The sequence below is a fragment of the Triticum aestivum genome, chromosome 2A (assembly GCF_018294505.1).
Source record: "Triticum aestivum cultivar Chinese Spring chromosome 2A, IWGSC CS RefSeq v2.1, whole genome shotgun sequence".
Lineage (NCBI taxonomy): Eukaryota > Viridiplantae > Streptophyta > Magnoliopsida > Poales > Poaceae > Triticum > Triticum aestivum.
Genome location: NC_057797.1, coordinates 778807018 through 778859949, shown reverse-complemented (window position 1 = coordinate 778859949; position 52932 = coordinate 778807018). Strand labels below are relative to the sequence as shown.

The 52932-nt window shown below is 45.9% G+C and overlaps 3 protein-coding genes across 10 annotated transcripts; 1 reads left to right on the top strand and 2 right to left on the bottom strand.

Moving 5' to 3' along the window:
- Positions 1-22151: 22151 nt before the first annotated feature.
- On the bottom strand, positions 22152-26170 carry LOC123191174 (uncharacterized). 8 transcript variants are annotated; one of them, XR_006496730.1, is made up of 6 exons: positions 25912-26170; positions 25536-25825; positions 24428-24678; positions 24308-24363; positions 23409-23729; positions 22152-22709 (listed from the first exon to the last, which is right to left on the bottom strand). XR_006496730.1 is itself a non-coding variant. In XM_044603961.1 (2 exons), exons 1-2 carry the CDS (start codon positions 26142-26144, stop codon positions 25468-25470), a joined length of 591 nt encoding a protein of 196 aa, XP_044459896.1. In that variant the 5' UTR covers positions 26145-26170; the 3' UTR covers positions 24699-25467. The 8 variants fall into 8 exon arrangements, 1 of the variants encoding a protein (XP_044459896.1); XR_006496734.1 differs by lacking the exon at positions 24308-24363 and having other exon boundaries at positions 22159-22709; positions 25536-25625; positions 25706-25825; XR_006496732.1 differs by lacking the exon at positions 24308-24363 and having other exon boundaries at positions 22160-22709; positions 24428-24656; positions 25536-25625; positions 25706-25825.
- A 7537-nt stretch (positions 26171-33707) lies between these two features.
- Positions 33708-35013, top strand: LOC123191173 (peroxidase 66). Its single transcript, XM_044603960.1, has one exon. It carries the CDS (start codon positions 33778-33780, stop codon positions 34804-34806), a length of 1029 nt encoding a protein of 342 aa, XP_044459895.1. The 5' UTR covers positions 33708-33777; the 3' UTR covers positions 34807-35013.
- A 7626-nt stretch (positions 35014-42639) lies between these two features.
- On the bottom strand, positions 42640-44199 carry LOC123191172 (peroxidase 66). Its single transcript, XM_044603959.1, has one exon. The coding sequence runs from the start codon at positions 43950-43952 to the stop codon at positions 42840-42842; it is 1113 nt and encodes a 370-aa protein (XP_044459894.1). The 5' UTR covers positions 43953-44199; the 3' UTR covers positions 42640-42839.
- Between the last annotated feature and the right edge of the window lie 8733 nt (positions 44200-52932).

Genomic DNA, 52932 nt, shown 5'->3' with positions numbered 1-52932 from the left:
GGCATGCTGACTGGACCTGTTGAGTGGTCAAAACCGGTCAACCAGGTCAAAACCGGTCAACCAGGTCAAAACCGGTCAACAGAGAGGGGAGGGTTGAATCCTGGCCGGTTTTGAGAGTTGGGGGTTGTAATTTAGATGGTATTGGAGTTTGGGGTTGTAAATTAGACTAGGGCAAAAGTTGAGGGTTGAAATATGCACTTCTCTCCGTCTCAAATCATATGAGCTCCGGATATGATTAAGTATCATAGCATGGCTCAGCGGTGTTACCTCTTGATAAAGTCTGATGGGTGCTTATGTGCTCCGAGATGAATGATTTTATCAAATGAAATTTGTGTGCACTTTATCGAAGTACTCACTAAAGTCCATCATCTCGAATCATATAAGCTCCGGATGTGCTTAAATATCATAGCATGGTCGAGCGGTATCCCCTCTTGATAAAGTCCTTCATCTCGAAACACATAAGCACCAGTCAAACATAAGTAAAGTATTATAGACGAGCAATGTCACCTCTTTTTAAAGTCCTTCATCTCGAGCCACAAGAATACTGTTCGTGAGGACTTACTCGAAATACTCACTAAAGTACTTCATCTCGAATCATATAAGCTCCGGATATGATTGAGTATCGTAGCATGGTCGAGCGGTGTCACCTCTTGATAAAGTCCTTCATCCCGGAACACATAGGCACCAAACATACACAACTAAAGTAGTATAGTTGAGCAATGTCAACTCTTTCTAAAGTCCTTCATCTCGAGCCATATGAGTACTATTCATGTGCATTTTGTTGAACTACTCACCAAAGTCCTTCATCTCGTAACACATAAGCACCAGACATACATAAGTAATGTGTTATAGTCGAGCAATGTAACCTCTTTCTAATGTCCTTCATCTCGAGCCATAAGAGTATTATTCGTGTGCAATTACTCGAACTAATCACTAAAGACCTTCATCTCGAAACACACAAGCACCGGGCATACATAAGTAAAGTATTATAGACGAGCAATGTCACCTCTTTCTAAATTCTTTCATCTCGGGCCATATGAGTACTAATTGTGTGCATTTACTCAAAATACTCAACAAAGTCCTTCATCTCGTAACACATAAGCACCAGACATACATAAGTATAGCATGGTCGAGCGGTGTCCCCTCTTGATAAAGTCCTTCATCTCGAAACACATAACCATCAGTCAAACATAAGTAAAGTATTATAGACGAGCAATGTCACCTCTTTTTAAAGTCCTTCATCTCGAGCCACAAGAATACTGTTCGTGAGCACTTACTCGAAATACTCACTAAAGTACTTCATCTCGAATCATATAAGCTCCGGATATGATTGAGTATCGTAGCATGATCAAGCGGTGTCACCTCTTGATAAAGCCCGTCATCCCAGAACACATAGGCACCAAACATACACAAGTTAAGTAGTATAGTTGAGCAATGTCAACTCTTTCTAAAATCCTTCATCTCGAGCCATATGAGTACTATTCGTGTGCATTTTCTTGAACTACTCACCAAAGTCCTTCATCTCGTAACACATAAGCACTAGACATACATAAGTAATGTGTTATAGTCGAGCAATGTAACCTCTTTCTAAAGTCCTTCATCTCGAGCCATAAGAGTATTATTCGTGTGCAATTACTCGAACTAATCACTAAAGACCTTCATCTCGAAACACACAAGCACCGGACATACATAAGTAAAGTATTATAGACGAGCAATGTCACCTCTTTCTAAATTCCTTCATCTCGGGCCATATGAGTACTAATTGTGTGCATTTACTCAAAATACTCACCTAAGTCCGTCATCTCGTAACACATAAGCACCAGACATACATAAGTATAGCATGGTCGAGCGGTGTCCCCTCTTGATAAAGTCCTTCATCTCGAAACACATAACCACCAGTCAAACATAAGTAAAGTATTATAGACAAGCAATGTCACCTCTTTTTAAAGTCCTTCATCTCGAGCCACAAGAATACTATTCGTGAGCACTTACTCGAAATACTCACTAAAGTACTTCATCTCGAACCATATGAGCTCCGGATATGATTGAGTATCATAGCATGGTCGAGCGGTGTCACCTCTTGATAAACTCCTTCATCCCGGAACACATAAGCACCAAACATACACAACTAAAGTAGTATAGTCGAGCAATGTCAACTCTTTCTAAAGTCCTTCATCTCGAGCCATACAAGTTCTATTCATGTGCATTTTCTTGAACTACTCACCAAAGTCCTTCATCTCGTAACACATAAGCACCAGACATACATAAGTAAAGTGTTATAGTCGAGCAATGTAACCTCTTTCTAAAGTCCTTCATCTCGAGCCACAAGAATATTATTCGTGTGCAATTACTCGAACTAATCACTAAAGACCTTCATCTCGAAACACACAAGCACCGGACATACATAAGTAAAGTATTATAGACGAGCACTGTCACCTCTTTCTAAATTCCTTCATCTCGGGCCATATGAGTACTAATCGTGTGCATTTACTCGAAATGCTCACTAAACTCACTACTAGGAAAAGGGCTATAGATAGGATTGATACTAATGGCGCACCATGGAAGCAGTGCGCCACTACTATATACTAATGGCGCACCTGTTGGTGATGCGCCATTAGTGTGGAAGACACTAATGGCGCACCAGAAACAGGGTGCGCCACTAGTATTAATATTTTTCCATTTTTCCATACAAACTAATGGCGCATCAGGTCGAAGTGCGCCATTACTAGTTCTAACTAGTAATGGCGCACCAGGCAGACAGTGCGTCATTACTATAAAAAAATTATTCTTTTTTTTTTGCAAAACTACTAACGGCGCATCGTTTCACAGTGCGCCATTACTAGTTTAAACTAGTAATGGTGCACTATTACCCGGTGCGCCATTAGTATATATATTTATTTATTTTTACTTTTTTGCAAAACTACTAATGGCGCACCACCCGCAGGTGCGCCATTAGTAATCAGGGTTACTAATGGCACATTTGCTGCTGGTGCGCCATTAGTAACCTGGAACCCCAACAAGATATTTTGGACAGCCCCACACCTACCCACTCACTTTCCCCACTTCATTCCCTCCACCTCCTTCTCCAAGCTTTCGACTGCCTCCTCCTCCTCACCTCATTTCCACCATAGATTCATCAAAATTAAGTGGTGAAATTACCTTTTTTGATAGGTAAGTAAGGGGAAAGCTATCTTCATGATGTAGATCTACTTTTTTTCTCCCTAGCCCGCTCCAACAATTTGCACATGCACTTTTTGTGGCCTAGCTAGATCTATGTATGTTTGTGGTGTTGCATGTGTTTGTGGTGTTGCATATATGTTTGTGTTTGAAGGTACCGGTATTTGAAATGCGATAGTTGCCAATATTTTGCTGGAATGTTTTGATTCATTTCCGTTTCGGTGAGAATTTTGGCACTATGCATTCTTTTTGGTCCTATTTTTAGGGAAGGTCATGCCAAATTTTTTCTTGGTTCTAAAATATCGTTTTGCTCTACCCCGCAGGCGACCATGGTCTGCACGATGACTGAAGGCATCGTGAATAGATTTTTGAGCTCCGCGAAGGCCGAGATGCTTCAAAAGAACGAGACGGAGATAAGATGTCCGTGTCGAAGATGCAAGCTGAAGAGCCTTATTGCGGACCCGGATTCCGGGCAGGTGCGGGACCACCTGCTCTTGCGTGGTTTCATGGATGGCTATCGGTGGTAAGGTGATGAAGATGACTATGAAGTCGTCCATGGGGGCCGGGCAAGAAATGAGGAAGGGCAACAAGACAAGTACCACCGCGGCGAGGGCGGGCGAGAAGACGAAGAATCTCCAGGACATGATCACGACGGTGATGCTGTACACAGTCATCATGTAGAAGATGTCGTACATGATGATGAGGAAGATCAAGACGAAGGGCATGATCATGAAGATGAAGATGCCGGAGCAGACGACGATGGAGGCTGGGTGCAGGACCCTCATATTCAAGAGCTGCTTCTCAAGCAGACGGATAACGCAAGAGCTGCCGCCCGAGAGAAAGCCAAGCTGGATCAACTGGAGATAGACGCGGTTACTCCATTGTATGAAGGATGCAGACCCGAGGATACCCGCCTGAAAGTAACGCTCATGGCTCTGGAGATGAAGGTAAAACACAAAATGACCGACGCATGCTTCGACGAGAACATGTCATTCTGGCACGAACGTCTTCCCAAGGGGAACAAGTGCCCGACCAGTTTCGAGGAGGCGAAGAAAATCGTGTGTCCTCTGGATTTACCGCACGTGAAATACCATGTGTGCATGAACAATTGTATCATTTATCGGGACGAGCACGCGGAGTCTACCATATGTCCGGTGTGCGGCGTCACTCGATACAAGAAGAGGAAGAAAGCTCCTCGAAAATCGGTGTGGTACTTTCTGATCACTCCTCGTCTGCAGCGGTATTTCACGGACCCTAAGGTAACAAAGCTCCTGCGTTGGCACGCGGATAGGGAGGAGAAGAAGCGGGAAGATGACGGAAATGATCCGGAGATAAATAAAAAAGACAAGATGCTGAGTCACCCTAAGGATGCGAGCCAGTGGTAAGCGTTGAAATTCGAATACCCAGAATTTGGGAAGGATCCAAGGAACATCGTGCTGGGCGCGAGCACCGATGGAGTCAATCCGTTTGGCAGCCAGAGAAGCACACATAGCACCTGGCCTGTGTTTGTGTGGATGTACAACCTTCTGTTGGAAATATGCCCTAGAGGCAATAATAAAAGCATTATTATTATATTTCCTTGTTCATGATAATTGTCTTTTATTCATGCTATAATTATGTTATCCAGAAATCGTAATACATGTGTGAATAAATAGACACCAACATGTCCCTAGTAAGCCTCTAGTTGACTAGCTCGTTGATCAATAGATAGTCATGGTTTCCTGACTATGGACATTGGATGTCATTGATAACGAGATCACATCATTAGGAGAATGATGTGATGGACAAGACCCAATCCTAAACATAGCACAAGATCGCATAGTTCGTTTGCTAGAGTTTTTCCAATGTCAAGTATCTTTTCCTTAGACCATGAGATCGTGTAACTCCCGGATACCATAGGAGTGCTTTGGGTGTACCAAACGTCACAACGTAACTGGGTGACTATAAAGGTATACTACGGGTATCTCCGAAAGTGTCTGTTGGGTTGACACGGATCAAGACTGGGATTTGTCACTCCATATGACGGAGAGGTATCTCTGAGCCCACTCGGTAATGCATCATCACAATGAGCTCAAAGTGACCAAGTGTCTGGTCACGGGATCCTGCATTACCGTACGCGTAAAGTGACTTGCCGGTAACGAGATTGAACGAGGTATTGGGATACCGACGATCGAATCTCGGGCAAGTAACGTACCGATTGACAAAGGGAATTGTATACGGGGTTGCTTGAATCCTCGACATCGTGGTTCATCCGATGAGATCATCGAGGAGCATGTGGGAGCCAACATGGGTATCCAGATCCCGCTGTTGGTTATTGACCGGAGAGCCATCTCGGTCATGTCTACATGTCTCCCGAACCCGTAGGGTCTACACACTTAAGGTTCGGTGACGCTAGGGTTGTAGGGATATGAATATGCAGTAACCCGAAAGTTGTTCGGAGTCCCGGATGAGATCCCGGACGTCACGAGGAGTTCCGGAATGGTCCGGAGGTGAAGAATTATATATAGGAAGTGCAGTTTCGGCCATCGGGGGAGTTTCGGGGGTCACCGGTATTGTACTGGGACCACCGGAAGGTTCCCGGGGGTCCACCGGGTGGGGCCACCCATCCCGGAGGGCCCCATGGGCTGAAGTGGGGAGGGGAACCAGCCCTTAGTGGGCTGGTACACCCCCAAGGCCCACCCCTTGCGCCTAGGGTTGAAACCCTAGGGTGGGGGGCTTCCCACTTGCCTTGGGGGGGACTCCACCCCCCTTGGCCGCTGCCCCCCTAGGAGATTGGATCTCCTAGGGTCGGCGCCCCCTAGGGCCCCTATATATAGAGGTGGGAGGGAGGGCAGCCGCACCCATGCCCCTGGCGCCTCCCTCTCCCCTCCAACACCTCCTCCTCCTCCGTAGAGCTCGGCGAAGCCCTGTCGGAGTACTGCTTCTTCACCACCACCACGCCGCCGTGCTGCTGCTGGAGCCATCTTCCTCAACCTCTCCTTTCCCCTTGCTGGATCAAGAAGGAGGAGATGTCACGCTGACCGTACGTGTGTTGAACGCGGAGGTGCCGTCCGTTCGGTGCTAGGATCTCCGGTGATTTGGATCACGTCGAGTACGACTCCCTCATCCCCGTTCTTTGAACGCTTCCGCTCGCGATCTACAAGGTATGTAGATGCATCCGATCACTCGTTGCTAGATGACTCATAGATGGATCTTGGTGAAACCATAGGAAATTTTTTGTTTTCTGCAACGTTCCCCAACAGTGGCATCATGAGCTAGGTCTATGCGTAGTTCTCTTTGCACGAGTAGAACACAATTTGTTGTGGGCGTAGATGTTGTCAACTTTCTTGCTGCTACTAGTCTTATTTTGCTTCAGCGGTATTGTGGGATGAAGCAGCCCGGACCAACCTTACACGTACGCTTACGTGAGACCGGTTCCACCGACTAACATGCGCTAGTTGCATAATGTGGCTGGCGGGTGTCTGTCTCTCCCACTTTAGTTGGAGCAGATTCGATGAAAAGGGTCCTTATGAAGGGTAAATAGAAGTTGACAAATCACGTTGTGGCTTCACGTAGGTAAGAAAACGTTCTTGCTAGAACCCTATTGCAGCCACGTAAAACTTGCAACAACAATTAGAGGACGTCTAACTTGTTTCTGCAGCAAGTGTTTCGTGATATGATATGGCCAAAGTTGTGATGAATGATGAATGATATATATTTGATGTATGAGATGTTCATGCTATTGTAATAGGAATCATGACTTGCATGTCGATGAGTATGACAACCGGCAGGAGCCATAGGAGTTGTCTTTATTTTTTGCATGACCTGCATGTCATTGAGAAACGCCATGTAAATTACTTTACTTTATTGCTAAACGTGTTAGCCATAGTAGTAGAAGTAATAGTTGGCGAGCAACTTCATGGAGACACGATGATGGAGATCATGATGATGGAGATCATGGTGTCATGCCGGTGACAAGATGATCATGGAGCCCCAAGATGGAGATCAAAGGAGCTATGTGATATTGGCCATATCATGTCACTATTATTATTTGATTGTATGTGATGTTTATCATGTTTTTGCATCTTGTTTACTTAGAACGACGGTAGTAAATAAGATGATCCCTCATAATAATTTGAAGAAAGTGTTCCCCCTAACTGTGCACCGTTGCGACAGTTCGTTGTTTCGAAGCACCACGTGATGATCGGGTGTGATAGATTCCAACGTTCACATACAACGGGTGTAAGACAGATTTACACATGCAAACACTTAGGTTGACTTGAAGAGCCTAGCATCTATAGACATGGCCTCGGAACACAGAAGACCGAAAGGTCGAGCATGAGTCGTATAGAAGATACGATCAACATGAAGATGTTCACCGATGTTGACTAGTCCGTCTCACGTGATGATCGGACACGGCCTAGTTAACTCGGATCATATTATACTTATATGACAGGAGGGATGTCTATCTAAGTGGGAGTTCATTGAATAATTTGATTAGATGAACTTAATTATCATGAACTTAGTCTAAAATATTTACAATATGTCTTGTAGATCAAATGGCCAACGTAATCCTCAACTTCAACGCGTTCCTAGAGAAAACCAAGCTGAAAGACGATGGCAGCAACTACGCGGACTGGGTCCGGAACCTAAGGATCATCCTCATAGCTGCCAAGAAAGATTATGTCCTACAAGCACCGCTGGGTGACGCACCTGTTCTCCCTGCAGAACAAGACATTATGAACGCTTGGTAGACACGTTCCAATGATTACTCCCTCGTTCAGTGCGGCATGCTTTACATCTTAGAGTCGGGGCTCCAAAAGCATTTTGAGAGACACGGAGCATATGAGATGTTCGAAGAGCTGAAAATGGTTTTTCAAGCTCATCCCGGGTCGAGAGATATGAAGTCTTCGACAAGTTCTTCAGCTGTAAGATAGAGGAAAATAGTTCTGTCAGTGAGCACATACTCACTATGTCTGGGTTACATAACCGCTTGACTCAGCTGGGAGTTAATCTCCCGGATGACGCGGTCATTGACAGAATCCTCCAGTCGCTTCCACCGAGATACAAGAGCTTTGTGATGAACTTCAATATGCAGGGGATGGAAAAGACCATTCCCGAATTATTTGCAATGCTGAAATCAGCAGAGGTAGAAGTCAAAAAGGAACATCAAGTGTTGATGGTGAATAAAACCACTAAGTTCAAGAAAGGCAAGGGTAAGAAGAACTTCAAGAAGGACGGCAAGGGAGTTGCCGCGCCCGGTAAGCAAGCTGCCGGGAAGAAGCCAAAGAATGGACCCAAGCCCGAGACTGAGTGCTTTTATTGCAAGGGAAGTGGTCACTGGAAGCGGAACTGCCCCATGTACTTAGCGGACAAGAAGGCCGGCAAAACGAAAGGTATATGCGATATACATGTAATTGATGTGTACCTTACCAGTATTCGTAGTAGCTCCTGGGTATTTGATACCGGTGCGGTTGCTCACATTTGTAGCTCAAAACAGGAGCTGCGGAATAAGCGGAGACTGGCGAAGGACGAGGTGACGATGCGCTTCGGGAATGGTTCCAAGGTCAATGTGATCGCCGTCGGCACGCTACCTCTACATTTACCTTCGGGATTAGTTTTAAACCTTAATAATTGTTATTTAGTGCTAGCTTTGAGCATGAACATTGTATCAGGATCTCGTTTAATTCGAGATGGCTACTCATTTAAATCCGAGAATAATGGTTGTTCTATTTATATGAGAGATATGTTTTATGGTCATGCTCCGATGGTGAATGGTTTATTCTTAATGAATCTCGAGCGTAATGCTACACATATTCATAGTGTGAGTACCAAAAGATGTAAGGTTGATAATGATAGTCCCACATACTTGTGGCACAACCGCCTTGGTCACATAGGTGTCAAACGCATGAAGAAGCTCCATGCAGATGGACTTTTAGAGTCTCTTGATTACGAATCATTTGACACGTGCGAACCATGCCTCATGGGTAAAATGACCAAGACTCCGTTCTTAAGAACAATGGAGCGAGCAACCAACTTATTGGAAATCATACATACTGATGTGTGCGGTCCAATGAGTGTTGAGGCTCGCGGTGGCTATCGTTATGTTCTCACCCTCACTGATGACTTGAGTAGATATGGGTATATTTATTTAATGAAACACAAGTCTGAGACCTTTGAAAAGTTCAAGGAATTTCAGAGTGAGGTTGAGAATCAACGTGACAGGAAAATCAAATTCCTGCAATCAGATCATGGAGGAGAATACTTGAGTCATGAATTTGGCACACACTTAAGAAAATGTGGAATAGTTTCACAACTGACGCCGCCTGGAACACCTCAGCGTAATGGTGTGTCCGAACGTCGTAATCGCACTCTATTAGATATGGTGCGATCTATGATGTCTCTTACCGATTTACCGCTATCATTTTGGGGCTATGCTTTAGAGACTGCCGCATTCACTTTAAATAGGGCTCCGTCGAAATCTGTTGAGACGACACCGTATGAATTATGGTTTGGGAAGAAACCTAAGCTATCATTTCTAAAAGTTTGGGGATGCGATGCTTATGTCAAGAAACTTCAACCTGAAAAGCTCGAACCCAAGTCGGAAAAATGCGTCTTCATAGGATACCCTAAAGAAACTATTGGGTATACCTTCTACCTCAGATCCGAAGGCAAGATCTTTGTTGCCAAGAATGGATCCTTTCTAGAGAAGGAGTTTCTCTCGAAAGAAGTAAGTGCGAGGAAAGTAGAACTTGATGAAGTATTACCTCTTGAACCGGAAAATGGCACAACTCAAGAAAATATTCCTGAGGTGCCTGCGCCGACTAGAGAGGAAATTAATGATGATGATCATGAAACTTCAGATCAAGTTGCTACTGAACTTCGTAGGTCCACAAGGACACGTTCCGCACCAGAGTGGTACGGCAACCCTGTCTTGGAAATCATGTTGTTAGACAATGGTGAACCTTCGAACTATGAAGAAGCGATGGCGGGCCCGGATTCCGAAAAATGGCTAGAAGCCATGAAATCCGAGATAGGATCCATGTATGTAAACGAAGTATGGACTTTGACTGACTTTCCCGTTGAGCGGCGAGCCATAGAAAATAAATGGATCTTTAAGAAGAAGACAGACGCGGATGGTAATGTGACCATCTATAAAGCTCGGCTTGTCGCTAAGGGTTATCAACAAGTTCAAGGGGTTGACTACGATGAGACTTTCTCACCGGTAGCGAAGCCAAAGTCCGTCCGAATCATGTTAGCAATTGCCGCATTCTATGATTATGAGATATGGCAAATGGACGTCAAAACGGCATTCCTTAATGGTTTCCTTAAGGAAGAATTGTATATGATGCAGCCGGAAGGTTTTGTCGATCCTAAGAATGCTGACAAGGTGTGCAAGCTCCAACGCTCGATTTATGGGCTGGTGCAAGCATCTCGGAGTTGGAACATTCGCTTTGATGAGATGATCAAAGCGTTTGGGTTTGCGCAGACTTATGGAGAAGCCTGCGTTTACAAGAAAGTGAGTGGGAGCTCTGTAGCATTTCTCATATTATATGTAGATGACATACTTTTGATGGGAAATGATATAGAACTCTTGGACAACATTAAGTCCTACTTGAATAAGAGTTTTTCAATGAAGGACCTTGGAGAAGCTGCATATATATTAGGCATCAAGATCTATAGAGATAGATCAAGATGCCTCATAGGTCTTTCACAAAGCACATACCTTGATAAGATATTGAAGAAATTCAATATGGATCAGTCTAAGAAGGGGTTCTTGCCTGTGTTGCAAGGTGTGAAATTGAGCTCAGCTCAATGTCCGACCACGGCAGAAGATATAGAAGAGATGAGTGTCATCCCCTATGCCTCGGCCATAGGTTCTATTATGTATGACATGCTGTGTACCAAACCTAATGTAAACCTTGCCATAAGTTTGGTAGGTAGATACCAAAGTAATCCCGGCAAGGAACACTGGACAGCGGTCAAGAATATCCTGAAGTACCTGAAAAGGACTAAGGAAATGTTTCTCGTTTATGGAGGTGACGAAGAGCTCACCGTAAAGGGTTACGTCGACGCTAGCTTCGACACAGATGTGGATGACTCTAAGTCATAAACCGGATACGTGTATATTTTGAATGGTGGGGCAGTAAGCTGGTGCAGTTGCAAGCAGAGCGTCGTGGCGGGATCTACATGTGAAGCGGAGTACATAGCAGCCTCGGAGGCAGTGCATGAAGCAATTTGGGTGAAGGAGTTCATCACCGGCCTAGGAGTCATACCCAATGTGTCGGGGCCAATCAAACTCTTCTGTGACAACATTGGAGCTATTGCACTTGCCAAGGAGCCCAGGTTTCACAAGAAGACCAGGCACATCAAGCGTCGCTTCAACTCCATTCGTGAAAATGTTCAAGATGGAGACATAGATATTTGTAAAGTACATACGGACCTGAATGTAGCAGATCCGTTGACTAAACCTCTCCCTAGAGCAAAACATGATCAACACCAGAATTCCATGGGTGTTCGATTCATCACAATGTAACTAGATTATTGACTCTAGTGCAAGTGGGAGACTGTTGGAAATATGCCCTAGAGGCAATAATAAAAGCATTATTATTATATTTCCTTGTTCATGATAATTGTCTTTTATTCATGCTATAATTGTGTTATCCAGAAATCGTAATACATGTGTGAATAAATAGACACCAACATGTCCCTAGTAAGCCTCTAGTTGACTAGCTCGTTGATCAATAGATAGTCATGGTTTCCTGACTATGGACATTGGATGTCATTGATAACGAGATCACATCATTAGGAGAATGATGTGATGGACAAGACCCAATCCTAAACATAGCACAAGATCGTATAGTTCGTTTGCTAGAGTTTTTCCAATGTCAAGTATCTTTTCCTTAGACCATGAGATCGTGTAACTCCCGGATACCGTAGGAGTGCTTTGGGTGTACCAAACGTCACAACGTAACTGGGTGACTATAAAGGTATACCACGGGTATCTCCGAAAGTGTCTGTTGGGTTGACACGGATCAAGACTGGGATTTGTCACTCCGTATGACGGAGAGGTATCTCTGGGCCCACTCGGTAATGCATCATCACAATGAGCTCAAAGTGACCAAGTGTCTGGTCACGGGATCATGCATTACGGTACGAGTAAAGTGACTTGCCGGTAATGAGATTGAACGAGGTATTGGGATACCGACGATCGAATCTCGGGCAAGTAACGTACCGATTGACAAAGGGAATTGTATATGGGGTTGCTTGAATCCTCGACATCGTGGTTCATCCGATGAGATCATCGAGGAGCATGTGGGAGCCAACATGGGTATCCAGATCCCGCTGTTGGTTATTGACCGGAGAGCCATCTCGGTCATGTCTACATGTCTCCCGAACCCGTAGGGTCTACACACTTAAGGTTTGGTGACGCTAGGGTTGTAGGGATATGAATATGCAGTAATCCGAAAGTTGTTCGGAGTCCCGGATGAGATCCCGGACGCCACAAGGAGTTCCGGAATGGTCCGGAGGTGAAGAATTATATATAGGAAGTGCAGTTTCGGCCATCGGGGGAGTTTCGGGGGTCACCGGTATTGTACCGGGACCACCGGAAGGTTCCCGGGGGTCCATCGGGTGGGGCCACCCATCCCGGAGGGCCCCATGGGCTGAAGTGGGGAGGGGAACCAGCCCTTAGTGGGCTGGTGCGCCCCCCAAGGCCCACCCCTTGCGCCTAGGGTTGAAACCCTAGGGTGGGGGGGGGGGGCGGCTTCCCACTTGCCTTGCGGGGCACTCCACCCGCCTTGGCCGCCGCCCCCCTAGGAGATTGGATCTCCTAGGGCCGGCGCCCCCCCTAGGGCCCCTATATATAGAGGGGGGAGAGAGGGCAGCCGCACCCATGCCCCTGGCGCCTCCCTCTCCCCTCCAACACCTCCTCCTCCTCCGTAGAGCTCGACGAAGCCCTGTCGGAGTATTGCTTCTTCACCACCACCACACCGTCGTGCTGCTGCTGGAGCCATCTTCCTCAACCTCCCCTTTCCCCTTGCTGGATCAAGAAGGAGGAGACGTCACGCTGACCGTACGTGTGTTGAACGCGGAGGTGCTGTCCGTTCGGCGCTAGGATCTCCGGTGATTTGGATCACGTCGAGTACGACTCCCTCATCCCCGTTCTTTGAACGCTTCCGCTCACGATCTACAAGGTATGTAGATGCATCCGATCACTCGTTGCTAGATGAACTCATAGATGGATCTTGGTGAAACCATAGGAAAATTTTTGTTTTCTGCAACGTTCCCCAACACCTTCCCCCCTGGTTGTGGATGAAGAGGAAGTACATTCACATGAGTATGCTAATTGAAGGGCCGAAACAATCAGGGAACGACATCAATCTGTATCTGGGGTTGCTGAAGGAGGAGCTAGACACACTGTGGAAAACGCCAGCCAATACGTGGGACGCCGCAGAGAAAGAATATTTCCCTATGAGAGCCGCACTGCTCACGACGGTGAACGACTATCTCGGTTACGGATATCTCGCGGGGCAGGTAGTCCACGGATTTTCTGGATGCGTAAGGTGCATGGATGACACAACGTATCGCCAGCTAGATAGAGATCCCGGGTCTTCGAAAACCGTGTTCATGGGACATTGAAGGCGGCTTCGCGACGATGACCCGTGGAGGAAACGCAAGGATCTGTTCAATGGTGAAACCGAACCCCGAAAACGCCCGTGTACGAGGAGCGGCGAGGAAATAGACGAGCTGTTGAAAAATTGGAAAGACTTCCCACTGCCGGGAAAGAAGCAAAAGGCGCCAGAGCCGGGAAAGAAGCGAAAGGCGCCAGAGCCGCTGCTGAAGGTATGGAAAACGAGGTCTGTTTTCTGGGACTTGCCATACTGGAAGATCCACCGTGTGCCTCACAGCATTTATGTCATGCATATCACGAAGAACGTGTGCGAGAGTCTGCTTGGTACCCTGCTCAACATGCCAGAGAGGACCAAAGATGGGCCGAAAGCAAGGGCAGACTTGAAATCAATGGGCATCAGGCAGGAGCTTCACGCTAATGATGATGATGATGATGATGATGAGGCAAAGCAGGACACAGAAAGTCGTCGCAAAGGCAAAAAGGCCAGGTCCTACCCTCCCGCGTGCTTCGCTCTAAGTCAGGAGGAGATCGAGCAGTTTTTCACCTGCCTCCTAGGAGTAAAACTTCCTTACGGTTACGCGGGGAAGATAAGCAGATACCTAGACCCAGCGAAGCAGAAGTTCAGCGGGATGAAGTCTCACGACTGTCACGTGCTGATGACGCAGATACTTCCAGTTGCAATCCATGGGATCATGGACGCGCACGTCCGTGAAACGCTATTTGGCCTATGCAACTTTTTCGACGTCATCTCTCAGAAGTCGATTGGCGTGAGGCAACTCAGAAGGCTACAGGAAGAGATCGTGGTGATACTATGCGAGCTTGAGATGTACTTCCCGCCCGCATTCTTCGACGTTATGGTGCATCTGCTGGTCCATATCGTGGAGGATATCATCCAACTCGGGCCGATGTTCCTGCACAGCATGATGCCGTTCGAAAGGATGAATGGTGTCATCAAAGGATACGTTCGCAACACGTCACGTCCAGAGGGAAGTATAGCCAGGGGCTTTCTGACCGAAGAGTGCATCTCCTACTGCATGAATTATCTAGGCATCAAGAATCCCGTTGGTCTGCCCATCAACAGGCACCTCGGCAGGCTCGCTGGATGGGGTCACCGTGAGGGTCGCCGCGAAATGCATGTCGACTTCAAGGGTCGACTCACCGACTTTGAAAGAGCAAACCTAGTCGCGCTACAACACATAGACGTGGTCGATGTGATGGCCTGGCTTATTAAGGATGATAGACTACTCATATCAATAAGGAATTCCTTCTTTTCCGGGAGCCCATTCGGACAGAACTCCAAAGTTAAGCATGCTCAGCTTGGAGTAGTGTCAAGATGGGTGACCGACCGGGAAGTTGCTCCAGGGTGCGCATGAGTGAGGACAAAGTGCGCAGAAAAGACTAGTATTGATCTGTGGGGCCAGTCTAGATCCCGCCAGGAGTAACGACCACCGGCGGGTGTGTCCGGGGCATTACAAGTTGGTATCAGAGCCGACCCTCGCGGTTACACGGATGGTTGCGGACAGGTGCGTGGTCATGTTGTTCATGACGTTTGTGACCCGTCGTGGCACACGGCATGGCACATGTACTGGACTGGAAGCACAAACGTATGTGCCAATAGGGAACGTTCCTGTGGCCCGACGAGGACGTCGGTTCCTCTGAGTGGGGATGTATGTGATGGCCTGGCTTATTATGGATGATAGACTACTCATATCAATAAGGAATTTCTTCTTTTCAGGGAGCCCATTCGGACAGAACTCCAAAGTTAAGCGTGCTCAGCTTGGAGTAGTGTCAGGATGGGTGACCGACCAGGAAGTTGCTCCCGGGTGCGCATGAGTGAGGACAAAGTGCGCAGAAAAGACTAGTATTGATCTGTGGGGCCAGTCTAGATCCCGCCAGGAGTAACGACCACCGGCGGGTGTGTCCGGGGCGTTACAGTCGATCCTTGGGTGGTAGAGCACAAAACCTTTATTGAGAAGACGTACAATGACCGAGGCCAACAGAGGACGGACGGAGATATACTCAAAGAGCACAACTCATGTTTCACGCGTTGGTTCAAGCAGAAGCTTCTGTCGTACCCTTTACATGAGGATTCTTCCGCGGAAGAACAACTCATATTCGCCTTGTCACAGGGCACCGAGCACAACCTGATGACCTATGAGGCGTACGATATCAACGGCTACACATTCTACACCGAGGACAATGACATGGAGAGCGATGGTTATCAGAACTCCGGGGTAACGATGGAATCCTACACCGGTAACGACAAGGACAGATACTACGGAAGGATCGAGGAGATCTGGGAGCTGAGCTACGCTGGAGAGAAGGTCCCGATGTTCCGTGTCAGATGGGCCAAGAGCGTCCTAAAAGAAGACCGATATTTCACCACCATGGTTATACCCGAAGCCAAATCCAAGACCGCAGGCGCAAACGTCACCGCGAAAAATGAGCCATGGGTACTGGCTTCCCAAGTGGACCAATGCTTCTTCATTACCGACCCGTCAAAGCCCAGTCGTGTTGTTGTGAGGAGAGGCAAAAGGAAGATCATCGGAATGGATGGAGTAGCCAATGAGCAAGACTTCGACAAGTACGGCGACCCGAAGATCAAACATGACGACGACGATGAAGTAGTAGCACACACCACAAGAAGAAGCAGGACCACCCTACCTAAAGGATGTCCGTTCCACAGAAGAACTCCATTTGCGAAAAACAAGGGCAAGAAGATTGTGAACAGATAGCTAGCTAAGATCGATTGTATTTGAATCGTAGTCTTCATTTCTCGATTGTATTTCATGGGCACTTTTTGATATCATGAATATTTTTAAATTTCACGGGAGATTTGTGAACTTACTGATGATGACAGGAGATTTGTGCACTGTAGTTTGTTAATTTGGACAGCTTAGTAGCTAATGCATTCAGTTAACCAAAGTTTAGTTCTTGTGTAGTGTAGTTCCCTCCTCAAATTACTTGCAAGCATATTGTAACTATTTTCACTCTGTCCTGAAGGTTTTTTAATACACAATCTGTGGTGACCCACACTCTGTTGGTTCACACTCATTGAGTTCGCTCGTGAAGGTATTATATGTTCACATGGTACATTTATGTTTTTCAGCAGCTAATTGATGGTTTGATACATGATACATTTCATGCACAGGTGCTAGAGCTGCACTTAACTTGCTAAAATCATCCCCTTGTTCTTACTGGTTATATAAATTCATTGATTGTCCTATGTTTTCTGTCAGGGTATTGTTCAGGAAGCTTGCTTGAGTTTGTGTCCTTTAATTTGTAAATCTGCAGTTCTAGCCACATTTAGGATAAGTTTTTGTATATACTGTTATAAAGTTCAGCAAGAACAGGGCATCAACAGTGCTACTCTAGTATCTAGTTGGGGAGGGACAAATGGACAGGGACAACAAACTATTAGTCTTAGGATTAACACTCCTCATATGAGATGAGAGGATTTTTTTTTAATTGCTTCTTGCAGTTTTGAAAATTCATTTTATTCGGTTACTAAAAATCAGTTAATTCAGTTAGGCACATAAATTTCAGAACTTTTGTTTGCTATAACATATTGATGTGCTTTGTAAAACTTGTTCATGTACTGAACTACTAATGCCTTGTGATGCTCTGAATTACTTGTGATGCCTCTGAATTACTTGTGATCACATTGAGAAAGAGATGCAAAGATGATGATCAAAGATGGGCTGCTGTAGAACTGTTCTTCATCTTTACAGTGCTGTTGTATAGAAATATGCTGAATTTTCTGCTCTGATTGTTGCTCAAAGAAATTTAGCAAAAAATGGGGTCTTGGGAGACGCCGCTGCTGCTTGAGGCCCTTCGTGTCGTGATGATTTTGCAGGTACCCCGAGAGGCCCTTGAGTTTGCCGGAATGTCGATTAACTTCCGTTCCGGCAAATTCGGGTACTCCATATGTCCTATTTTCAACAAAGGTCATGCTGAAATTTTCCGTGAATTTTAGCATGACTTTGCTAAAAATCGGACATATGAGGTACTTGCTACTAATGCATGGGCCGGGGTACCTTAGTACTTAATTAAGTAGGATCAACTGCCCCTTTATTCTTGTTGCATTAAACCATAGGTGGCAATAGAGCCAAGTGATTAGGCCCAACTTAGAAATTCTCCTCAGCATCGATAAACCCTAGATGATAAACCCAACATAGGTGGCAACAGAGCCAACTGATTAGTGCCAAGTGATTAGGCCCAACCTAGGGTGCCTCGGCATCGATAAACCCTAAATGATGAAAACTTAGCATTTAGGGTGCCTCGGTGTCGACAAACCCTAAATGATGAGACCATGACCTTGTTCCTTGACAATAACCAACTTTTTGACCAAACTTTTTTCCTATTTAGAGCGAAACATGGCCCACAACGATGAGGCCGGTGGTTCGGGCAGCAAGCAATTCTGGGAGCTGTCCCAGGAGATGGAGGAACAACCTCACCGCTATGAGGACGCCGCGGAAGACACCGATCCTGATTACACAACCCCTAGTGGCGTCAGGGATGACACCACTGATGGTGCCGCCTAGGATTCCACCACTGATGATGGCGGCGCACACACAGATGGCAGCCAACCGAAGAAGCAAAGGAAGGACCGGCACCCGAATGCGCTCCGCACCCTCAAGGAGGAATTCACTCAAGTGGACTCCGACGGGAATCCAACGGAGCCCAAACATATAGTCAAGGGGTACTCGGTTCAGCTCGGGTGCATTCTCCGGAGCACCGTCTCGATCAACACCGAGAACCTTAGGCATAAGGACCGAGGGAATTTGCGCAGCCTCCTCTTCACGAAGCTGCACGAACGATACAAGTTCCCCACCGAATTTGAAAACACACGCCTCTCAGGGAATAAAGTGACCAGTGCCGCCCTCACGAAGATGAGCACGGCCCTGTCTACTTGGAAAAGCGCGGTGAAGAGAATGATTGATAAAGGTGATAGTTATGAGAAGATCAAGGCGAAATATCCTTTGATGAGCGAAGATGAGTACAAGGAGTTCAAGATCAAGTGCGAGAGCAGTGCAACCTCCGAATCAAGTCAGTGGGGGAAAGAAATGCGGGAGTTGAACTTAGGGGAACACAAACTCGGTCCCGGCGGTTACAGAGTGGCGGAGCCTATATGGGACAAGGAGGACGCAGAGCGTGCCGAGCAAGGCCTACCGCCCCGCTTCGAGAAATACAGCGGTGACAAGCAGACCAGGAACTATGTCAGGGCCCGGTACAAGGAGGACCCGATAACAAAGGAGCTTACCACGGATCCGAAGACCGGGGCGCTTGAGCTTCTTCTGGTAAGGAATACACCCCCGCGTAATTAGCTCCATATGGTTGCACTCTAATTAATCCCCAATATTTCTAAATGGTTCACGTTCCTTTCGCAGGACACTGAAAGTAGTAGCGCGGGGTCGTCTAAGAGCTCCCCTTTTGACACCCCTTTAAATAGGGCGTTGAACGTAATGAAAAATAGGGCGTCGACCCGAAATATTCCATGGCCACGTATTTCGACCCGAACCGTAACTCCAACATAGACTACACAAATGTCAAGAAAGTTCTTGATGATGTTCTCCCCGGCTACACCAAATCTGGAGGCACCTTCACCAGGGCAGTTCATAAGTACGGCAAGCACATGTTCTCACACAATACGAAGTTCTGCTGCGTCAAGCAGCCGCCTGGCGGTCAGAAGGATGCCTACTACGCCCTCCATCACATGCGGGCGATCGTAAGGGACCATCATCAACTTCTGCTACCAGATAATCTCAAAGATTGGGCCGCGAGCTTGTCAGCAGTCCAGGACGCGGACCTCAGACAAGAATTCTTTCGCATCCAGTCGGAGTTTGCGGACATCATCCATCAAGATGTCCTTCATACCTCGGGGCAGTTCTTCCTCAGATATCAACCGTCCAACAGTGAGATAGATGAAACGCTACAAATGCAGGGTGACAACAACCGTGATTTCATGACCATCACGACAGACGGCGGCTTCATCCACGTTCCTGTCTGATGAGTCGAGTCGAAAGTAGTAATGTGTAGTTCTGAAACATTGATTGGCTCATGTTGTAATTATACTTTAATGAATTCGTATGTCTCTTTGGTTTGGACAGTCGTTCAACTTAGATGTAATCGATGCTATTTATTAGTAGGACCATGAATCGTGCTATTAATGTCTTGCTTTTCTCTTTCGATCCTTTTGTTGCATACTTACATATTGCTTATGCATTGTCTGTTGTTTGGCTTGTGCATAGAGATGTCGTCGTATGTCGTGTACAAGGGTAAGGTTCCCGGAGTCTACGACGACTGGGAGGAGTGTTGGAGACAGGTTCACCGTTTCAGCGGTAACAGTTACAAAGGGTACACCACTAGGGCGGAGGCCGAATGTAGATACGCCCGCTATCTAGCGGGAGAGAGGAGGGAGCGTTGGAGGAACCGGATGAAGACCAGTTTGATCGCGATGATGCTCATCGTGATGACCACAGCTCTCTTCTATGTGATGGTAGTTTAGATGATCGATATCAACTTGTAATGTGAAGGCAAACTCGATACTCGCGGTCTTGAGACTTGTAATGTTTTATCTTTGTTCGGTCTTTTCAATTCGGAGACTAATATGATGAATTGTATTCGGAGACTAATCTTCTCTTGTATTCGATGAATCTGATGTTGTTGTGTGCTGCTGTCTATATTCTGTCCAATAATATATTTTGTAACCTGTGCAAAAATCAGAAAAGCAAAAAAAAACCTAATATTCATACTAATGGCGCACCACACAAGACACTAATGGCGCACTGTGATCATCACACTAATGGCGCATTAACTGCTGGTGCGCCATTAGAATGCCAAAGCACATGGGTACATATGGCCCCCTGGGAGGCATTCTAATGGCGCACTGCAGGCTATACTAATGGCGCACTATGTGGTGCGCCATTAGAACACCAGATACTAATGGCGCACCAGTGGTGCGCCATTAGAATTTAATTCTAATGGCGTGATGCCAGTGGCGCACCGGTAGTGCGCCATTAGAAGGCAAATTCGGTGCGCCACTAGCATGCCTTTTCCTAGTAGTGACTCCTTCATCTCGGATCATATTAGCTCCGGATATGCTTAAGTATCGTCGCATTGTCTAGCGGTATCACCTCATGATAAAGTCCTTCATCTCGGGACACATAAGCACCAGACACACATAAGTAAAATATTATAGACAAGTAATGACGCCTCTTTCTAAAGTCCTTCATTCGAGCCATAAGAGTACTATTCATGTGCATTTACTCAAACTACTTGATGAAGTCCTTCGTGTCGAATCATGTGCGTTCCAGATATGATTAAGTATCGTAGCATGGTCGAGCAGTGTTACTTCTTGATAAAGTCCTTCATCTTGGAACACATAAGCACCAGTCAAGCATAAGTAAAGTATTATAGATGAGCAATTTCACCTCTTTCTAAAGTCCTCCATCTTGAGCCACAAGAATACTGTTCATGGGCATTTACTCGAACTACTTGATGAAGTCCTTCATCTCGAATCATATGAGCTCCGGATATGCTTAAGTATCGTAGCATGGTCGAGCGTAGCATGGTCGAGCGGTGTCACCTCCTGATAAAGTCCTTCATCCCGGAACACATAAGCACCAGACATGCATAAGTACGTATTATAGTCGAGCAATGTCATCTCTTTCTAAAGTCCTTCATCTCGAGCCATAAGAGTACTATTCGTGTGCATTACCTCGAATTTCTCACTAAAGTCCTTCATCTCGGAACACATAAGCACGAGACATACAGAAGTAACGTATTATAGTAGAGCAACGTCACCTCGTTCTAAAGTCCTTCATCTAGAGCCATAAGAGTACTATTCGTGTGCAACTACTCGAACTAATCACTAAAGTCTTCCGTATCGAAACACATAAGCATTGGACATACATAAGTAAAGTATTATAGTCGAGCAATGTCACCTCTTTCTAAAGACCTACATCTCGAGCCATGGCAGTACTCAGGCGTGGTTACGCAAACACTTGAGCACCACGTGTATTTGAACAAAGTTCTCGAACCGGATGTGAAATTGACACACTTTACTAATGTCCTATGTGTCTGGTCACTTAAGTTCGGAGAATGTCAAGTCAAATTTCTTTGTTTGGATAACTATCTCCGAATTAACATTTACAAAGGTATAATAGAATCACCGATAAATAAAAATTGTCAATTGACAAGGTAATCGTTAGGAGCGGTTAGTCTGCAATATGTGTTTTTAAACAAAGTTCTCAACACCGTGGCAAATCAAGAATATTATGTTGAAAATAATTTTAGAGAGCATCATAATAAGATTGAGTGAATGACAACAAGCACTTGTAGCTTTGTCAGAAATAAACAACAAAGGTTAAATTTGAGTTGCACTTGTACTGAGATAAGTACCACGGCTAACTTTAACCATCCTCATAGCATTTCCGAGTTTACATATTCACTACTTGGTCACAAAATGAACCTAATTTCCGACAACAAAAGAAAGCCTACAACACCAATTTGATCTGGCGAAACAACACAACAAAAGAAAGCCTACAACATCTTTCCTAACACCAATTTCATCTTTCGAGAACAAAATGAACATTCTTATCGAGTACGAAATTCTCTCATGGCCTGCAAGGCCGCACTTAGTACACTTTGGGACTTTCCTTTGTGTCTTTGGTACACCTCCCTTTGAGGGGTATCAGGATGCTGTGTGGCCCTTACCTCTGCAAAAAGAACAAAACTTTGATCTTGGCTTGCTGACATTCTCATAACCTAGCTTTGCTCTTGCGTTCATTGGCCTGCTTCGATCACTTTTGCATGGTACTACATTCATTGAGCTTGATAGAATAGTTGCTCCTGTTATGACAGGCATATCTTGGTCATGCAGTTCGGTTGCGGCATGATCTTGTAACCCAAGCCACCCCTGCAACCATCAGCCGCCAATAAGTTTCCTATAACAATTTCTACACGTACGATTTCATGAGTCAAAGACCCTGCATATTTCGGAGTTGTTAACAATAATGCAAAGAAAAATAATTCTGGAAAATATTGTCAGAATGTGCACATCTCTGATTTGGGTTCAGAAGTACTTGCTTTGCACACAACAAAGAAAATTTGCTCCAAATAATATCAAATTTCTCCAAAAGAAAATAAACCTTTTAGCAGAAATAACTGATCTCTGTAAAAAAATGTATTACTTTACATGTCAATTATGAAAATTAGTAACCGCCAATGCTAAAAGAATTGGACTATAAGTTTGACTGAAAACAAGCAGTTGCTAGCGACTATATTTGACTGAAACACAAACGCCTAGTTGAATGATTCCTGGGCACAATTAGAAATTTGAATCATGTATTGTTTGCCATCCTAGACAACCCCATACTGTGTACCATTTATGATCACCGATAAACGACATATTTTGTAACATCACGGGCACATGCTATACAAATTCAATGGTCTTGAAATCTATCCAACTACTCCACAGTAAGAACAATCTGCCCCATAGAATCAAACAGTTCAATCATTCATTGACACAATTTGATATATTTAGGACGCATCTATTGCAGGGGGGGAAGGGGAGTAATTCATGCGGACAACTAGGAGTGCGACAGAGAGATAGTACCTTCCCAGCCACGGAGTTGGAAGGACAGAAGTCTTGCATGGCCTTCGGAACTTCAGATTCTGCGTCGCTAGCAGAAGATTTCTCTCCATCTTGGCTTGAGGAAGGAGAAGCGACGTGGAGGAACACTTGCCGCCGTCTTCCTCCTCTGGCGATCTCTGATCTGGGGCGCACTCCAAGGGTAATGAACATAAGCTGTCCACGGACACCGCACGAGAGATTGAAGGCTTTGCCTGATCTGCGTAATTTCTCATGGCCATCTCCAAAGCACTTTTCCTTCCTGATAATAAGGCGCGGCGGTCGGGTATCTTGCCAAGTCGGACCCTACATATATTTGAGATGTTAACCGTAATTGGAATGAAAACAAATATGTCTAATATAGTCAAAATGTGCTGATCACTCTGACTTTGATGCAGAAGTAGTTGCAGTGTTTCGAATATTGTATGCATATATAGATATATGTAACAACCAATGCTCCAAAATAATTAACCGTGTTGCATCAATAGGTATGCTTCTCATAAAATTGTATTAGTGAACATGCCAATGCCTAAGCCATCGACAGTATAAATGCCTGAAAAAAGGCGGCAAAGTTTGACTATAAAATGTACTGTAACCAAGAGCTGATTTTATGATTCCTTGACACAAATCAAAAATTGGATCATATACTGCACCCCAAATATACATGTTTATGATCGCTGATCATAACGGGAGGTCTTGTATTATCAACCGACAACTCCTGAATAACAAAAAATCTGCTCCAAAATATACAAACTTTTGATAGCAATCAACAGAACACTATCAAAAAATTTCTCCTATTCATGTCAATGTCCAAAACAACACTGGCCTAGATGTCCACGTTCATTAATCCAATCCCAAAACTAGAAAGTGAACACGTCACTGACCGTTCTAATTTTGGGCTGCCCAGAATCCTCAAATCTTCATCACGCCAACAACTTTACTGAAAAACAGGACTAGTTTACTGAAAGTTGTATTCACAGCGGGGGGATCGATTGAGTTAGTACCTTTGAGGCCACGGAGTTGGAGTGCGCTGCGATTTAGACGGGGCCTCTCTGTGACTGTCGGTGTTATCAATATCTGGGACATTGAAAAAAAATCTTCCATGGCCTCATGAACTTGAGATGCAAAACTTGAGGAAGGAGAATCGGTAACACCATATTTCCCTCCATCCCCGCACTCATCGTCCTCCTCCCCTTCCTCTAGCAATGCCACGATACTAGTGGGGGTCGGAACCTACGTATATTGGAGATGTTAACTGCAATTGAAATAAAAACAATTCTGTAATATATTGTCTGAATGTGCACTGTTTAAAAAGGCTCAGAAGTAGTTGCTTTCACTGTTTAAAAACACAATGATGATTTCAGAAAAGCCGGGTTGTGTGTCATCATGTGTACACGGTCGGCAAGTGTTTTGAATACTGTATATGCATCCACTTCTGAGAAAAATAGCGGCAAGTGTTTTGAATGTTGTATGCTTCCACATGGCCTCCAAAATAATTAACCTTTTAGCATCAATAACTATTAGCTCTTAATTTTATCTTACTGTACATGTCAATGCCTTCATCAATTTGACTATATAAATGCCCAAAAAGCAAGCATCAAAATCTGACACCATGTTTTACTGAAACCAAAAGCCGAGTTACATGATTCCTTGACACAATTATAAAGTTGAATAATGTACTGTTTGCAAACGACATATTTATGATCAGTGGTAAGAACGGGAGATTTTGTAACATCATTTGAGTACTGGGCAGTAACAACAATCTGGTCCAAATAATCAGACTTTTGACAGCAAATAACTGAACACCACCAAAATTTTCGTACTCCATGATAAGATTGAAACTGACCATGCTTACATAATATTGGTACAGACTATTTTTCTTACAATACGACACCAGCCTAGATGGGAACATTCATGTATACAAATACTAAATACTGAACATGCCAATGACCATGGTAATTTCGAGCATACAAAGTTTGACAGACCATGATCAAGCCAACAACTTAACTGAAAAAAACGCCTAGTTCACTGAATGTGGCGCAACTCAACGAGGGTAGAAAGAATGGAATGAATTGACGAGGACAACCAGAAGTGCGAAGTAGATAGTACTACCTATTAGGCCACGGATCTGGAGTGCGTTGCGATTAGATGAGGGCTCTCTGTGGCTGTCGATGTTGTCAATATCTGGGACGTAGGAAAAATCTTGCGTGGCCTCAGGAACTCGAGATCCAGAATCGGTAACACCATGTTTCTCAACATCTTGGCTTGAGGAAGGTGAATACCTCTGGAGATTTGGAGGAATGCACTCGTCGTCCTCCTCCTCCTCTAGCATATCATCCTCCTCCTTCTCTAGCAATCCCACATCTGGGAAGCCCTCGGGAGTGAACGGCTGGGAACAGAAGCTGCACATGGACACGACAAGATGGAGATCGAAGGATTTGACGGAGAAGACTTTGCAAGAAACAGAGGAGCTTATGAGAGGAGAAACCTGAACCGGAGATCCATGTGAATAACTCTGCACCAAGATCCATTGGTCAAATCAAGAAGAAATCTGTAGATCCGGGTGCTATGTGGATGGAGGGTCGATCTGATTCCTGGCGACGAGGCTGCGTCTGCAGGAGGGGGTTCACATTTCGAATTGTGTCTCGTTCGGGCGGATGTGGCAGCTGGGTCACGGGGTATGAGCACATCGCCCCATAGGCGAGTACGCGCTAGGTGCATGCGTAGGTAGTAGGTCGCCAGATACGATGGGAGTGTATTCGTTCGGTATGCAGCCGAGAAAACATAAATCGCTATATTCGGGTGAGGCCATGTGAGGCAGGCTCGCGCCGATCCACATGAGGAGCGACGGCACTGATTCGCGCTGCGCGCGCAATCAGTTAGGTCGATGCATGCGTGCTTCTAGTGTTGGATCCTGTGATATTATTGTCCGGCCCCCCAACAGCCACAGAACCTACCCAAATATTCTACAGTACCATTCGCCACGTACGCACCATCTGACCTAGAACATGGATCGTGTCCACCACGCGCACGGTGCAGAGGCCAGCCACGCCACCAAACATTTCCCGCCATTTCCGGCAGCTTGTACGTACTGTACTCAATTTACGGGTCGACAATGGTAGCAGTGGCAGTATTATTCATATTGTCCGGCTATCACTCTGGCTGCCACACGCCTCGGCGCATGCCATGATCGATGCACTACGAAGTACCTTTCTTGTCTACCCTCGTACATACGTGTGCAGTACCTGTAATTCAACATGGTATCCTATCAACACGTACGTGTCTATTGCCCGCAAAAAAAGGCGTACTGTAGGTCTATTAATGTGCCCAAATTCCCGTATACTCCCTCCGTCCCAAAATTTTTATTTAAATACATCCGTATCTATACAAATCTAATATAAAGATTTTTAGACGAAGAGGGTTTTTTTTTTATGTGCACTAGTCGTAGTGGGTGCTCTGCTTCTGCATTAACAACAACGAAGGACGGGTATTTTGTTTTTCAGTGACTAGATTTTTTTTAAAACACAGTGAAGACGAACACTCACATACATTCAACCCCTAGGAATGCATGCACACACTTATTTCTATGAGCATCTTTAAGAAACTGATCCAACGGTTGTTGAGGTTGGCGAAGTCATGATAGACGGCTCGCCATCGACTAGAACGTCGTCTCCCACTGAAAAAATGTTACGCTTTTAGAAGACATACGAATGTCAAACCCGTCTTTATTCCATGGTGGGTTAGGGTACAAGCATCCTCCTAACCATCCAACCACTGGTTGGTATTCTTCTAGAGACTAGCTTTAGTATGCGAGGTTCATGACATCTATTTTTCGGTTTTCCATAGGTTGATTCCCTAAATAAAAGTTCAAGAGTTTAGCTGATCAAACTTATTAACACATACACTAGGTGGTAACTAATTTAATCTTGATCTTGCTATTTCGTGGGTACTTGAGAACTTTCTTCCTGTAAGTCAATTCTCCTGCGTGTGTATCCGAGGCCGTGATAAGGGTGAATCAGAGCCGGTGACGACACACCATACACATTGCAGGAGGGATTGAGTCAAAGGCTTCATTGTTTGAGTGCATGAGCGCGGGAGGGGGGGGGGGGTTGACTGAGACCATAGAGAGCACAGAGGCATTTCCAGAGAGGCGGAGGCGAAGGCGGCGAGGCATGCGCGCAGCCCAGTCGGGTGGAGGTGGTGGCAAGGTGGCAACAGGCGGTTAGGCCGACGTTCCATCGGAAGGAAGCAAAAAATGTGCATGTAGCTTTTGACAAGAGCAATCCGAGTCCAATTGAGGGTTATGCACGACAGATCCTACTGTTGCGAAGGAATCGACTGACGCATAGAAGTATGAAAATGGCTTGATGTAAGTCGCCTAAAAAAATTTGGGTCAATCGATTCATGCGAGTCGTTGGATGCAAGATGGATGAGCAGATCATCTTCTTCAACCTCCAACCGCCCGCTGCTGCCGCCTGCAGCAAGTGGCACTACCGCGCTAGCCACGCCACCCCGCCCTCCCAACAACAGCCATGCTACCCCCCGGCCACAATCCATTTTCCCCACGAACTGCACTCCCATCCCCACCCCCAACACCCCTAATATAGATCATGGGGCACCCTACCCCCCCCCCCTCCCCGCCCCCGCCCGCCTAGATAATGAGGTAGCTTCTCCGGTGAGTGGCGACTGATTCTTCCTTCCCTACGCGGCTGCCTCCTTCCTATGAAAATTGACTGACCCGAATTTTATTTTCAGGCGAGATACGTCTTTTTTTTAAATGGAACACACATGCATTCCTCTTACACATCATTGCTGGACAGATCGCCAGCTACAGTCTAGTACAAACTCTGGGAGATCCCCCAGCCAAGTGACACACTCATCAGAATTTAACCTAGCACCAAACGACGCTAAGCCATGTGCCACCAGATTACATGCTCGAGGGCAATTTACAACACATACATCAGCAAACCCTACATGTAGCTGATACTTAATCTCTCTAACAATGGACCCTAGTGTAGACAAGTCATATTCTTCAGAAGCTACAACCTTCCTTAACTGAACTGAATCTGTTTCTAGCAATACTCTGTCACAGCCCATTTGGCTCGCAATATTTATAGCATATAACATCGCCATTGCTTCAGATTGGAAGGCATCAGCCATCTGTTCAAGTTTGCCTGCACCTGCAGCTAGAGCTTCACCCTTATCATTTCTAATAACAAAGCCCCAACCTCCATCATTGGTATTGCCATGAAAAGCTCCATATGTATTGATCTTGAGAATTCCAGCAGGTGGTCTTGTCCATTTATGTTTTGGATGTTGAGCTAGCCTCTCCCCTTCATGTGCCTTCACAGCATTCAAAAAGTGGTAGTCAATAGAAGAGCAAATCTCACTAGATGATTTTAACTCATTCCCTTTATTTGCACTGTTTCTCTCATGCCACCAGCGCCAAAGTAATAAGCAAGTTTTTAACTTAATGTCCTCTTGCAATTTAAGGATTTTTCCTAAGAAGTTCAAAGCATTATCACAGGGAACTAGTTGCAGCCTGACATGCTCAAGTTGAGCCATTCTCCACACTTGTTTTACTTTCTTGCACTTTACAAAACAGTGCCCCCCATCCTCATCCAATCTAAGGAACATGGGGCACTGAGTGTCAACTTTCATACCTCTGCTTTTTAGTTTTTTCCGAAGCGGTAAGCTATTTGTAGCTAGACGCCACAGGAAATGAAGCACCTTGTTTGGGAGGGGCGTCGACCATAGTTTTCGCCAATCAAATTCATCCTCTCCTTCAGCTGCACTTGAAGTAGAGGTTAGTCCCGAGCTAGACTCCCGGGCAGCACAGTCAATTGCAACTTGGTATGCAGATTTAACTGAAAATATACCTTTTTTATCATAGTGCCATGCCATGAAGTCCTCAATATGGTCTTGGACTGGGATCTGAAGTATAACTCTTGCATATTCCGGAATGAACATCTGCTTCACTAATTCTTCGTCCCACTTGTTCGTGATTGGATTAATTAGCTCACTGACTTTAGTTACCAAGTTATTACCCTTTTGGGTGATGACCCTTCTGGTGCTGCCTCTCGGAATCCATGGGTCTGACCATATATCAATGTTCTTACCGCTACCTACTCTCCATATGATTCCCTTCTTCAGCAGTTCAACACCTTTTAGAATGCTTCGCCATACATAGGAGATGCCACTTCTTGGCCTTGTTTGTATTATTGAACACTCTGGGTAGTATCTTGCTGAGAGCACCTGGGCACATAATGAGGTGGGATTTTGGAGCAGCCTCCATGCTTGCTTTGCTAGCATGGCCAGATTGAATGCATGTAAGTCCCTAAACCCCAAGCCTCCACTTCTTTTTGACCTAGTTAATCTCTCCCAGCTGACCCAATGCACTTTATTTTCCTTATCCATCTGGCTCCACCAATAGCTATTAATCATGGTGCTTAGTTCTTCACATATGCCTTTAGTGAGATCAAAGCACGCCATGGTGTAAACAGGAATAGCTTGTGCTACGGCCTTTATGAGTATTTCTTTCCCTGCCTTCGAAAGTAGTTTCTCCTTCCACCCTTGAATCCTTCTCCATAATCTTTCCTTCACGTATTCGAACATCTTTACTTTTTCTTTGCCCACATACGTTGGAAGACCTAAATATTTTGATGAGAGGCCTTCCGACGTAATGTTCAGACAGCTCTTCATTTCTTCCTTCTGCCAAGGCCTTGTATTTTTACCGATCAAAATGGAAGACTTGTCCTTATTTATTATTTGTCCTGAGCAGCTCCCATATATGTTAATTATGCGTTCAACTTCTTGCGCACTGCTTGCATTAGCCTCCATTAGCAGCAAAGAATCATCTGCAAAGAGAAGGTGACTTACACTAGGAGCTCTTCTGCATATTTTGATTCCTCTAATTGACCCTCTCATTTCAGCATTATGCATCATGGCAGAGAACCCTTCTGCGCAAATTAGAAATAAGTATGGGGAAAGTGGGTCACCCTGTCGAAGCCCTCTTTGAGGTGTGATTATTTCCGTAACAGCCCCATTCACTTTGATTCGGTATTTGACCGTGGAGATGCACTTCATTATCAAGTTGATCCACCCTCCGTCAAAACCCAGTCTATGCATCATCTCCTTTAAAAAGGGCCACTCGACGCGATCATATGCCTTGCTCATGTCTAGTTTTATTGCTGCATAACCCACCGAGCCCTTTCTTTTCCTCTGCAAGAAATGTGTTAGCTCATATGCCAGTAGTGAATTGTCAGATATAAGGCGCCCAGGCACGAAGGCGCTCTGGTTAGGGGAGATAATGTTGGGGAGAATTACTTTAAGCCTATTTGTAATTACCTTTGAGACCAGCTTGTATACCACATTACATAGGCTTATTGGTATGAGATCATTAATCTTCATTGGATTGTTGTTCTTCGGGATTAAAACAATGAATGTGTCATTCCAACCCTCTGGCATGTCTCCCCCTCTTAGAATATGAAGTGCTTCCTTGACCACCTGTTCTCCAACAGTTTGCCAAAACTTTTTGAAAAAAAATAGCAGGCATTTCGTCGGGACCCGGCGCCTTAAGATCGCCGATGCAATTTAGTGCTGTTTTAACCTCTTCTTCCGTGTACTCAGCACACAGCCCATTGTTCATTTGCTCTGTCACCTTTACATCTACAGCCTGCATAATTTCCTCAATGTTTCTCCATATAATCTTGGAGGAAAAGATGTTAGAAAAATAGTTTGTAACATGTTCCTTGAGTGAGTCTTCCCCTTCAGCCCAACTCCCATCATTCCTCAGTAATTTTTGGATGGTGTTTCTCCTTTTCCTTTCCGAGGCAAAAGCATGGAAGAAAGACGTATTTCTATCCCCGTCTTGTAGCCATTTGACATGGGCACGTTGTCTCCCATGAGTGTCCTGTTGGTATTCAAGGTGATCCAATTTCTCTCTAAGGAAGTGCTCTCTTGAAACTTGGTCTTGATTAATATCCCCTCTTCTTACCTCCTCCAACTCTTTCTTTAGATCTTTTATTCTTTTTTGAAGATCTCCCAACACATTGGCGTCCCAGTTTTTCAAGTCCCCTGCAACCATGCTCAGCATACCTTGAATAGTAGTCTCCCCTCTCCGCTTTGCTTTAGCCCAGGCATTGTTTACAATGGCCTCACAATCTTCCTCCTGTAGCCATCTTGCCTCAAATCTGAAGTTGTGTGCCCTTCTTCTGAATTTTTGTGCCCCAACAACTCCTTTTATATGGATAGTCACTGGCCTGTGATCTAAATGACGTGGGTCGCCGTTCACCACTTTACAGTGTGGGAACCTTGCACACCAGCTTCTCGAGCCAACCGCTCTATCTAACCTTTCCTTGATGTACCGGCTAGCATCCAGCTATGGTTGCGCCACGTGTACTTATCCCCTATAAACCCAAATCCTTAAGACCACAATCAACAAGAGCCAATCTGAATCCCTCCATTTGACTTTGAGCTCTAGCTGGTCCTCCTTTTTTCTCGTGATTAAACAATATTTCATTAAAGTCGCCTGCACATAACCATGGAAGATTCAGCTGTTGCTTAAGTATGCGCATGAGCCTCCAAGTTATTTCCCTTCTATCACTAGATGGTTCCCCATAAATGCCTGTGAAACGCCATTTGAAACCATCCTTTTCTATTACTTCCGCATCAATATGATATCTTGAGTAGTTATGCAACTCCATCCTTATCTCTTTCTTCCAAAACAGAGCCAGTCCTCCACTTTTTCCTTCACAAGCTCTTACCACCATATTGCTCATTCCTAACATCCACTTGAATTTCTCCATTCTCCTTCCATCCATCTTTGTTTCTGACAAGAATAGGATGTCGGGGTCCTCCCGCTTCTGAAGATCCAGAAGCCCGCGAACTGCCGGGCCATTCCCCAATCCCCGGCAGTTCCAAGCTACTATTTTCATTTTGATTCCCCAGGCCGTCCCTGCAGCCCAGCGTTTCCTGCATTCAATCGTGTGTTTCCTTCCTTTTCCCCTTGCACAACAACCTCACCATCACCTCCAAGTCTACCTCCATCATATCTGCATTTCTCTTCTTTAGTACAGTTTCAGGGGACTGATTTTGTTGTTGCTTCTCCTTATTTCTTTCACGCCGCTTAAAAGTGCCAAGCTTCAGACTTGTACCTGACCTGATTTCCTTAATTCTTTCCTTATTATGTTCATCTTCTCTCCTTTGACCTCTCTCCTTTTCTCCTTGGGTAATCTTCGTTGAAATTGTGCTAACTTTTGGCATTTCCTTTTCATGTATCCCCACACCAGGGTCCACAGGGTGTACAGTCTGTTTACATGGGCTAGGCTCCAAATTTTTATCCATAGTCTTCTCTGACTGCTTGTTTTCTTCGAACACCAACTCCCTGCCTTTCACAGCTACATGTGTATCATCTTGAGTTTTCTTTAGGGGCCTGGTGACTTCTTTCTCTTCTCCTCTTATTCCCAATTTGTCTTCATTCATACCCGCTTCTGGCAGGCTCTTTCTCCATGATGGACGATCACTACCTTGTTTACTGCCCTTACTACCTGCACTGTATGTGTTCCAGAAGTCCCCCCAATCGCTTGAGCTTTTCAGGCGAGATATGTCTTGCTATTGTATAGAAGTATATCTATACCCCTATATAGTGCACGAATAAGTTTGAAAGATGGTCATTGGATGAAGCCAATCCGACGATGCAGAGATGACAAATCAGATTTTGTCACATGTACAGTCTAGAAAACTCTATGATTGAACTTAAGCATAATGCACAAATCTCAAAACACAAGCACTTCTCCTTTGTTCTAGAATCTTTCGTATTATAATTGCCCAATTTGTTTTCTAGATGAATCGTCATTATTTGTTCTTACTTTATGCTTTACAACGCACAATTTCATGAATCTTAAAATAGACAAGTTTTTTTACAAAACTAATTGATTTTGAATAAGATGAACTATAGGAATTAAATGAACATCTACATCATGCATATATGACTCAAAACTTACATGCTATAATGTGGTATTTGTTTATAATTTAATTGCCAAATCTCATGTGTGCAACGCGGCGTGTACCTTAGTAGTTGTAGTAGGGATATTGTATACAGGGATAGGACAAACTAAAACTCAGCATGTGAGAGGCTCCTGCGAGCTACAGTCGCCTTCACGTACGCATCATTTTTTTCCTCCGTGACGCTGCCTTACTATATTCGGGGCACATGGCTAGTGCGTGACTCTGGTCAGTACGATCCAAACCAGTTCCGGTTATAAATGATGCCCACTACTCGACGTGAGGAAGACACAAGCCCACCACCATTGCACTCGAAAGCTTCAGCTCAAGCTCAAGCTCCACATCAACAATGGCGAGCAGCAGCTCAATGCTGGCCGTCCTAGCCACCCTGGCCCTGCTGCTCTCCCCAGCCGCCTCAGCCCTGTCGTCCACGCTGTCCCCGGACTTCCACGCGGAGACGTGCCCGCAGCTGGACGGCATCGTGCGCGCGGCGGTGCAGGCCGCCCTCACGAGCGAAATCGCCATCGCCGCTGGCCTCGTCCGCATCTACTTCCACGACTGCTTCCCGCAGGGCTGCGACGCCTCCATCCTCCTCAACTCCACCTCCGCCCGCGAGACGGCGCTGGGCCCCAACCTCAGCATCCAGCCGCGCGCCATGCAGCTCGTCGAGTCCATCCGCTCCACGGCGCACGCCGCCTGCGGGCCCGTTGTCTCCTGCGCCGACATCACCCTGCTCGCCACCCGCGCCGCCATCGTCGCCTCCGGCGGGCCCACCTTCCCCGTGCCCCTCGGCAACCTCGACAGCCTCGCCCCGGCGTCACAGGACAAGGTGTTCGACCTCCCGTCGCCGGCCACCGCCAGCGTCGCCGCTCTGGTGCAGTCCTTCGGCACCAGGGGACTCGGCGACGTGGCCGACCTCGTGGCGCTCTCGGGCGCGCACACCATTGGTCGGTCGCAGTGTGGGTCCTTCTCCGACCGGTCTCAGCGCGCCGACGACACCTTCTCGAGGAAGCTCGCCGCCAACTGCAGCAAGAACCCGGACCGTCTGCAGAACCTGGACGTGATCACCCCGGACCTGTTCGACAACGGGTACTACAAGGCGCTGGGGTTCAACCAGGGCGTGTTCACCTCCGACATGGCGCTGGTCAAGAACAAGACCACCGCGCCCATCGTGAAGCAGTTCGCCGCGAGCAAGGACGCCTTCTTCGCGCAGTTCGCCAAGTCGATGACCAAGCTCGCCAGCGTGCCCAAGCCGGCGGGCAACGTCGGGGAGATCCGCCGCTTCAGCTGCCTGAGGACCAACGCCCAGAGCGTCGTCCTCATCGACACCGCCGTCGACGCTGTCGATGAGGAGGAGGGCTTCGCTGCTTCCGCATGATCGATCGTTCCTGCAGCCGACAGGCATGCAGTACCCCGCAAACCGCGCGTGACGTTAGCGTGTAGCGCACTGCTGTACTACTAGTGTGTTGTTCGTCTGTGGGTTTGAGGGTTTGTGTTGACTGTTTTTTGTTGCGTTGGAGTAGTAATAATAAGACGACGCATGCGGCGGACTCATGCATGTCATCGAGAAATGTTTCTAGATTCTCATGCCGGTCTCACTGTTGAAATCTAGTACTCCCTCCGTCCCATAACATAAGAGCGTTGCGTTTTTTAAAATGTCAAAAACGTTTTTATATTATGAAACGGAGGGAGTAGCTCTTTATTTTATACGTATATTTCATATAGTAGTATGTATTTTCATGTGTTCATCGATGCAGGAGTGATGAGAGCAGCACGTACGGCCAGTACCGAGCTGCTCCTCGCTATTTTGTTTTTTAATTTAGCTGCAAGTCAGTCAACTGACTTTCGTTTTTGGGTTGGTCGATTTTGAGTGAAGGAAGAAGAAGGCAAGGAAGGAGAAGGAATGGCTTCCCCGGAGAGAAGGAAGGGGCTCGCCGTCATCACCCCATTGTCTATCTTAGGAATCAAGGTGTGGCGGTGCTGGGGGTGGCGGTGCGGCTTCACCGGATAAAAAAAAGTGGATGCAGGCGGGGCTAGAGGATGGCCGGGGGCGGCGGCATGCACGGTGGTGGGGAGAGGTTGTAGGGAGGGCGGAGCGGCGAGGCTGGTGCGGGAGCGCCGGCGGCCTGGCCAGTGGCAGCAGGGCGGCAGGGGAAGAAGATCTGTTTTCAAGAAAAAACGGTTCGAGGTAGAAGAGATAATCTGGTGCGTTCGTTTTTTATCTAACGCTTCATGTTGATTTGACTGACCCCAAATGAAATTTGGGTCGACTGCCCTGTAGCCATTCCCTTAGTTTTTTGGTGTGCAGTAGCCGAGATCGAGCAATCTTGAGTTTATATCACGCACTCATGTATCTGACTCGTGATATTTAAACGGAAATCAATCAATGTGCAGAAGAAGATGTCCGATCACGGGGCGTGTGAACAACTTGGCGGAATCGAGGAAAATGTCCGATCGCTGTCATGCGCCCCCTGTTTTCCTCTCGTTCTATTCTTTACACAGGTATTTTTTCCAAATAAAAGGAAGGAAAAAAACAGAGCCTTTGAACATCCAAAGATGCACTGAGCACAAGGTCTTGTCTGCCTGCCGCTGCATTTGCATCAATCAAGCACATGAAGTTTTTTTTTTTTGGAAAACACTTGAGCACGTCAAGTTGTGGAGGTGCATGGTAAGCAAAACCGCAACACCGTCCCAGGAGCTGCCCCACGAAGCGAGCATATGCATCCTTTTTTTTTAAACAAGGCAAAAGACTTGCCATTTTCATTGATAAAGAAGAGAGTTTAAGATAAGGATCTCAGTAAAGGGCAAATAAAAGTTCATCACTCTTGCGCCATTACAACACCCAAGTTTTTTGCTCCCGCCATCACCCATAATCAAACTTCCTCCTTAATGTTGCGCACTCGCATCCTGGTGGGGGTCGCCAAGTTGCGAAAGACTCTCGTCTTGCGCTCCTTTCAAAGTTCCCAAAAGACGAGCATCAAAAGGGAGGTCATCGCAGACCACGAAGGGGCCCTTGATTGGACGATCCAAATCCACCAATCGTTAACTAAAGTAGCTGAGCTCCACTCCATAGGGTTGACCTCCTGAAGCCCCAACCACTGAACAATGTCGCACCACACCCTTACTGAAAAATGACAGTGGCAAAGAAGATGTGTGAAAGAGTCCCCGGTTTTCTTACAGAGTAGGCAAAGACGGCAATTTGGCCAACCAGGGCACGCAAGTCTATTAGCAGTCCAAACTTGATCTTGCATCATAAGCCAGGCGAATAATTTGCATTGAATGATCCATCTCGCCCGTGTGACTCTATTTAAGCTCAGTAGCGTGGACCAGACCAATGCATGTGCGCTGGCTCAGCTTAGGCTGGTCACAATGGGCAAGAACATAGTCTAGTAGCTTACACACTTTCCTAGACTATGTTACTACCTCCACAGTGGGTAGGAACATCTATGTAGTGTCATGCAACAATGTATTTATTAGGTTATAGACTCATTGTTTCTTGGAGTGTGTGATGTTCCGGTAACTTAGCTAGTTACCACAAGCACCTCTCTCTTCATTAAATATATGACACATAAGCAAAGTTATATTGGAGTGTGTGATGTTACTCCTAAGTTCCTCCCCATTGTGACCAGCCTTAAACAGAGTGCATGGTTAGCCGCCGGTGCATTGGTGCACGTACCCCCTACAAAACCAATACATGTACATGGTTCTTTTCTTTGTTAGAAAAAGGATACATGTACATCACCATGACTTTTGTGCAAGTGCCCTGAACCCTACTACGACTAGGAGTAGTCGCTGTACCGTACACTCTAAATTTTAGTAGTACTAGTAGCATCATCACCATGCATGTTACTCCATTTTATAAAATGTTTGTTTGCCAAAGCTGGTCCTCGACGAGAAAAGAAACAAATGCTGTTCTTGACAAGTCCAACAAGAACATCTTTGATGCATAGGGAGTGCCACGTACTACCAAATACATCGTCGAGGGCATCGATGGTGGCCACCGCGCATGCCTGCATCTGCATGGGACCAAACATCTCACTCAATTTTTACGGCAACTTGCACCAACTTTGCGGATCGTCATGGTACATACAAGTACAATATTACTCCAGTACTGTCACTTTCGGTGATCGAGTCAAGTGGTGCCCTACCATATCGTTCATGATGAACCCACCACCTTTAATTTTCCACTTTAGCTACTTGTAGGCTGCTTGAATTTTGAATTTGGGCCAGTCGATTTTCAGGCCGTTGATTTTCACTCTGAGACTCGTACTGCATTTTTTTCCGGCATGTGATATTTGTTGTATGGGCTTATTTTTGACTGACCCCATATTTCGGTCATTCGATTTGCTACTAGGCTGAAACCCAGTCTTTGTCTCTTCCTTTATTTATTTTCTGTTTTTTTCTATTTTTATGTGTTTTTGCTTTTGCCTTTTGTTTTTCTTTGTTAGTTGGTTTTTATTTTCCTTTTATGGGTATTTTAGGGATGTTGGATGAGTGTAAATGTATTCACATAAATTCTATGCAATATCTGCGAAAATTATACTATTATAATGTTTGTAGATTCTCATGCCGGCCGGTCTCATGGATGTCATCGAGAAATGTTTGTAGATTCTCATGCCGGCCGGTCTCACTTTTGAAATCTAGTTCATCGGTGCAGGAGCGATGAGATCAGCACGTACGGCCAGTACGGGGCTGTTGCTCGCTGTTTTATTTTTTTGGTGTGCAGTAACCGATCGAGCACTCGTGTACTCAAAATATTTTGATCTATTCATCAACAGTTAAGGCAGGAAAAAAACAATAGAAGTAAAAATTACCACCAAATCTATAGACCACCTAACGACGACTACGATCACTAGAGCGAGTCGAAGGCGCACCACCGTCATCGCCCCTCCATTATTGGAGCCGGACAAACCTTGTTATAGTAGACAATAGGAAAGTCGTCGTGCTAAGGCCCAAAAAAACCAGCATGCCAGAACAACAGCGTCACCGATGAAGAGAAGAATAGATCGAAAGAGTTTAACTTGAAGACACAAGAACACATAGGAACAGAGACCGGATCCAAGTGGATGCACCAAAGACAAACACCGACCGAATCCCATGAGATCCGTTGGAGAAAAATCTCCACTCGCCCTTTAAAGATGCTAGACGCACCACCGGAACGGGTCTAGGCGGGGAAAATCTTATTCCAGTTTCAAGAAGCCGCCTCCGTTTCATCTTTTTGAACAGAATACAAACCCTAGACGAAGACGGAGATCCGCTGTGTGGGTTCCTGATCGCCCTCGCGCGAGCGTACCAGGCGGAGGACATGATAGAGATCATGTTAACGGATATGCACTCATGTACCTGACAATATGATTTTAATAATATGAGTCGTATGCATCGTTCTGATGCAAAAGCTGGGGTAAACCCCTTTTCGAAAAAAAATCTACCTGACAATAACTCTCGTGATATATAAACGGAAATCAATCAAGGTGCAGAAGAAGATGTACTGTACCTGACTCCCCGTGCATGCGCGATCATGGGGCTGTGCTTTGAGCTTGGAAACAACTTGGCGGAATCGAGGAAAATGTCCGATCGCTGTCATGCGCCCCCTGTTTTTCTCTCGTTCTAATCTTACACAGGTATTTTTTCCAAATAAAAGGAAGGAAAAAAACAGAGCCTTTGAACATTCAAAGATGCACTGAGCACAAGGTCTCGTCTGCCTGGCGCTGCATTTGCATCAATCAATCACAAAAGCACACCAAGTTTTTTTTTTCTTTTTTTTTGGAGAACACTTGAGCACATCAAGTTGTGGAGGTGCATGGGAAGCAAAACCGCAACACCGTCCCAGCTGCCACAGGAAGCGATCATATGCATTCTCATCATCACAGTGAATGATCCAGCACGCCCGCGCGACTCTACTTAAGCTCAGTAGCGTGGACCAGACCCAGCCTACCTTACCTTAAACAGAGTGCACGGTTAGCCGCCGGTACACTAGTGCACGTACCCCTTACAAAACCAATACTACATGTACATGGTTTTTCTTTTGTTTGTTTGAAAACAAGGATACATGTACATCGACATGACTTTTGTGCAAGTGCCACGACTAGGAGTAATCACTGTACTGTACACTCTAAATTTTAGTGGTAGTACTACGTACCTAGCATCATCACCATGCATGTTACTCCATTTTATAATATGTTTGTTTGCCAAAGCTGGTCCTCGACGAGAAAAGAAGCAAAGGCTGTTCTTGACAAGTCCAACAGGAATATCTTTGATCTTCACCCCACCGAAGAGCTGTTGATGCATAGGGAATGCCACGTACCACTAAACAGATCATCGAGGGCATCGATCATGGCCACCACCCGGATGCCTGCATCCGCATGGGACCAAACATCTCCCTCCGTTTTTCCGGCAACTTGCAACAACTTTGCGGATCGTCATGGTACATACAAGTACAATATTACTCCAGTAGTGTCACTTTTGGCGCTCGAGTCAAGTGGCTGCCTCGCGTCCTACCATGTCATATTGTCATTCATGATCGACCCATGACCTTTAATTTTTTCCACTTTAGCTACTTGTAAGTTGTCTGAATTTAGATTTTTTGCTCTGACATTTGTATGCATTTTTTTAAAACAAACTCCGAAGCTTTATTGCACCGTCTCAATGTTTACAGGGACAAAATCAAGTTCATTGGACTGACCTAACCAAACATGATCACCAATCCCTAAGGATAAAGTGTGCTTCGAGAGTTTGCGAGCCTCGAAGATCGAGCTTCTAAATTCATCACAATTATTACATATGTCCAAAGCAGACTTGTGCTGCATTTATTTTTCTGGCATGTGATGTTTGTTGTGCTGGGCTTATTTTTGACTGACCCCATATTTCAGTCGGTCGATTTGCTACTGGGTTGAAGCCCTTTAACTGTACGATCCAGCCCTCATCTCTCCCTTTGTTTATTTTTCTATTTTTTTTCTTTCTCTATGTGTTTGGTTTTTATTTTTCTTTTATGGGTATTTTCGAGATGTTGGATGAGTGTAATGTATTCACATAAATACTATGCAATACTGTGAAACTTATACTATTATATGATTATTCCTTGCATTATAGCATACTACAAAAAGTGTAATTTTAGAGCCAAGTTGTGTGCAAGTTTCACGAAACTTTTTTCGTCATCTTTCTTCTTAAAATGCTAATACTTTTGCTATTGATTCATTGTTTTTATTCTAAACTATCTTGTTGTTTTTTATTTCTTTTGTTGGGCGTCTGTCTCCGTCGTGGTAAGTGACCGAAGGTACACTCACTGCAGGAGATGCTCCTCCTTGTCGGGCACTGACATCACGTAGCGGCGGCGGGCGGACTGCGCAGCCACGTCGGACGCGCCCCCGGCGGAACAGGCACTAGAACACACCGCTGCCCGCGCGGAGCCCGATGTGGAGGAGGCCATCGGGCCGGCAACACCGATTGAGCTGCCCTCACAGATCCGCGTGCGGGGCTGGAAGGACCGGCACCGACGTCGACGCTGTGGCGATGGGCGACAGGCAACATTGCACTTGAACTGAAGCTGTTGCCCACATCAACCCACGAGCGCTCCAGTGCGATATGGAGCGCCATCTCGTCCTCGTCTCTGAAGCTGCCGTCAGAGTGGCTGCCAATGCTGGACATGGTCGCCGACGCTTGGGGTTTGACGGATTGGACAAGAGAAGGGAGCGGAGTGAAATGAGCCTAGTGTTTGCTCCGGAGAGGGATTTTGTGGGCTCGGGGTGAGCCAGAGGTGGGCCAGGCAGACGCACCCGGGCCGCGTCATATCCGTCCTAGATTTGGGCTGAATATGAGGGGTGCCGGTCAAGTCGGGCTTCGAGAGTGGTTTGGGGCGTCTGGTTTGCGGCTCATCAGCAAACAGATGTTTTGCGCGGGTGTTTGAGACGGATTTGAGAGATACGGCCGTAGATGCTCTTAGACAAGAACAAATGGTGTAACATGCATCGCTCAAATTTGTTCGTGAGTAACAACTTGACACGGAATTCGCAAAAAAAAAACAACTTGACACGAAGGTGCATGCATATCAGCATATGTATGCGTCGAGATCCTTGATATTATTCTGCTGTCGCCCAGCAGCTACGGAACCTAGTTATTACAGGTACTGTAGGCTGGGTCCTCTGCCCTCCCATGGACCCATCACCCTAGAAAAAGGACAAATATATCCATATCTAGCCTCCTGTTGTTGACAAGTCCAACGAAAACATCTTTGATCTCCATTCCATGCACCACAGCACACGATCGAGCTGATGATCCAGCCATCCAGGCAAGAGCTGGGCTGCAGATCAGTCCTCCTTACACGTGCCACCCACATAGTACTGATTTATCGATTATCCAGGACATAGATCGTGGTCGTGGGCATGAATGGCCACGACGCGCACGGTGGTTATGCGGCAAATTTGACAATTTTAATCTGTGAATGAAATCATTTCATAAAATGAACTGTCTTTAAATTTTTTCACTCAAATGACCTTTTTAAGTGGCGTCCGACACGAAGGCGTCACACTACACTGTGTAGCGCCTGACTGATAGACGTTGCACATCTAACCAGCGTCGCACCCGTATTATTCAAAAAAATTATAGTGCAACCACTAGTGCAACGCCTAAAAGCTAGGCGCTATACTGTATAGTGTGGCGCCTAGCTCTTAGACTCTGCACATTGACTTAGTAATTTTTATGCAGTCCGGGGTGCGACGCTGGTCAGGTGTGTAACGCCGGTCAGTTAGATGTTGCACGATATACTGTGACGCCTTAGTTTCGGGCGCCATTCAAAAAGTCAGTTCATTTTATGAAATGATTTCATCTATGGGTCAAAATTGTCAAATTTGTTATGCATGCATGCATCTTCCCCGGTTTCCGCCAACTTGCATCGTACTTTGCGGGTCTAGCTACGTTGGAGTTGGACCAGTACTAGCATCACTTTCAGCGATCGAGTCTGATACCCTGATCAAGTGGCTGCCTCACGCACCTATCTATCAATCTCTGTCACGATCGACCCACCACCTTTGTTTTTCTTGTGTTTACCCTCACACACACGTACTAGTACCATTATCGCTATCAATACGTACATAGGTATCCAGATTAGTTGACGAAACAGATCGGGGTTCCAAAGTCTCCAAGCACGCAAGAGGATCCTTTGGTGCCCAAGAAGCAGAAAACACGTATGACATAGTTCATCAAGATGAGATGCAACGACGATCGAAACCTCTGTCTCTTTATTGCTACACACACCAACACTGCTGCACGCAAGAAAACGAAGCATGCCGAGAACTCAAACACGATTGGCTACGGCCTACGGCCATGCCGTGCATGCACGCTAACACAACGCACTGGTAGCTAGCCTGCCTGCCGACGACCATCTTACTCACGGTAGTACTTGACCGAACCATCAGATCAAGCGGAGGCGGAGAAGCCCTCCTCCTCCTCCTCACCGGCGGCGTCGACGGCAGCGTCGGCACGCTGGGCGTTGCTCCTGAAGCAGCTGAAGCGCCGGATCTCGCCGACGTTGCCGGCCGGCTTGGGCACCCTGGCGAGCTTCTCCATGGACCTGGCGAACTGCCCGAAGAAGGCGTCCTTGCTCTCGGCGAACCGCTTCACGATGGCCGCCGTCGTCTTGTTCTTGACCAGCGCCATGTCGGAGGTGAACACGCCCTGGTTGAACCCCAACGCCTTGTAGTACGCGTTGTCGAACAGGTCCGGGGTGATCACGTCCAGGTTCTGCAGCCGCTCCGGGTGCTTGCTGCAGTTGGCGGCCAGCTTGCGCGAGAAGGTATCGTCGGCGCGCTGCGACCGGTCTTCGAAGCTGCCGCACTGCGACCGCCCGATGGTGTGCGCGCCGGAGAGCGCCACGAGGTCGGCGACGTCGCCGAGGCCCCTGGTGGCGAAGGACTCCACTAGCGTCGCCACGCTGGCCGTTTTGGGCGCCGGGAGGTCGAACACCTTCTCCTGTGCCGCAGGGGCGAGGCTGTCGAGGTTCCCCTGCGGCACGTTGAACCAGGGCCCGCCGGAGATGACGATGATGTCGCGGGTGGCGAGCAGGGTGATGTCGGCGCAGGAGACGACGGGCCCGCAGACGGCGTGCGCCCGGGCGCGGATGGACTCGATGAGCTGCATGGCGCGCGGCTGGATGGTGAGGTTGGGGCCCAGCGCCGTCTCGCGGGCGGCGGTGTTGTTGAGGAGGATGGAGGCGTCGCAGCCCTGCGGGAAGCAGTCGTGGAAGTAGAGGCGGAGCAGGCCCGCCGCCACCGCCACCTCCTGCCGCAGCGCCGCCTCGACGGACGACCACACGATGCCGTCCAGCTGCGGGCACGACGCGGCGTGGAAGCCCGGGGAGGCATCGCCGGTGAAGACGGGCAGGGATGTGGCCGGGGAGAGCAGCAGCGCGGCCACGGTGGCCATGGCGGCCAGTACTACCAGTGAGCTGCTCGCCATTTGTGGGGCTGAAGTGAAGCTCGAGCTTGAGTTGAGTGGGCTTGTGGCTTCCTCACGGCAAGCAGTGGGCGTCATTTATAACGGGAAGCAATCAACAAAACCGGGTGAGACGCAGAGCGCAGAAACAGCGGCACCAATCCGGCTTTAGATCACGCACCAACCGCTCCATGGATCCCTTCCAACCATGTGTCTGTCTTGGTGTAATATAGAAATGGAAAGTTTTTCTACAGAGAGCAAAAAAGTGAAGGCGGCTAAGCAGCAGCCTCTGGCTCACATGCACGGCGGCACATGCATGCACGGGCGATCACGTGGCGACCAACTGAGCATTGAATTCTCCTATCCCACTACACGTATATATACTGTTATTTATTGCATCAAATTGGTGTATCCATTAAGCTTGATCAAGTGATTTCATGAAGCTAGTAAACTGAGTGAAAAAGGAAAACATCTCAGTTCCAATGTGGTCAGTACAGAAGCAGAGCACGCCTACTGCTTCAAGGCCTTTGGAAAATTGGCCACATCAAGACATCAAAACCATTAACAGTGCATCTCGCCATCGATCCCTTGTCTTCATCTATTAATTTGGACACGTACATCTTGACGGTTATAACAGGTTAAACAGTACTACCTCCGATCTCAAATATAAATCTTTTTACAGATTTGAAAACACACTACATACGAAGCAGAATAAGTGAATCTATGCTTTAAAATGCGCCTATATACATCCGTATGTAGTTTGTATTGTAATCTATAGAATTATATTTAGAAATGGATGGAGTACAACTAGTGCGTGCATGTGACGGTAAAAAGGGATCGGGTACAACTAGTGCGTGCATGTGAGGTTAAACGAGAAAGGTGCTCCGTCGATCATGACATGTGTATGGGCGTGAGGAAGGAAAGTGACAGTGCAACAATATTGTACTGCTAGCTGGGAAATATTTGGTACCATGCATGCATGCGTTCGCATGGCTGCCCTACACAGCATGCATGAGGCAGCCACGATCCATGTCCTACGTTTAATTTCTTTGACTTGTCAACAAAGAGGCTGATATTTTAATGATGCGAAGATGGCACGTATAAGGAGGAGTCAAGGTGATGGGATGAAAGCGAACCAACCAATGGTTAAGGGTGCGTTTGGGAGCTAAGTATTTTTAAAGTTTCCTAGGAATACTGTGGTTTTTGAAAAAACTTCAGTATTAAATACTTTCAGGTGTTTGGATAAAAAAATACTGCAGCTTAAGAAACCATAGTATCTCTAAAACTGTGGTATTTTTGTGGTATTTGAAAAAGAGGTTGGGACCTCTTTTCAAAAAACTGAGAAATGTTGGCTCATTGGTCTCTCTGAGTCCATCTTCTTATGTCCAATACTTTGTTAGATGATAGATCTATTTGGCCAGAGTACATGTACGGATGACTTAGTCCCTGCTCCTTTTTACCACTGCTTCTTCTAAACGTGCAAGTTGTACCTTCAGTGCCTGTCAGAATGCTTCATTTTTTATGGATCACAAAAGATAATTCAACTATGTATCCTAGCATCCAGTAGAGAACATGCCCAGCATGCATACGGCGGCCGTTAGCACGATTTGACCCGGCCGTGAGTGCAGCTGAATTAGGTTCGGCTTTAGGTATGGTCAAGATCATCCATGCAACGACAGAATAATCGGTCAAAATCAGGGAAACTTAATAAAACTGCCATTTGCTAAACGCCTCCATAGTTTTATCAAAACTTAGAAAAACTATGCTTTTTAGAAATCAAAGTATTTATTGCCCACACATTAAAATACCAAGGTTTTGAAATACTGTGGTTTTGCAAAAGCTGTGTTGCCAAACTAGGCCTAAATGTTTAGTAGTACAGTGGTATTCCAGCTCATCAGGATTTAAATCCTAGACTTGATATTGGTGTTTACATTATTTTATATTTTATGTCAGTCTTTTAACGATGTTCGTTTCGTAGAAGAAAATGTTTCCGGGAGGCACCTGTGGTGCAACCCATCCGCTACAAGATGTTGAAGCGGCAAAAAAAGTATGAGTTGAAGGCGACGAACATGGAAGAGATGAAGGGGTTTAGGGTGCTCGGCTGTGGACGCTCTTACTGCTTCCGTGAGAAAAGTCTTTGGAAACTTTGTCACATCAACATCAGGCCATTGAACGGTGCATCTCCCCATCTAGCCGTTAATTTCGTCGATTAATTAGGGCACGTATGACGTCTTGACAGCGAGGACAGGTCGAGTAGTACTAGTACTGCGTATGTGTGAGGCTAGTCAAGAAACGTGGTGCGTCGATCGTGGCATGGGTATGGACATGAGGCAGCCAAAGTGATGGCAGAGAGTACTCCCTCCGTATCATAGTATAAGATTGTTTTTGACACTCCACTGAGAATAGTATCAAGCAGCTACAATCATACTGTTACGTGCACGTTGCCGGAAATGGCGGGAAATGTTTGGTGCCATGCATGCGCGTGGCTGGTCACGATCCATGCATGCCCTACTTGATCAATTCGTGCGTAGTGTACATGGCACCTGCAAGGAGATGAGATGAAAGATGGTTTGGGGTGGATTTAGAAACCAGACTGTTCAAGTAAGGATGATGCGGCGGTGGCGTTATTTTTGTGGTGGACCTGTGTCCTCGAGTTACACCGTTGCGACGGCGTTTGCTCTAGCGCCGGCGTGGAGCTTTGAAGGTAGTGCTGGAGCGGATGCAGATTGTGGTCTGCATCGATAACATTTGGAAGATGGTGGCAGGCATGTATGGTTTCCTCCTCCAACGTCTTAGTTGAGTGGGGGTGTCATACCTGAAGTTCGATGGCGTGTCCGCGGTGCTGCCCCGGTCTGACTCGTTCAACGGCAATGGCCTCGCCTTTATTGGCCAGCCACCTTGGAGATCCGCAAAGCTACATATCAGCGATGGAGCCGTGTCGAGCTTGGGTGTGGAGGTGACCCGTCATTTTCTCTTTTTGTGGCTGCTATGGTGGTGCCAGAGGCAGGTGACGGGCGTTGGTGTCAAGCTCAGAAGATACTTCAGTCTTGTTTGTAATTTTGCTTCTTGACTGATGTTTTTGTGTGCAAAGGCTAGCGTTTTGCTGTCTTTTTAATTTTATCAGGACGGTATGTACATGGCTCGTACTATGATCTTATGATATCATACTATGATCCTTATGATATAAATGAGACGTATTACCATGAAAAAAAGACGGATCCTTACTACAACAGAGCTGCTGGTCGCCATGGTTTCTTTTGTACGTAGCTTGAGCTGAAGCCAGCTTGAGTTGAGTGGGCTTGTGGCTTCCTCACGTCAAGCAGCGGACGTCATTTATAACGGCCGGGAACCAATCAACAAAACCGGGCGAGACGCAGAGCGTTGAAACAGCGGCACCAACTACTCCATTGATCCCTTCCAACCATGTGTCTTGGTGTAATATAAGTAGAAATGGTAAGGTTTTCTACAGATAGCAAAAGGATGAAGGTGACCAGCAGCAGCCTCTGGTTCACATGCACAGCGGCACAGGCACGTGCGATCACGTGGTGAACTGAGTAAGATAGCCTGTGGAAAGGAAATCATCTGAATTCCCATGTTGCCAGTGCAAAAGCAGAGCACCTACTGACTACTGCTTCCCGGCCGTGAGAAAAATCTTTGGATACTTGGACACATCAATCAAGCCACTAAACAGTGCATCTCGACATCGATCCGTTAATTTCTTCGTTTAACTTGGACACGTAGTACGTCTTGACAGCGATGAGTTATGAAAGGTAGTCAAGAAATGGTAAGGTTATCGCCGATGACATGTTCAAATAGTACTACTACCGCGTATGTCTGAGGCTAGTCAAGAAAGGTAGTGCGTCGATCATGGCATGGGTATGGGCGTGAGGCAGCCAAAGTGACGAGGGACAATATTGTACTCCCTCCCTGAATATAAGTCTTTTTAATAAGGATTTCAATATAGACTACATGTGGAGTAAAAACGACGAAATTTGTACTACGTATGTAGTCCGTATTAAAATCTTTAAACAGAATTATACTCCCTCCGTTCCTAAATATAAGTCTTTGTAGAGATTTCACTATGGGCTACATACGAAACAAAATGAGTGAATCTACACTCTAACATGTATATATATACATCGGTACGTGGTTTATATTTGAATCTCTACAAGAACTTATGTACTCCCTCCGTTTCTTTTTAGTCTGCACATAAGGTTTGGTCAAAGTCAAGCTTTGTAAAATTTGACTAACTTTATATTAAAAAATATCAACATTTACAATATGAAATCAATATTTTCGATTGCAGCATGAAAAGTATTTTCATACTATATAGTTTTCATATTGTAAATGTTCATATTTTTTAATATAAATTTGATCAAACTTTATGTAGTTTGACTTTGACCAAAACTTATACGCGGAGTAGAAAGAAACGGAGGAGTATTTAAGAATGGAGGGAGTGTTTAGGAACGGAGGTAGTAGTATCTACAGTAGCAGCTAGAATCGTACCGCTACGTGCACGTTGCCGGAAATGGCGGGAAATGTTTGGTGCCATGCACGCGCGTACGTGGCTGGTCTGGAAACCGTGCAGCGTGCACGCGGCGTGGCGGCCACGATCCATGCATGTCATGGATGATCAATTCGTGCATAGTGTACGTGGCACCTGCCAGAAGCAGATCAGATGAAAGATGCTTTAATTTCTGCTACAACAAAGGATATGTCAAGAACAGGACAGATACCTAGTATTTCTTTTCCCGGTGATCGGCCCGTCCATGTGAGGGCTACAGCGACGTACCCCGCCCACTGGTTCTGCTAGGCCCCGGGTACTCGAGGCTAGAGCATCTACAACCGCAGACAGCGAATCCGATTTCTCATACGGCCGCGAACGGTGAAACGTTCATGTCTTAATTTTGCTTCTTTGCATCCGAATATTTATACTAGAAACCTTAGATTCATGTAAAAACATGTAAAGAATAAAATTCACGTACTACATGGATCAAATAATCTATACTATTCTAATCCTCGTTTCGTTTCAAAAAAGAAAATCTTCATAGAAGATGTCCATTATTTCCGTGCCTGGCTCCGGGTACATTGGCGGCAGCCACATTCCTGGCTCCAGCAGCTCCTCTGCGTTCATCTCCGCTTTGACCTCGTCGAAGTGCCCATCGGTCGCCGCCTGTTCCTGCCGAATGAGCTGCAGTTGGCCTCCACATAGGCCTCATCCCAGATGGACTTCAGGATAGTCTACTGCTCCGACATCTCGACCGCTTAGGCGACCACGAACTCCGCTCTCCGCGTCCTTCAGGTTGAAGCTCGGAGCTGGAGCTGGCATCAGCTACTATTCCTTCGGATCCGCCACCTCCATCGAAGTCGGTTGCTGCTCCTCTTCCTCCTCCGTCTCTTTCTGCTCCAATCCGGCGACTCCGGTGGCAAGCCGGCCACGATGCGTGTGGCGTGCCTCGCCAGATCTCCTGCTTAATCTGGAACCAGCGCTTCCGCATGAGCATAACATAGATGGTCTTCTTTTGTCCGAACCATGGCGAGGCCGGACGGCGTGGGAAGAGGGGCAGAGCGGAAGAGAGCTGGTGGATGGGTTCGGGCAGGCGGCGCGGAGAGGGAGGATGTGGATGTGACTAGGGTTGGGGGACACCGACCGGCTTAAATAGACGGATTTAGCCTCGGGCGACGAGCCGGAGCGGCGCCACACGGTGTTGACACCCCCCAACGGAGGAGACGTTCGTCAGACCGCCGGGTTTCCGGACGATTTCGTGTGTGACCCAATTGTCCAGTCCGACGTGACAGCGCGCCCGGGCGCCCCCGTATCCGTCCCATGTTTGGATTGAATATGAGAGGTGTCGGTCATCCCAAACGTCTTATGCCCGTTTGAAAAGCCCGTCTGGGTTGTATTTTTGTGACCGGTCAGTCACTGGGTCGTCCGTCCGGGGGTGTGGGACAGGATCAACATGGATGTCAATACTCATTTTTCTAAAATCACAACATTGCATGCTAATTGGCGAAACTAAAAGTTCCCATGTCGCTAGTGCAAAATCGTACTGGGAAACACCTGCTACTTCCGGACGGTCAAAAAAGTCTCTTGAAAATAGGTCCACTATAAAGTGCATCTCCCCATCGATCCGTTTCCTCGAAAAAAAATTATTTTTCGACAAATCCGTTTCGTCAATTAATGCACCGAGAGCGATAACACGTTGAGCAATACTCCTTTCATTCGAAATACCTATCATCAAAATAAATAAAAATAGGTGTATCTAAAATTAAAGTACATCTAAATACATTATTTATATTTATTTTGATGACAAGTATTTTCGGACGAAGAGAGTAGTGTTTTTGCGGGGGACGTTGAGTAGTACTGTTGCGCATCAGCGTACGTGTGAGGATAAACCGAAGAAAAGTGAAGGTGGCGCGCCGATCATGACACAGAGGCGTTAGGCAGCCACTCGACTCATTCGCCGAAAGCGATCAAGCAATAATATTATACTCTATCTGTAGCTGGAATAATATTTCTACTATGTAGCAGGTGCAAGTTGCCGGAGATGGAGGGAGATGTTGGAACGGGACGTGGTGCACCCGTGGTGGGCACACGACCAATCGATGTCCTGGATCAGCCGGTATGTACGTGGCACGTGCGAGGAGGAGGGCTAAAGTTGCAGCTCAGCTCACTGCATCAAGCTTGTACTATGTGGTGGAGTGGGTACGAATGATTTTTTTTTAAAGAGACGTTTTTATTGGACCTGTGAAAGTAGTTTTAGTGCCAGCGCACGTACGCTACGCGCCCACAGTTTCAGTTTTGCTACTGCTTCCAAGTTAATTGCGAGTAGCTTCTGCGCGTTAAGCCGTTAAGACAGCGTGCAAACATGCATGCATGTGAGTGCACGTATAACTTTCGCCGTACGACCAGCCATATGTAAACAAGCATGCATGAATCTTATCTTCTCGTGCCGATCGGTGTTGCAAATGCAAATGGAGCCATGGAATGCACTTCGTGCCGGATGGGGCACAACACTGTACTGTAGAGTAGGAAAAGCTGCACGAATCCGGGCTTAGATCACGCACTCATAATCACCAACCACTCCCTTGCTAACCATGTGTGTGTCGCCATTCGCCAATATAGAAGTGGAAAGGTTGAGAAAAGAGGTGACTCCTGCACGGGTGATCACGTGCTGGACTCCTTTTGTGTGTTTGTCGTATGCCCATGTACCGTAGTTCTCGGAATTGCTCCCAGTGCTGTGGTTTTTTTTTTAAAATACACGATCAACCTTTTTTCATACACATTGTGTATTTTTTTATACATCAGAAACATTTTTCTGTAAATACTTAACATTTGAAATGGTTCATTAAAAACTTTAAATGGTTGATTCACATTTTAAAATCCATGATCAATAGTTTTTTTCATACACATTGCATATTTCTTGTATGCATGAACTTTTTCTATACAATTTATTATTTTCAAATACTTTATTAACATTTTTAAACACATGATCAAAATTTTCATACACACTATATATATTTTATATACATGAGAAACCTTTTTTCTATACAAAGTGAACATTTTTCAAAAACAATGTAAAGTATTTTTGTAAGGGAAAACTTTGTTTTTGCCAACTTTGCTTATGCCATTCTAGAATTTGACATCTCACTTTTGCCACTCTTAGCTTTTGACAATACATCACAAATGCCATTCCGTGGCAAAAACGATAATTTTTTATTTCACTTTTGCCACTCTTAGCTTTTGACATGTATCACAATTGCCACTCTAAAATTATCGTTTTTGTCACAGAATGGCAAAAGTGATATATTGTCAAAAGCTAAGAGTGGCAAAAGTGAAATGTCAAATTCTAGAGTGGCATAAGTAAAGTTGCCAAAAACTAGAGTGGCAAAAACAAAGTTTTTCCTTTTTGTAATATATATTTATAATACTAGAAGTATAAAAACAAGTAAAAACATAAAGCAAGAAATGAAAACCAAAAACATGCAAAAGAAAATGACAAGGCTATGGCCTCCAGCATGCTAAGCCGACCAAGTCTCGCGCTCACTCAGGGGAGGTTGCCCTACGTCTCGCTGTAAGCGACACATGGCAGACTCCCTATTGCTCTTTGTTTATGTTTTCTTGGCGTGGGCTGCGTTACCTCATTGAACTAGATGATGCCCGCGTGTTGCTGCTGGAACCATGTTAAAATAAATGTTTAAAAACAACTAAAACTGTTTAAAATACAATTGTAAAAGTGATCTTAGTTTAAATTTTAAAAAGATAAAAGATACAAAGTATGTGATTAGACGATGTATAAAAAGAGAAAACATTTTGAATTGAACATAATGTTACACTATCTTTTAACCAAAAAGTGGAACACAAACCATATAATTTTGCTTCAACCGCCAACATATATACCATTCATATCCACACAAAAATTAATGCAAAAAATTGAATTATGACTCACATGCATGACTTGATTCCCTGAAAAAAAGACATGCATGATTTAATGAGATGGCATGGTTTGTATGGGTAGGTTAGTGCAAGAGTGTAACTTATAAGTACATGCATGACTTCTAATGTCACACGATTTTGATCGGACGGCGACAAATAATTCAGGTGATGTGGAAGAACGCATGTTAAGAGAAATCGACTAGTGGGGGCTAGCTAGATATAGTAGATAAGCTGGCTATAGGGTTGCGTTCTCGAGGAGTAGAAAACTACTCCCTCCGTTCCTATATATGTCTTTTTAGACATTTCAAAATGGACTACAACATACGGATGTATGTAGATATATTTTAGAGTGTAGATTTACGCATTTTGCTCCGTATGTAGTCACTTGTTGGAATCTCTAGAAAGACTTATATTTGGGAACAGAGAGAGTAGAAAGCAACTAACTAAGAGCTACCCCTTGCCGCGTAGGCGGGGGGGGGGGGGGGGGGGGGGTCCTGCAAGGGTCACATTTGTGGCTTGGGAGCGCATCAAGTGATGCGTCCAACCATTGTCATGTGTTGCATGCTGGGCAGTCCCTCTGCGTTTAGTTTTTTTATTTTTCGCATGCGCATTCCATATTTATATGTTTTTTTGTCTTTTTGA

Coding starts and splice junctions, on each gene's coding strand:
- LOC123191174 (XM_044603961.1), bottom strand. CDS start 26,144: ATGCACCTAGCGCGTACTCGCCTATGGGGCGATGTGCTCATACCCCGT. Junction 25,826..25,911: donor CACATGGATCTCCGGTTCAG/GTTTCTCCTCTC, acceptor GTCCATGTGCAG/CTTCTGTTCCCAGCCGTTCA.
- LOC123191173 (XM_044603960.1), top strand. CDS start 33,778: ATGGCGAGCAGCAGCTCAATGCTGGCCGTCCTAGCCACCCTGGCCCTG.
- LOC123191172 (XM_044603959.1), bottom strand. CDS start 43,952: ATGACGCCCACTGCTTGCCGTGAGGAAGCCACAAGCCCACTCAACTCA.